We start from the raw sequence: 72,089 nt of genomic DNA on the forward strand, positions 1-72,089 counted from the left end.
TTCACTTGTCGATCATACTCCACTATGTCATCCATTAATTCATCATACTCCACCATCTCCTCCATTTGATAAACAGAACACTCACCACTACCAACTGTCATTTACACCTATTTACAAATATATTCAAACAAGTATAAGCCACAAATTATGGCAATTAGTTTAGAACAATGTTTTAAATCCAAAAATCATAATGTACTGCATCTGAAAGGGACACTCGGATACATGGCAGTATTCACTTAAGTGGATTTGGGACATAATCTCTGAAGAATGTAATGAAGCTGAAGCAAACACTAAGGCACATTTGTGGAGTGGCAGTGGGAGGCTATGCATCATTTAAGTTAAATACAAACCTATAATTTCAAAATGTTTTATGGGAGGTAGCACATAATGACATTTTATTCAACTCTTTTTGTATAAACCATGTGTACTCCATTTAAGTTAAATAATGTCAAGTGTTTTCTTTGAATAAACCTCCATTCTCAATTAGCCTTCTTAAGTCACCAGAAACATGCTCAATAGCCAATGCACAAAGAAAGACAAGTAGATATCCAAGATTCCAAGGTTATATAGTTTTTTTAAGTTGAAACACAAAATTCAATCGTTTAACACTTAGATATGATCATAATTTATAATCTTCACCTTAATTTTAAGAAGTTAGGCCTAACCATACTTTGTATAATTGTGTATATAGTTGCCTTTGAAAGGCAAAAATGGCTTTCTCAATCATCATCAACATACAGATAACAAACATGCATAAATCATATGATTCAACACAGCCACCAGATGATACAAATCATGAATTCATCACATATAGTACATAGCTAAATCTACAGCTAAACCAAATTTTCAAATTTACTCAGTTCAAACACATTAGCAGCCATTAACTATACAGAAATTTAATTGCTTCAGCCAATTAATTCGACATCAAACATAGAAATGCAGTTGAAACACACTTACAATGTGAAGGAAGAAGGCTTCGATTCAGCAATTCCAACACCCGAAATTCGCAAACAACTTCCGAAGTTCACAAACAAAATCACAAATAAACCCTAAATTCGCCCAATTCCTCGTCCAATTACAAAAAAGAAATCCACATTGACAATCTACATTTGCGACCCAATTAAGAATTTCTAGATGAATAGTCATTTGAAGGCATAGCTGAGTATGTAAGAGGACGAAAGAGGAGAGAGGATGAGAGGAGAGATGATGAAGGGAGAAGGAGCTGAGTTGAAATTGGAGCTGAAATTGGAGAAATTGGGCAAGAAATTCAGGTGAGTTGATATTCCCATAATAACGGCCAACAACGGGACACTGTTTGTCAACGGGGCTAAAATTATCCCGCGTATTTTTGTACATGTATACCAATACAGGTAATCCGTATAAAATACCACTCCAATACTACAGGCAGGACCCAAATCACATTATTTAATCCATATAATGTGTGCTTGGCCCAGCACCGTGCTGGGCTAAGAGTTTGCCCCTTAAACAATTGTTAAAATTTTTTCAATTTTTCAAGGGAACAATTCTTTTTTTTTTTTTTTTTTTTTTTTGGTTGTTAAAAAAAATTTCTACTTCTATGTTAAATTGGTTAGTTGGAGCATTAGAAAATAAATTGATAATTTTAGGCGAAAAAACGTTATCAAGGTCAATAAGTTACTCCGTTAAAAGTATAAAGAAATATTTTGCTTTTATACCTTCAATATGTCGTTTTATATTTCTCTATTAATATGAGTATCTATCAATTAACAAGTTGTTTTTAGCTCCTTAGCATTTATAATGTGATCTCACACTGAATTAGTAAATAATTTTCATATACTTATGTTAAAAATTATTGGCCCCTGATAGAAAAAGTTTCAAGATCTGCCACTGTTTCAACACACCTTTAAACATGTCGACAACAAATCATTATGCAAGTAGAAATGTAGAATAGAGCTATTTTGGATCATCACGTGTTTATTGCCGGAGCTCATTTGGTGATCTTATTGACGTGTCTTTACCCTGTTGACGCGGGGATCATCGATGGTCCACCTATTCGGTAAAAGAAGACACGACTAAAAGCAACTAAGATACGTATTATTGTGGCCGCATATACATTATTGGATTAGTGAGATTTTAAAGAATTAAAGCCATCTGAAACACATTTGGTTAAATTGTTTATTATACTTTGTATGATTCTACACTGCGAATAATGGTCACACTCTATCTTACTTTAGAGATGTCATGACTCATGAGATAAGGTATTATTCATTTATGCTCCATTTACTTTGTTGTAAAATGTATTCACGTATGACTCTAAATTGCGAATAAATCCTACTACATATTTTTTAATTTTAAAATTTTTCTTGTGAGAATGTGAGGAATCAAACAAAGAAAAACTAATTTGTATTTGTGACTTACCTTACAAATATGTTTTTTATTTTAGTAAAACTAACTTTTCATTGAAAATGGTATTGATTAGCAAACTAAACGAAGCCTTAATCATTCCAGCCCGTCTTGTGTGTGGCCGGTCACACCGTGTGACCACTTATAAAATAACAAAGTAACCCATATAAAAATGACTAAGTAACCCCTCTAATACTAATTGAGTAACCCCTATAACACTAACTGAGTAACCCTATAGCACTGACGAAGTAACCCCTTTAACACTGATCAAGTAACCCCTATTAAACTAATAAAGTAATTCCTGCCACACGGTGTGGCCAGCCACATATAAGACTTTGTGTAATCCTGTATTCTCCAATCTCCATTCCACCTTTAATTAGCTTTTTGTCTGAATATGCTTTGTATTCAATAATAGTTTCTCATCGTGTCATAAAAAATATCTTATTATATATCTTTGGACATCTTTATATGCTTCTTTTGGGTCATATTTCATTCGTTTCAAATTAATTAGAATAGAGGAAGTATTGAATTTAAGAATATGTAATATTCAATCTATGAAAGCAACAAGGAACATGTGAAATCATATTGATGTTCAATACGACTTTGATAATGGACAAGTCAGATCCTCCATTAAGGCCTGTTCACATTTACTTAATTTCAGTTCAGTTCAGTTCAGCTCCAATCCGTTCAGTTCAGTTCCAATAAGTTCAGTTCGGTTCTATTCAGTTCAGCTCTTAATTTCCCTCTCTCATAAAATATTCATTTTAGCTCAGTTTAGTTCAGCACAGCTCCAATCAATTCATTTCATTTCAACTCCAATCAGTTCAGTTCAGTAAATGTGAACAGGCCCTTAGTGGGAACTTTATTGATGTAGAAAATAAAAGAAAGAAAAAATGCAACATTTGAGTACCGCAAAATAAAAGGCTAAAATGTTTTTCAATACTACTCCTTAATATGCAACATTTTCGTACCGCAAAATACTAGGCTAAAATGTTTTTCAATACTAATATGCAACATGTTCGTAGCAAAATACTAGGCTAAATGTTTATCAAGGCTAAAATGCAACATTATTTTTGTACCGCAAAATACAAGGCTAAAATGTTTATCAAGATTCAAGACTATCTAAAATAATTCATTGATTTTGTCAAAAAAAAAAAAAAAAAAAAAAAAAAAAAAAAAAAAAAAAAAAAAAAATCAATAATTACTTTCAGCTTATAAAAGAAATAAATAAATTAATTAATTAATAAAAGCTTTATCATTTTTGGACATCTAATTATGGTCGATTCAATCGGACAACACGCATGTCATCGGAAGAAGTAGGTTGTTTGGAGTGGCTGAAACTAGACTTCATGACTATGTCTTCATGTTTGTTCAAAAAAAAAAGTCTTCATCTCAAGTAGGTTCAAAGTTGAAAATAGTATAGTGCACCAGACATTAGACATATTTAAAGAACATAGGGAAAAAAAAACATACTAGTGTTTGAAAAAATAAACATGCTAGTGTTTGAAAAATAACATGCATACTGAAAGAACATATTTATGTTGGACAAAGAACATACCTATATATGTTTGATAATATATTCTTCTATACTTTTTTTTTAACATATGTTGATTAAACATGTTTTTTGGGTTTCAATAATACAAGCTGTCATTCAAAAAATAAAAAAAATACGAGTCAAATTCAAAGAACATACGAGCCAAATTAAATGAACATATTTTGTATTATTTATTTTCCCTAATAATACAAAATATGTTCATTTAATTTGGCTCTTATGTCCTTTGAATTTGACTCGTATTTTTTAATTTTTTGAATGACAACTCGTATGTTCTTTAATGTAATGAGTTCTTTAACGTATGTTCTTTAATGTATGTTCTTTAACTTATGTTCGTTTGAATTTTGAAATTTGAAATTTGAAATTTGAAATTTAATTTGAAAATGAGATCTTAAATTATTTTGAGTTGAAAATAAATTTAGAGAGAGAAAATTAAAATGATTATGGAAAGTTGAATTTTTAGAGAGAAAATTATTTTTAGGGAAATGAAATCTTTGGTAAAGAGTTTTTCTGTTAATATGTTAAATTATTTTTCATAAATGTTAATAAAGTTTTTATCATGTTCTTTTTGTAATGTTTTTATGTTATTTAGTAATGCATGTTCTTTGTTAAAAACAAACTAATGCACCCGGATGTACCCAACCATACATTAGTTCAAAGTATCGTCTAGCATATCATCTAGCAACAATATTATATAAAGAAAAAATCTTACCAAATGAGAGATGGAGAGTAATGAATCCAAAAGAAATCATTTAAAAATTTTCTTTTTTTTTTTATTACTTACGAATTACGACATAACTTTTTGTTACATTGGAGGAAATCCTTACCATTTTAAAAGTTTAACTAAACACTTATGATTTTATGAATAGTGTTATGTCAACTACATTTCTAACAATGTATATACCTCCATTTATAAATGCGAATTACATGTGTGTCATTTAAACCCTCTTGTTTTTACCACATGTGTGATGTGTAGCGTAGATTTTTTTTTTCAGAAAATAAACATAGGAATAAAAAATATGAACATTAGCTTTTTCATAAAGTGAACATAGGCATAAAAATGTGTGATTTTCGACTTCTTATGTGGGGACTTTGTGATTAACTTCGATTGATTAGGTTATACTACCTCCGTCAACATTTAGTTGCAATTTTGTGGTATTATTTGAGAGACAAAAAATATTCCAAAGTTGCAACTACATGTTAACGGAGGTAGTATATGATTTTCTTAATTCTAATGAATTGAATTTTATAATCTGCAATTTTTTTATCCATGAGCATAATCATGCAAAATATGAACATATGCATAGGTTCCCTTAAATGTAAACATTAGCTTTTCCGAAAGTGAACATAACATTTTCAAAATATGAACGTAAGCATTGGTTTTTTCAAAGTAAATATAAGCATTTAAAAGGTGAACATATACGTAAAAAAAATATGAACATAAACATTTAAGAAAGACAACATATGCATAAACAGATTTAATTAACATTTCATGAACAACACATATTTACATTATGAATATTTAAAATTATATATGAACATATAGAATATTATTATGAATATAATGCATTTAATTATGAACTTAAAAATTTGAAGAAAAAAATATTAAAATTATGAAACATATGCATTATAAGTATTAAATGTTCTTTTTTTGAACGATTTGTCCAATTGGTGTTAAAAAATAAATAAATTATTAAAATAGTGTTCACTTAAAAATAATTCTCAAAGTAGTGTTTATGTAGGTTCGGAAATTACAAAGCTAGGAATTAAAAATTAATGGCTAATACCATCCAAATATATATATGTATACCATTAAATTCTTTATTTTTAACGCTTACGGTATCTTGACCAGAGTATAGATTATGAATTTCGAAGTAATATGAATGTTTAAAAATGAGTTGGAAGCTCCATTTGATCTGTTAAAAAGTAGACATGCAACATTATTAGTAAGAAAAGTAATTTCATTTGAACAACTATATATACATATTATAAGAAATTTAATAATCTTAAAAAATTAGCTAACCTTGACAAACAATTTTTTTTATTGTGTCCTTTTGTCGACAAACACTACATGTCACCTTTGCTCGATTACCTTCATCCATCTCATTTTGTAATCTTTGGGAAGGAGGTCGTCCGGGACTACGCTTGAGACTAGCATCAACAACAACTTTTGGTCCATTATAATGTGTCCAATAGTCTTTGTCAGGGATAGGATTAAGTACTACTCCGTAAAGATATACTCATATACATTACCATAAAGAATTTAATGGTATACATTATATATTTGGATTATATTAGCCATTATTTGTTGATTCCTAGCTTTGTAATTTCCAAACCTACATGAACACTATTTTGAGAAATATTTTTTAGTGAACACTAGTTTTGTAATTTATTTATTTTTTAACACCAATTGGGCAAATCGTTCTCTTTTTTTACGTGTTCATTTTTTATTATTTAATGTTCATGTTTTTTCATGTTCATACTTTTTAACTAAATGTGCATTTTGTAGAGCGTAGTGTTGATTTTTTTTATTTTTTTATTTTTTTTTACGTCGTTGCACTTATCTAAGGTGCAGACTAATTGATAAGTGTGGGCTAGAAAAAAAAATTGATTGGATTTCCCTTACTAATAACTTTTTAAAAGTATGAGTAAACTCTTATAAATAGTGTTGAGATGATTATGCTCCTAAAAATTTTGATTAATGTTAATTTTTTTTTTTCAACTATTAAGACACTTGTGGACATTATAACCCTAAAAAATTTGTTTACATATTTTCACTCGTTAATGCTACTAACAACTAAAGTTATAACATAACGCCAAATTTGCTCTATCTTCCCCTAACAATCCCACCTTTCGATTATTCCAAAACAATCCCACCTTTCATCATAATTTTCTTCTAACGGTCGCTTTGACTTAAAACAGGTTAAACGATCAAAATCTTTTTTTTTTCCTTCTAAGTCTCTATTTTTCTCCTCTCACCGTGGCCACCAGTCCAACACCATAACACCACCTCAAACCCCACCACCTACCCTTGAGCCACCTCACCTTGAAAACCCCAGCCCCACCTCACACAAATCACCAAAACTCACCTCACGAAACTCATTCCCAGCCACATAAATCACCATTTACTGTCATAATCACCGAGAACCAGCCTCAACAGCAATGCCACCGCCCACAAACCACCGCACAACAATCCGATTTCATTTCAACCTCAAATCGCAATCCACGGCCCCACAACGAAAAAATTTAAGCTAAAGCTCAATTTCTGAGCAATGTAAGGGTGGTTTTGGGGTAGCTTAACTTGTTCCGATGGGGGGGGAGGATTTTTCAGTGTGGGTTGTTCCGGGTATGGTGGAGAGAGATTTTCATATGGGCTCAAGACACCGTCGTTCGTGGGTGGTTGGCTTTGTAAGGGGAAGTGGATGGATGTCGGGGAAAAGAAAGCAGGTGTGGACCGGGGAGGTATTGTCTGCCGATGGGGAAGGGGAAAGCAAGAGTGGGGGAGGGTGGGCTATACAGGCGGGATGGGGAGCGGAAGGGAGTGGTATTTATCCCAAGGTGGTTGATTGGTCGTTTAAGCCTTAGGTGGGGCGAGGCTAGGGGTTTTTTTTTTAAAAAAAATGTATATATATATATATATATATATATATATATATATATATATATATATATATATATATATATATATAGACCTATTAAATGGTGCGTGACACGTGGAAAAACCTAAGAAAACCAGTTACTAGAATCATCGATCTCACAGGTCAGGGACTGTTAGTGGAAGATTAGGGTAATTAAAAGGTGGGATTATTAGGAGAAGATAGAGCAAAGGTGTGATTATTAGATTTTTTTTCCTAATAAAATTAAGGGCATGTTCACTTCAGCTTAATTTCAGTTCAATTCAGTTTAGCTTTAATCAGTTCAGTTCAGTATAGCTCCAATCAGTTCAGTTCAGCTCAATTCAGCTCCAATCATAAAATATCCATTTCAACTCTATTCAGTTCAGTTTAGCTTCAATCAGTTCAATTCAACTCAGTTCAGCAAATGTGAACATGCCCTAAATTAAATATTCCTTCATTTCAACACTTTACCCAAACCAAATGGTGATGCAAGTTTTCCTCATCATCGAGTTTCGATCGGAGACAAATTTAGGTGTGTACTAATACCAATAATTTTTAAAACATAAGTACTAAGTTAAAACGGGTACTATCTATTAATTACAACGCTGCAATTGAAATTTAATTCAATCTTCGATCAATAATATTCAACAGGATTTTCGCAATGGTGTTGGGGTGTGAATCTCCTAGGACTGTTTTGTCTGTTGTTTTTTCTTTTTTCCCATTGTGCTTAGTTGGTAAAATGATATTTAATTTCACAGAATTCTTCTCAATCGATGAGGACCCTTGATTGTAGATGAATAATAGATTTCACAAAAACAATCTCAACTGATTATATTCTCAACTTAAAATATTTCTTATTGATGTGCCTCGGTTAATGTAAGGATCTAAATTTTAAATTAACCAGTTTTATTTCCTAATAATCAAATAAAAAGTTGCACCAAAGAAATAATACGTTGATACCCCAACCTTTCTCTCCATAAATTAAATTAAGTTTTTTTTTTTCTTCTAAATTTGTTTTCAAACTTTTCCGCCCTAAATCTGTATGGCCCACCATTATGGGGTTACTTCATAAGTATTATAAGGGTTACTCGGTCAATGTTATAGGGGTTATTTCGATTCTGTTGCAAGGGCTACTCGGTTAGTATTGTTATAGGGGTAACTTTGTTCTTTTACAAGCAACCATATGATATGGTGAGTCGTACACAAAACGCGTTGATACAAACACTTATTTCATAACATAAATTTTTAGGTATTAAATTGATGTTTATTATCAATTTTTATATTATTAAATACGAAGTGTACTTTTTTGAAGGTATATTATTAAATATATTTGTGTGAAAAGGAGATAGCTAGAGCTGTCAAAAACCGACCCGAACTGGTGACTCCGAACTGTTCCGAACAGTTTCGAAAAGGAACCGAACCGTTAACAACCCGTAATGTTATAACCGTAAACTGACCCGACCCGATTTTATAAAACCTGAAACTGAACCGATCCAAATGTTTGAAAACTGTTAAGAAACCATACCCGTTTTTCAAGCGAACCGATGCAACCCGAAACCGAGAACAACCCGAACCGAGTAATGCCGAACCCGATAGTAAATCGACCTAGTGTAAACCGAAACTGTTAAAACCCGACAAAAACCTGAATTAACCCGAACCGTTTATAACCCATAACCAGTTATGACCGAACCGTTTACAACCTGTAACCGATTGCGACCGAATCGTTTACAACTTGTAACCGGTTATGACCGAACTGTTTACAACCTGTGACCGATTATGACTGATCAATTATAACCCATAAGTCCATAACCTATTATGACCAAATCGTTAACCCTATATAAATTCCTTTTATGAGTAATGGCTTATTGGATAATATATATTGTATTAAAAAAAATCTGAAAATTATAGCTAACTTTAGATTATATTTATTATAATAAAAAATAAAAAAAAAATTTAAAAAAACACTCAAATCATGATACTTTGGTAAACAGACGACAACATGACTATTTCATAATTTGTTAACTTGGTAAGAGTAAAAAATTAATTGAGAGACTAACTAAAGTAAATTGAGAGACTAAGTAAAGTGTAACTAAAGTATCTTGAGGTGAAACAAAACTAGTAACATATTAATAAAATCACCTATGAAAAATTAATTTTGTCAATGTATGGTAAGTTGGTAACTGAATAATCTAATGCCTAATGGCTGATGAAGGCTAAATCACAAATGAATGGCTCTCATTAGCTTCAGTTTAAAGAGTTCTAAGACTTTCATTGTAGATAAATAAAGCAATTCTTTGTCTTACGACCCTTATTAATTAATTGTGACTTTGTGAGTTAGGATTTAACCCAATTTGTTTTGAACCAAAACTCGTTTTAAATCGACTGAGTTCAACTGGAACCGATTATAACCCGACCCGATTATAACCCAACCCGATTAGGACCCGATCTGTTTTGACTCGAAAACCGTTCTAAATTGGAAAACCCCGTTTTCAAACTGACCAAGTTAAACCCGAACCGATTACAACCTGAACCGATTACAACCCGACCCGATTAGGACCCGATCTGTTTTGACCCGAAACCCGCTTAAAACCGAAAAAATCCATTTTCAAACTGTTGAATTCAACCCGAACCAATTATGACCAGAACCGATTACAGACCGATCTGATTAGAACCGAACCCGAATAGAAACCGTAGTTAAAAAAACCCAAACCGAACTGACCCGATTTTATTTAAAACCGAACTGAACCGACCCGTTAATTACTTAAACCCGTTATAAACCGACCCGTTACAAACCGAAATCTGATAAACCGAACCGAAAACCGAACCGAAAAACCGATTGACACCTCTAGAGATAGCTAATATCTTGTACTTCCTCTATTTCTTACTCCCTCCGTTTTTAAAATAATTGCTCCACTTTCCATTTACGATCGTTTTTAAATACTTGCTCCACTTTCTTTTGTGGAAAGTTTTTACAATATTTAATTAATTTCTCACACCTAGTATACCTAACATATATTCTCTCTCCTTCAAATTCTCTCCATTACTTTTGCCTTTTACATTTTTTTATTCTTTCACCAACCCCACTACCTACATATTTTATTATTTTCTCATATTTCTCCTAAAACTCCGCACATGGAGAAATGGAACGAGTATTTAAAAACGTAGGGAGTATTATTTTTGCAATAAAAAATTATTTTATGTTTAATAAATAATAACCCTTTGTTTAAAAATTAAGAAAAGGAGGTAGTAATATATTTATTAGACTAGTTCTTTGTCCAAACATGCTCGAATTTGTATTTACAAGGACAAAAAAATATATTTTAATAAACTTTACTATAAGTTTGTACGTACTAACCGATTTCTTTCACCATGTGATTTTAAGGAAAAAAAGGAAAAATAAAAAAGGTTTTGGCGGAAAAATTTTGTTGTAAATATAACACGTGTATTTTTGGAATAATGTTGGGGATTATTTTAGCATATTGTATTGATTGATGAGAAAAAAAAATTAAAAAACTGAAGAGAAATTTTATGTTGAATGTAAGATAGAGTAGGGTTATGTGGCGCTAATTTTTAAAAATGAGATGTATTAAACTAATATTCGGGCAAACCCGAAAAAAACCCCCTAAGCTACACCCCAAGAGATAACATTAGTAGCCGATGGCATAAGCACACTTGAAATTAGGACATAAAAAATTGGGGTAAAATTAAGGAAGCTGGGCAAAAGGAAAGTTCAGTCGAACTTCTAATTAGAATGTTTCCAGTTTTTTGTAAAACGGTCATTATTTTCTGGTTTCTTATCAGAATTTGGCATATAACCAATCGCTGAAAATCTCATTAAACTAGCTATCACCTCTAACTTGAATAATTTTAAGATCATTTCTAGCTTGAGATATATGTGCATTCTAAGTCAACCCATTGTTTTTTTTTTTTTTTTCAAATTGCAATTTAATTTTTTCACTTAATAATTTGAAAAAATGTCAAACCATATCTTTATAGTTTAGTTTGTATTATTATTATTATTGTTGTTGTTGTTGTATAAACTACACTAAACCAGACCACAAACATATTATATTGTTTAAAATCTAACTAAGGTCCCGTTCTCGCTATTATTATATAAACTACACTAAACCAGATCACAAACATATTATATTGTTTAAAATCTAACTAAGGTCCCGTTCTCTTCACCTTATTTTTGCTGAACTTAAATTATTTTTACTGAACTTAAATTAATTTTAATGAACTGGAATTTTTGCTGAACCGAAAGTATTTTTACTTATTTTCTATTATAATTCTTTTTTAAGAAAACTGAATTCTACACTAACTTTACTTTTTACTGAACTGAAATTATTTTTACTGAACTGAACTTAATTTTACTGAACTGAACTTATTTTTACTAAACTGAAATTATTTTACCTAATATTATTATTTTAAGGTGAAGAGAACAGGGCCTAAACCTAACTCTAGGCCGACATTCCCTACATTCCCCCAACCACAACCCTCCCAAAAATTAAATTAAATTCTCCATGCACGAATATGTTTTTACATGTTCTTTACTTTAATTCTTTAAAAATAACCCTTTAAAAAGCATGATCAATTATAAATTCTAATATGTCTAAACTCTTGCATATAAAAAAATTATATATACCGAACATGTGCTCAATACTATAGCACCTTCTCTTCTAACTCCTCTATTGAAACTCTTTTCTACTAAAACAGATTTTAAGTTTTTGTTTCATTCATGGCGGCAATATCATCTTCAGTTTCTTCAGAGATCAGGTGCTTTTTATACTTTCATTTTTCATTTATACTTTATTTTTCGTCTATGTATGTATGTATGTATGTATGTATGTATGTATGTATTATATATATCAAGTGATTCCATGTGACTCTCTCCACACTCCACACCTCCATTGTTAGCTATTATCCATGTCTTTATATATATTTTAATAAATATATATAGAAGTATGGTTTATACAAGAACCAAACTCTTATCCTCAATTTCAAACTTTGGATTATTTTAAAATAAAATAAAAATTCAAACTCTGGAACTTAATTATTGAGCTATGTCATAAATTCATTATCTATACTTCCTCCTTTTATTTTTTAATTGCACAATTTACCTTTTTTGGAAAGTTGAATAATAATTGCAGTATATCCTAATTAGGTATGCTTTGTTACATTTATTTTTTATTTGTGTTCACACACCAAATACCTTAGCTACCGTTGTTAATATTTGATAAGAATTGTTAGTTGTTACCCTACCTTTGCCCTTTCTTATTACTGAAAATGTGATCACATTTTTCGAGTAAAGCTAATGATGGAGAATTACTTAACAGATGGAGAGATGTATTAAAAATGGGTGTAACAATTTTTGTTATTTTTTTTGGTTGATTATGCCATTGATAGCCATACTACTACTGGTGGTGACAATGGGTACGCAGAAATCAATTGGGACAACATTGGATTCGGCTTAACGCCAACAGATTACATGTACAAGATGAAATGTTTCAAAGATGAGGAGTTTTCAAAAGGTGAACTAGTTCCATATGGAAACATTGAGCTCAGCCCTGCTGCTGGCGTTTTGAACTATGGCCAGGTACTTAATCAATCTCATAATAAGATTTACATAGGGTTAACTTGAATGGGACATACTAGTTAATACTTCCTCCATTTTCTTTTACTTGCAACACAGTCTTGTGGCACGTGTTTTGAGATCTGGTTTATATAATGTAAACGGATAAATTTTTCATTATAATTTTTTCAAATGATACTTAAATCTATTCTAATTTTCGTGTAAAAATTATATTGATAAAATTGCTCGTTTACCCTCACTAATCATCTCCTAAAACTGCGTGCTTAAAAGGTGTGTTGCAAGTAAAAGAAAACGGAGGAAGTATTGGGCATGGGCACTTACGGATCCAAGTGTCGAATTAGGCTGTTTTGTAAAAATTTTGCGTGACTTTCATTCAAATTGAAGTGTCCATACCTAAATATGTTGGAGTATAATATACTTGTATGTACTTGCTGTAACATAAAGAGTTTGAGTACATAGGTCGTGTTAAATGAGACAATATTTAGCTTTGTAACTTTCTATTCTCCTTAATTATTTAGTTGATATTTGTATCTTTGTTCTTGCAAAGGGTTTATTTGAAGGTTTGAAAGCAATGAGGAGAGAAGATGGGAAGCTAGTCTTATTCCGGCCTGATCAAAATGCGTTACGCATGAAAATTGGTGCCGAAAGAATGTGCATGCCTTCTCCGTCCGTTGATCAGTTCATTGATGCAGTAAAACAGACTGCTTTAGCTAATAAACGTTGGGTGTGTGAAGAATTCTACACTCTTTTTGCATCTAATTCAAAATGTAAATTTTTTGATAAATTTTGTTTGTTATAATGAACAGATTCCTCCTCCAGGGAAAGGCTCACTTTACCTTAGACCTTTGCTCCTAGGAACTGGACCAATCCTCGGTCTATCCCCGGCTCCTGAGTACACATTTCTTATCTATGCTTCCCCTGTTCGCAACTATTTTAAGGTGAATGCTACATTTCTTTCGTAATTTTCTTTTTATAATTTATTCGTTTTGGGATGGAGTAAACTAAACACTAAAATGTGATCATTCTTTTCTTCAAAAAGGAAGGGAGCGCGGCCTTGAACTTGTATGTTGAGGATCAATTTGATCGTGCATCTCGTGGTGGTTCTGGTGGAGTGAAATCGATCACCAACTATGCACCGGTAAGCAAATGTTTTCTCTTGGAAATTAAAACTTTAATAGTGAATTAAACTGTTACAACATACAAAGTATAATACATTCGCTGGTAGTGTATATAATCTCTTGATTGTGAAATTTCAGGTTTTAAAACCTATAACTAAGGCAAAACACAGAGGATTTTCGGATGTCCTGTATCTTGATTCTGTGAGCGGAAAATATATTGAGGAAGTTTCTTCCTGCAATATATTTATTGTGAAGGTACTTTCCAAAAACAGTTAACTAACATTAGCTAGAGTTCGTGAACTAAAGTAAATTCTTACAAACATGTCATTATATGTCCAATGAAGGCATTGATGTATTTCGTTTTTCAAAATCTATATAGAGTATAAATCGATACTAATACGTAGAATATGTCATTTGCACGAGTTTTTATAAATCGATAGTATGATGGTTTAATTGAATGTACATTCTTATCATAGGACGAAATAATCTCAACCCCAGCAATAAAAGGCACTATTCTTCCTGGTGTGACAAGGAAGAGCATCATTAAAATTGCCTATGATCTTGGTTTTAAGGTAAATCATCTTATAAAATATGAATTCTAGTGAAAATGTTATTAATGTTTGTAGCAATACTGAACTAGTACAACACATTCAGGTTGAGGAACGGCAAATTGCTGTAGAGGAATTGCTCGAAGCAGATGAAGCCTTTTGTACCGGAACTGCTGTTGTAGTTGTACCTGTGGGCAGCGTTACATACCAAGACCAAAGGTATCCAAGCTTTGAGCTGTTTTACTTTCAATAGGTCATATACAATGAGAAATTAATGAAAGGATTTCATTAATTATTTACTTGATTGACACTTATTTTTTAAGCATGAATTCTTTTGTGTAAAATTGCAGGGTAGAATACATGACTATTAACACCAATTCAGTGAGTAAGAAGTTGTTGTCAACATATGTCGCGATTCAAAATGGTCAGGTCGAAGACAACAATGGTTGGCTAGTTGAAATTAACTAAGGTGTAGTATTGCTTCTCCTAAGTGTATGGATCAAACCTTCAAATAATATTCAACTGAACATGTAGTGTAATTCATCATTCCTTCGATTGTATTTTGCAAATTTTCTCATTTAATAGTGCCAACACTAAATCATTTTGGGACTAAGGGCCTGTTCTCATTGACTGAACTCAGCTGAACTGAACTGAACTGAACTGAACTCAGCTCTGAACTAAACTGAACTGAATTGAATTGAATATTTTATAAGAGAAGGAAATTAGGAGCTGAACTGAACTCAGCTGAGCTGAACTGAACTCAGCTGAACTGAACTGAACTGAATTTCAACGTAAGAGAACAGGCCCTAAGGCTTTGTTGTTGTAATAGTGGTAACATTAGGGCCGGATGGCTAGTATGTAATTTAATTTCATAATCCTTGCACACTTATTCGGATTTTTTTTTTCATGACACGCAAAACGAAATTTTTTCGTTAATTTTTTGACAATTTTGAGTTCGATTTAGATACTTAAAGGATCAAAATGACCCCTAAAACCTTAATCGAACAATTACTATCACAAAAAAGTAACGACATGTAAACCGAGAAATTTTTTGACACACATGAGACATTTGCGTTTTTTTTTTTTTTTTTTTTTTGCTAATTTCGAGGTTTGGATCCTTAAGGACTAACATGACTTCCAAAACTTTAACCGAACAATTTTCGACATGCAAATCGAAACATTAAATGTTTAAAAGGGGAATTATAGTCTTTTCCTTAATTATTTTAACTTAGTGAAATAGTATTTAACGGTGTTAGTCACGGTTGGGAAAAAAAAAAAAAAAATCAAACCACGGGTGTACCATTAGGAAGGCAAAAATTTAAGAGTGTATCAATGGGAAAAGTCAAAACCATAAGTGTACCAATGAGAATTTAAGAGACAATGCTAAGCAAGTGCATAAAAAAATAAAAAATAAATAAAAAATAATGTGTATATACATGCTTTCTACTCAAAAATTTAACTCTCCAGTAAACCAAATATGGAGAACTCTTTCAGGGTGGTAACAGATGACTTATAAAGAACAGAGAGAAATGATTCCCTAAAAAGTACAGAGTAAGCAAGAACTCTAACAGCACACTTTGTTATAATGCATCAATAAATACTGCGCATGTAGTTACTTACTCATGATACAGTAATTCAGTCGGATGACTGCAAGTAGAACTCTGAATTACAAAGGATTATTCAACTATATAGCATATGGTCATCACCCCTATAGTAATAGAGCAAACACAACTTAGGTTATAGTAATCTCACCTTACCATTCATGCCGTCCCCGGTTTGACCTCAATAAAGAGGAAGAGAGTAATACAAATTACAGAAGCAAGAGTAGGCATCAACAGAAGAAAAAAAGTGAATCGTCACCAAATTAGCAACACCAAAGATCAGCTATTGAAATTGTTTGGGCTAAGTCCATTGTCCTAAGCCCATTGACCTGGAATTACGAAAATACCCCTCCATTATCCAGCCCATCATTAGTCAGCACCAAGTACGGATTTACCCTAATCAATCCAACTAAGTACAACTTCTGCCACCAGAAAGTACATCTATAAATAGCTCTCCAATCATTAGCAATGGGAACTTTTTCCTAATTCTCTAATTCTCTCTCTACTTTCTCTCTCTAAAGTACGATCGCTGACTTAAGCATCGGAGGGGCTTTCCCGGGTCACACCCCCGGGGCAGTTAACCTTCTCTCTTTTGCAGGCCTAGCTCTCGGACAGCAAGGCATAGAGGAGGGAAATTCGGACATTACTAGGACTTTGCCTTAAGACATCTTGACATTATTACCGTAACTCCCAGGAATACTCTAAGACTCCCAGGAGCAACTCTGTTTTCCAGAAACAGTTGGCGCCGTCTGTGGGGATAAGTAACAAAAAGTCATGGTGAACACTAGGCGTCCCCGTAGTACATACCAAGATGCTACTAGGCGAGCTCCTATTCTCTCGGCTAGGCATGCTCATGTAGTCGAGGAGATAATACCCCAGGCTCGCAGTGACCCCGTCGGGGAAGTGACTAGCCCCCAGGTGGTCACCCGCCGAGACTTGGATCAACTGGCTCTCCAAATCAACAAAAACTTGGAAGAAAGCCTCAGGGCACTTGTCAACCCGGGCGGGGGGCAAGGCGGGTTAGGGAACGCTCAACAGCTTAACCCCCAACCTCATGTCTCCCAGCTCCATCAAGCCTCCTCCCGTCCCAGGCATCAGGGGTCTCACCGCTCTCAGCCAAGACAATCTCCCAACTCCCGGCGGGGGTCAAAGAAACCCACCCAGCCGAGAGATGCTAGGGAAATAATCAATGACCGAAGGCTGAAGGAAGGAACTTTGGATGCCCGTCAGATAATCAACTCAAGGAGGGATAATTCTAAGGAAGAAGAGGATGCATACCCGAGAGGTCGAACAAGAGTTCACTCTCACCGTGGTTCCACCAGATATCGAGACAACACAGCTAACTCAGCTACTTCAAGGCAAAGAAGAACTTCTCCTAGGCCTACATCTTCACCAAGAAGAAGCCCGGAGCGCTCTCCACCTCCCAGGACAGGAAGACTTGGGATTGTCAAGAATATCACCCCCTTCAGTGAGGAGATCATGAACACACCCATTCCGCCTAAAGTCAAAATCCCCACGTTGGACCCATATGATGGGAAGACAGACTCGAAGGACCATCTGAACGCTTACAAAGCACAGATGGGAGTCCAAACGGGATTTGAGGCCTCATGGTGTAGATTCTTCCCCACTACACTCAAGGGTATAGCCCAGGCCTGATTTAATAACCTTACCCCTGGGAGCATTAAAACATTTGACATGCTGGCTACCCAATTCACAAAACACTTTATTGCTGGGAGTAGACAAACGAAGACCAGCGTACACTTGATGACTGTCAAGCAGGGGGAGAGTGAAAGTCTGAAGGATTATATCAGGAGGTTTAACACCGAGTCCCAGCTTATCCCCGATCTCCAAGATAATGTTGCCTTCACAGCCCTTCTCTTCGGGCTCAAGTCCAACAAGCTGAAGTTTGAACTTGTGCATGATAAAGTCAGAACCTTCTCTGAAGCTATGGAAAGAGCTGAAAGGATCATTGAAGCTAGTGAGGTGTGTAAGGCACCCTTGGCTAACAACAAGGGGAAAAGAAAGCAAGAAGACAACTATCCTGAGAACAGGAATAGAAGGCCAAGAAGGGCTGAGAGTGATGATGAAGGGCTCAAGTACAATGCTGATAGGCGTGAGATCTATTTGCACATAAAGAACAAGGCTATCCTCCCCAAGCCTAATCCAATGAATACACCGATGGAGCAAAGGAACAAGAGGCTTTGGTGTGAATACCATAGGGAGTGTGGTCATGTCACCCGGAATTGCAGAGAACTCAAGAAAGCCTTAGATAAGCTAGCGGAAGAAGGAAAGCTTAATCGTTACTTGAAAGACCCTCCGAAAGACAAGCAAAGGAGTAAGGCTTCAAAGGTCGTGAATGAGACCCACAGCTCAGCCAATACCAACATATCTATCCATGTCATAGCCGGGGGATATGCCTCTGGAGGCTTATCTAATAGAGCACGCAAAGGTCATTTGCGATCGCTGGGGGAAGCTATCTATGATATTAACACCCCTTCATCTACCCCGAAGGACCCTCTCATGGTCTTCGGGGGGGATTCGGCAAAGAAGATTCAAAGGCCCCATGATGACCCTCTGGTGATCAGCATGAAGGTGGCAAATGCCAAGGTCAGGAAAGTTTTGGTAGATAGTGGGAGTTCAGCTGACATAATCACTTGGAATTGCCTCGTGCAAATGCGTTTTGGCAAAGGGGATCTCTCACCCCTTGACAAGCCCTTAGTAGGTTTCGGGGGAAACCATGTCTACCCTTTGGGTACAATCAGGCTCCCAATCCGCCTAGGGGAGAAGAAGAAAGGGAGAAGCTTTGTATTCACATTCTTAGTTGTGGACACCCCTCTGCCATACAACATGATCATAGGCCGACCCCTGCTCAATGAGGTTAAGGCGGCAATCTCAACTTATCACCTACTCCTTCAGTTTGAGACCGATGATGGCTCAGTAGGGAAGATATATGGAGATCAGTTTGAGGGACGAAAATGCTATGTAGATAGCCTGAGGCAGCATGAAGGCTTAGATAATCAAGAAGACAAGGGAGCTAAGCGAAAGGCAATGGATGTGGATGACCCTCAGCTCCCCATAATGAACATATACATGGCTGAAAATCCCAAGCTCTATGGCAGACCTAAACCTATCGAAGAGGATGAAAGCATACCCTTGGGAGATGACCCCGCTCGGGTTGTGAGAGTGGGAAAGAACTTAGACCCCCAGCTCAGGGAAGATATCATTCAAGTACTTAGAGAGTACAAAGACATCTTCGCTTTTACAGCAGATGAAATGCCGGGCATAGACCCCGAGGTGATGACACATGAGTTGAACATAAAGGAGGGCTACAAGCCTATCAAGCAAAAACTCCGGCATGCTGGGCCGGAGAGAAACAAAGCTGCAGCTGCTGAGGTCAAGAAGCTTCTCGAAGCGGGTTTCATTCGAGAATGCCAATACACCGAGTGGTTATCTAATGTTGTGCTTGTTAGGAAGCCAAATGGCTCTTGGCGTATGTGTGTGGATTTTACGGATTTAAACAAGGCCTGTCCTAAGGATGATCATCCTTTACCTAAGATTGATAGGTTGGTGGATTCGACCGCTGGTCACGCCCTCCTAAGCTTCATGGATGCCAATGCTGGGTATCATCAGATACCCATGTCTGAAAAAGATCAAGCTCACACGGCCTTCATCACTAGTCAAGGGGTCTATTGTTACAATGTGATGCCATTCGGTTTGAAGAATGCTGGGGCTACGTATCAGCGTCTGATGAATAAAATCTTTGAAGGACAGCTAGGCCGGAATGTGGAGGCCTATGTTGATGACATGATCGTTAAAAGCAAAGAAAGCTCAGACCATATAGCAGACCTAAGGGAAACATTCACTACCCTTAGAAAATACAAGATGAAGCTTAATCCCAGCAAGTGTGTCTTCGGGGTACAAGGAGGAAAGTGCCTGGGATTTATGGTAGATCAGCGGGGTATTGATGCCAACCCGGAGAAGATTCAGGCAATTCTTGATATGGAATCCCCCCGGAATGTTAAAGAAGTGCAACACCTTACAGGCTGCCTAGCTGCCCTAGGGCGATTCCTATCCCGATCAGCTGATAAGAGTTTATCATTCTTCAAGGCCCTTAAGAGGCCCAAGTTCTTATGGGATGAGGAGGCTGAGAAAGCCTTCCAACAATTGAAGGAACATCTCGCAAACATCCCGAAGCTTGTTAGTCCCCTACCTGGAGAAACATTGTTTGTGTACTTGGCCATATCAGATTATGCCTTGAGTGCGGTTCTTGTTGCTGAGAGAGAAGAAGGCCAAGTACCCGTCTATTTTGTCAGCCATGCTCTGAGGGGGGCTGAGTCAAGGTACACCCTTATTGAAAAAGTGGTGTATGCACTAGTAATGGCAAGCAGAAAGCTAAAGCCTTATTTTCAAGCACACCCCATCAAAGTTCTCACCAGTCAACCCATCAAGAAGGTGCTAGAGAGCAAAAACCACTCATCCCGAATGACTAATTGGTCGGATCAGTTGGCTGATTTTGGAATTGAGTTTGAGCCCCGAAAGGCCATCAAAGCCCAGGCTTTGGCTGACTTCATAGCCGAATACGCCCATAGGCCAACTCCAACAGACACCTCCGCCCCTTGGGCTCTTTATGTGGATGGGTCGTCTAGTAAGGCTGGAAGTGGGGCTGGGCTAGTTATCATCTCCCCGGAGGGAGAGAAATTTGAATATGCGGTTAAGTTTGCCTTCCATGCATCTAATAACGAAGCTGAGTATGAAGCTCTCATCTTGGGACTAAACTTATGCCAATTTATGAAAATCAAATCAGTTCAAGTATGCTCAGATTCACAACTTATCGTGGGGCAATTAACAAAAGAATTTGAAGTAAAGGAGGAAAACATGAAGGCCTACTTTGAGAAGGCTGAGAGCTTGGCAAAAGTGTTTGAAAACTTCGAGATCAGGCACATCCCCCGTTCAGAGAATCAACAAGCAGATGCTCTTGCACGCTTAGCAAGCTCAGCTGAGGGGATAACTCCCAAGAACATCATGTGGGAAGTGTTGGAAAAGCCAAGTACCCAAAGGCCCATCATCATGGAAATTGATAGGGGGGAGACTTGGATGGACCAGATCATTCTGTGCTTAAAAGGGGAATTGCCTGAGGATACCCCCGACTTCAAGATGATCAAGAAACGGGCTGAATGGTTCGTGCTTCATGAAGGAACACTTTATAAGAAGTCTTTCACTCACCCATTGCTCAAATGCATTACCCCGGAGGAGGGAAACTATGTCCTAAGAGAAATTCATGAAGGGGCATGTGGTAGTCATCAAGGTGGGAGGACTATAGCTGGAAAGGCGCTGAGGGCCGGATTCTATTGGCCAACCCTAAGGCATGACGCCATGAAAATTGTTAAGAAGTGTGAGAGATGTCAATTGTTTGCTGATGTGCCTCATATCCCGGCCAACGCACTCACAAGCATTCAATCAGTCTTACCTTTCGACCGGTGGGGCATGGATATCCTAGGACCTTTTCCTGTAGCCTCGGGACAAAGGAAGTTTTTGATAGTGGCTGTTGATTATTTCACTAAGTGGGTTGAGGCCGAGCCCGTAGCAACAATCACCGACAAGCAAGTCCAAAAATTCATCTGGAGGAATATCATCACCCGCTTCGGGGTACCTCGCATTTTAATCTCTGATAATGGCCGGCAATTCAATAGTGGGCCAACCATAGAGTATTGTGGGCGTTTTGGAATCAAAACAAGGTTTTCGGCTGTGTGCCGACCCCATACCAATGGCCAAACTGAGGCAGCCAACAAAACAATCTTGAAGGGGTTAAAAACAATGTTGGAGGGTACGAAAGGCTCTTGGGTGGATGACTTGCCTGGGATTCTATGGTCCATTCGTACCACCACCAAAGAAGCTACGGGGCAAACTCCTTTTGCCTTAGTATATGGAAGTGATGCTGTACTCCCAGTAGAGGTTGGAATCCCATCTCCCAGGGTAACCTTCTATGACTACACCCAGAATGATCAACTGAAGCCTATGGCCTTAGACGTACTCCCAGAGATAAGAGGAGATGCTTTGCTTCGCTCTATAGCATACAAGCAAAGAATAACTCGTTACTACAACAACAAAGTCAAGACAAGACCCCTAGCTGAGGGTGATTGGGTACTCCGAAAGTGTGAGGCTGCTGGCAAACCTCCGGCATTGGGAAAGCTAAGCCCAAATTGGGAGGGGCCTTACAAGATTAAGGTGGTGATTCGCCCGGGGACCTTTCGCTTACAAACTCCTAATGGCAAGGACCTCCCCATGCCATGGAATGCTGATAACCTAAGAAGGTTTTATGTCTGAACTTTCCCTTACAATGATGCCCTAGGGGCAATAAGAGCTGATACGAGGAAATCAACTTTTCTATATAGTGCATCATTGTAATGTCTTTTTGCGTCAATGTTAATATAATGAAAAACCCCTCAGCTGGGATGTTTGCCCTTATTTGTTTTTGTTTCTACTTTTACTTAGCCTATTTTTTCAATTTTCATATCGCTTGTTAGCATAGCACCATATGCCCAGCATAAGGCATTTTGGTTTCGCTAAAATTTGTTCCAATGTTTGGGGCAAGATGCTAGCCTATACTCAAATATTTGAGATAGAGTCCTGGCCGGAAAATCACTTATAACTTGAGGCTCGTTTAGCCCTCAGTTTACATCAAAGAGTTGGAATAGCCCAGCTCTCATACACCTCTTAAACTTGGGGCTCGTTTTTTAAGCCCCTAGCTCATTTACGTTATCTTTACAAATTTTATAACTAAGGGCTCGTTTAGCCCCCGGATGATCATGCAATTCTTGTAAGAATAACATAAGGCTCGTTTTAGCCTTCAACAAGCAATAATAGATATGCTAAGGACTATTCAAGCACTAGGGACTTATTTTGGCCCCTAGGGGAAAATAATCAAGCAAGAAACAAATAAATAGCAGGGAGTAGTAAAAAGAAAAGCCTACAAGTTCTACAGCATCATAAAAACAAAGGCAAAATCGAATGTACATCTACAAGTCATCCAAAACAACAAAGTTAATGTTCGAAACTTAACCAAAGAACCATAAGTGTTATACATCCCAGAAAATCAGTACATCATAAAAGGATAAATCAAGTCTGAACTGAAAGCTAGAGAAAACTACTCCTGAGCCTCACCCTGCTCGGCCAACAACCTCCTGTGCTCCTCCTCCTCGGCCGCGTGAACAAGGTCCCTAAGCTTATCCCGCACCCCCGGATATGAATCCTGAAGACCAAGGAAGGTGAAAGCGGTCTCCATGTGAGTAATGGCATCGGTGATCCCTGCCTCAAAAGCCTCACTCCCAATCATGGCCTGATAGTCAGCACAATCAAGACTCTCCTTCCATTCAGCAATCACCTCCTCCTGGGTCCGCTCCAGCTTCTCCCGGGCCTCGATCAGCTCACTCTTCATCCTCTCCACCTCGGCCTTCTTCTCCTTGAGCTCGGCGGCGATCCTTGCTTTCTCATCCAAGGCCTCCTTCAGCTTGGTCTCTACGGCGGAGAGGCTAGACTTTCCGGCCTCCTGAGCATCAGCAAGCTCCTTCTTGGCCTTCTTCACCTCCTCCTGGGCTAAGTGAAGCCCCTCCTTGAGACCGTGGATCTCAGTTCTTGCCTGCGAAAGCTCCATCTTGAGGCCCCTGACATCCTTCATGGCCCCCTTCCGATAGTCCTCTGCAAGAACGCTCAGGGTCATGCCAGCCTACACCAACACAAAAGACAAGGAAAGGGTTAGTCCAACCTCAATGATGAAAAAGATAATGATATTATAAGATAAGTATACCTTCATGACGCCATCAAAAGCGTTTCTGATGGCCCTGGAGGGCTTTGCCCTCATCACCTCAAAGTCCTTGTCCGTAGGGAAGCAAGACATGGTCTTCTTCATCATCTTCTTCCGACCCCGCTTGGTCAGGCCCAGGATAGACTGAGGGAAGTAAGGAGGAACCTCAGTGTCACCATCCTCCTCCTCATCATCATCTTCACTTGAATCATCAAACCGGGTCTGCTTTCCCCGGTCTACAAAGCCCTCAGCCTCCAGAAGATCAATGTGCTGAGAGACCGCCGGTGAAGCATGCTGGGATCCCTGGTCATCCACTTCCATGGTCGTGGCCTGGGATGACCCTTCCCCTTTCTCGAGGGCCTTCCTCCTGAGCTTGGAGTTCTTTGGGTTCTGAAAAAGCAAATCACAAGTAAAGTTAGCAAAAAAACAAAAACATTTGAAGGAATCAACTTTAGAGTGGAAATTTTACCGGGGGAGGAGGAGGGATGCTCATGTTTCCCCTCTTCAAGGAGAGCTTAAGTTTTCCAGCTCGAAAGTTGATCTCAGACATCTTGTTTTGAAGTTTCTCCGACAATTGGCTGTAAGCAACACCTGAAATCATCATTCAAACAAGATAGATAGTCAATGGTAAAGCCCAGGAGAAATCACAAAAAGTACAAAACATACATGAATAAATAAACAAGTCCTACCACAATCATAGGTGTGGCTCAGGCCCACGACACTCAAGAACCGCTCTTTCTTGAAATGCTTATCCTTCACAATCCACATGGTGGGAAGCTTATCCTTGGACCCTTTTTCCTTATAAGATTGCAACCAAACAGCCGGCACGGCTTCATCCACTCCCATGGCAGGAACATTATAGTTCAAGCCAATCCTAGGTACACCACTATGATCCCGGGGAATCCTCCAACCCCCAGCATGGAAGATGAAAAGAAAGGTGTGGCGAAAACCCTTTTGGCTCGTGGGTTTTGTGTTGATGGTAAGATAAAACTCCCTATCATGAAAAGCATACCACCCGTGGCTATCTACATTACCCGGGACCTCCTGAAGCCTATGAGTGTTCCTAAAGGCGGTGACAGTGCAAGGAGCTCCAAGTAAACTACAAGTGGCTATGTACGCATTTATTGTCAACCAAGAGTTAGGAACAAGTTGGGTTATACTAAGGTTATACTCGATCAACAACTCCTCAATGAAAGGATGAAGAGGGAATCTCAACCCATTATCCAAATCTTGCTTATATACAGCTACACACCCGGGGGGAGGGTTATCTACAGTGCTATCACCCCTAGGAGAAGAAATGAGAAAAGGGTCCCTAACATGGTACTCAGTCTGCAAATGCCTAGTCCCCTCCGACAAAGATCTAAGCCAAGTAGCAGAAGGGTGGCACATAGAGGGGCTAATCCTCCTCCTACTAGGGGGTTTAAAGGTCACCGGCGCCCCAAGAGAAGTAGAAGTATCATCCTCACTTGACATAGTCACCACACCGTCAACAAGCAATCTGTTCAAAGAACCTCTAGAGGTCGGTTCACGTGCAAGAGAAACTTCCCAAGGGGAATGACGTAAAAAATAATCAAAGCCTAAATCATGCTCAGGGGACGGGGATGACACACAAGGAAAAGGCACACCCAAGGGAATAGATGAATCAATGCTACTACCAATTACATTTGTCACAAGTACTCCCCCCGACCAAATTTCCTTAGACAAGTCATAAGATGAAGGGTCGGGGAGAGAGTCTAGGTAATCTTGAGTCGCTTGGTCTTTCATAATACATGCATAGCTCAACTCAAGATTACCCCCAAGAATTTTTAATGTACATACAAAAATACAACAAGCGTACCTCTAAGCCTAAATATCATCACAAGCGCAGCCGAGGAACAAGCAAAGCATACACGGAAAAATAACAAACAATTACTAAGCATGGAGATATGATACTTAGAGCATAAAAAACTAAGTATAGAGTGCTTACCAAGTGGTTAGAGAGGCCGGAGAAGCTACCCCCAAGCAAAATCAAGTGAACCCCGGAGAGAAATACTCCTGCCATAGCAACAAAAATTCAAGAAGTCAGAAAAATATCCATGGACAAATCCTAGCTAAGGAGCAATGGTTAAAAGAGTCAAAATCTCGAAATTTTTTCTAAGTAAAAGCCTTATCCCTCTAAACTAAAAACTCAGCTATACATATCTCACACTTGCCTAGGGATATTAAACCCTTTTACACAAAGAATCCAAAAGCCCAAAAACTCGGTACCTCCCTCGGCCCAAACAACATTTAGCATCGCTGCACTCTCAAACTCCCTCGGCCTCGCATCCCTCCAACTCCCTCGACCTCGCTGCACTCTCCAACTCCCTCGGCCTCGCTGCACTCTCAAACTCCCTCGGCCTTGCATCACTCTCCATCCCCAACTCCCTCGGCTCTTCACAGCTCTCCCACATAACTCTCACTCCCTCGCCTTTATTTTTTCTCTCGTGGGCATATACCCCGCTCACCTCGCACCAAAACTCCCTCGGCAAACCCTCTCCGCTCTCTCAGCACCAGCCCGGCCGAGGGAATCGCTAACCCCCTCGGCACACGCACCCCTCACTCCCAGCACCAGCCCAGCCGAGGGCATCGCCAACCCCCTTGGCACACTCCCCTCACACCCTCGGCAATCACCCCGAGAAAACTCGCAACTGCCGCTAGCCGAGGGAGCTATCTCTCCCCTCACTCCCTCGGCTCCCCCTCACTCCTTCGGCATTTACCCCGGGGTCAAGACAAAATTCAAATTAAAAAAAAAAAAAAAAAAGAAAAAACTCAGAGAAATTCACAGCAGATCCGAAGCAATCAAGACGGTTCAAAACCGAAACTCAGCAAGGCATAACGGAGGGAAAATCGGACACTATTAGGACTCTTGCCTTAAGACATCTTGACATTATTACCGTAACCCCGAGGAATACTCTAAGACTCCCAGGAGCAACTCTGTTTTCCAGAAACAGAAATCAATCATCAAATCAGCTACAAAGTTTTGGCTTCTAAGAGAGCAATCGTTTGCATGACATTATTTACGAAGGAACAAAATTCATGTGGTCAAATGGGCGGGAGAAAGATGACCTTGTGTTGGAGAGACTAGACAAAGGGTATGTTAACGTTTTATGGCTCAATAAATTTCCACGCACATATTATCCATAAACCAATTCAAATACCAGACCATGCTCCAATTTTTTTTTAATACTCAACGAGCCATCATCAGAAAAAAGAAAAGTATTTACAAGTTAGAACAATGGAGCCTCAACTATAAGGAGTGTATAGAGGCTGCTCAGTGTGCGTGGAATACACAGCAAAATGGATCCCCAATGTTCAAACTCGTGAGAAGAGCCCAGAAAGCTAAATCAGAAATCAAAAAATAGACCTTGAATAAAAGAGTTGAGTGGAATGGGAGCTGGGATAGATTTGAGAAAGATATCTTGGAAGCTCAATTAATTCTGGAAAATGAAGGAGATGATGAAGAATTTAAGGTAATTAGCAAAAAATTGGAGGAAGATTCGACCAATTTAGCTAGCTATTTACTAGAGACAGAGAGCAAAGCTAAATTGGAATTGCGATGGAGATACTTGCTCTCGTTTCTTCTTCAATTATGTCAAGGGAAGGAAAGCAAGAAACAAACCGGAAGCAATTCGTGATGCTAGAGGTGACTGGGTGTACACAGAGGAGGAAATTACAAAAGTGGCGGTGGATTTTTTCAAGGGTATATATGGAGGCAACGACAACCCCAACTCCAATTCGAGGAATGAAGAAATTGAAAAAGGAATACAAGGCATCTCTACGAAACTCTCTGAGGATCAGCGAGACCTATTATCTAAGCCTTACTCAAGAAGGGAGATTAAGAACGCTCTCTTCGCTATGCAGCCGTGGAAAGCGCCTGGCCCCGATGGGATTCCGGCGGGTTTCTACTAAAAAAAAATTGGAGCTGGATTCAGAACGATGTTATTGAGGCGGTTCAATCTGCACTCAAGACAGGTAACATTTTGCGAGAATTAAATAGCACCAATATTGCTCTAATCCCAAAATGTGATAATCCGGAAGCCATGGATAAACTTAGGCCAATTGGGCTATGCAATGTCACCTATAAAATTATCTCTAAATGCATCACAAACAGACCGAGGAAGGTGATCAATGATCTAGTTGGATGTTTCCTGGTAGGGTCATCTCAGATAATATCTTAATTGCTCACGAATTGCTTGAAAACATCAGGAAGACTAAAAAGGGATTAAAGGAAAACTTGCTATTAAAACAGACATGAGCAAGGCTTTTGACAGAATTAGGTGGGACTTTCTCGAAATTGTGCTAACTAAATTTGGGTTTCCTGATTTGATGATTAAAACTATCATGAACTGTGTGAGCTCAACCTCGTTCTCTGTTATTGTTAATGGCTCCCCTGGTGAAAGATTTAATCCCAAATGTGGGCTAAGAGAGGGGGATCTCGTCCCCATACTTATTTATTCTCTGTATGGAGTGCCTGTCTGGGTTAATAAAGCTTGAAGAAGATGTAGGACAGGTGATGGGGATCAAGGTGGCTCACAAATCTCCAAAAATCAGTCACCTCTGTCACCTCTTTTTTGCACCTCTTTTTTGCAGATGATTCTGCTTTCTTCATTCAAGCTAAGGAATCTTGTGTTCTCTCTCTCAAAAAGGTGCTGGATACATATTGCAAAGCTTCAGGCCGGGTTATTAATTAGGAGAAGTTTGTTCTTCTCTGCAGCCCTAATATTGATGACAGCACCTCTTTGAACTTCAGTGAGTTGCTGGGAGTCAAAAGAAGCAGCAAATTTGGTATATACCTAGGAATCCCATCTGACTTTGGGGATTTTAAGCAGCAAATCTTTGATACTTTGGTGGATAGAGTTAAAAGTAGACTAAATGCTTGGAACTCTCTTTTTCTCTCCCCTGCTACTGGCAGGCTTACCTTGATCATGTCTGTACTTTCTAGCTTGGGAACATATGTTTTCTCTGTCCTGTTAATATCCTTAAAAGAATCAACAGCATTGTGGCTAAATTTTGGTGGCTTGGAAACAAAACAGGTAAAGGTGTGTATTGGAAAAGCTGGAGCTCTTTAACTAAAGAAAGGGAAAAGGGTGGCCTTGGTATCTTAGATGCTTGGTTTTTCAACCAAGCTCTACTTGCAAAACAAAGGTGGGGAATCATTCAAGATCCAATTTCTTTGATAAGCAAAGTTTTTGGTAACACATATGGGATTAGCCGGGAAACTTTATTTGATGGAACATGGGAAAAGAAAAAGGTTGGCTCTTGGGCAGGAAAGGCATTAAGTGGGGGTTACAGATCATAAAAGATGGGTGTGCTTGGTCCTTAGGTGATGGGTGCTTAGCTAAACTTCACCATCCCTGGTTAAATGGATTAACACCTGTATGGAAAGATCAAATTACCCCCACAATTGAAAAGGTTGAATGGCTAAAAAAAGGGAATGATGAGTGGGACTTGGACAAGTGTAAAGAGCTTTTCTCCAAAGAAACCATCCAAAATATTAAGAATTCTCCTATTTTGGATTCAGACTGGGAAGACTCCATTTTCTGGAAAAGGAACAATACTGGTTGCTACACAGTCAAGAGGGCTGCTCACGATGCCAAAACTAACAGTCACACAACTCATCCCCACTCTGAGACACACAAGTATAGGTGGAAGAGGCTTTGGAAACTTGCTGGAACTCTCAAGCAAAAAACATTCCTTTAGAAGATTCTAAACGGAGCCTTGCCCTGTGGGTAGTGAAAGAAAAAGAAGGAATTTGGGTGATAGACAACACTGCCCTCTATGCTGGGATAGTGGAAATCAAGATAGTTATCACCTTGAGACTCTAGAGCATCTTTTTAGAGATTGCAGCTTTGCAAGTCATGTATGGAGAGGTTGCAATTTAGGTCTAAATGTTGCTTTCCAAAGTAACATTCCAATTGCAGACTGGATTAGCAATTGGCAGAGGGTCTTTGGAAGAAAAGGTAGTAACATGGAAGGAAGCTATAATATATTCCTGGCTGGGTTAGAAAGCATCTGGGAAGCTAGAAATAATGTTATCTTCAATAACTCAAGAATTAATCCTTTAAGTACGATCAAGAAGATGGAGCACAGGGATGCAACTGCTACCGGGAAACTCTCAAACCAAAGTGATGATTGGGTTCAAATCAGTGATGATGACCCAAGTAAGCCACCTGGCTTTGGTGAATACTGCATGGAAGGGAAGCAGTTAGCAGGAACTTTGTTCTTAGTTGGTAGAACCAGTGACTGTATCACGGTAAGATTGAGAGTGGGGAAAAAGAGAGGCTCAGGCAACTGAAAAACTGGTGTTGGCAGCTGGAGAAAACGAGCTTATCCTAAAACATGGAGAGGAAACAAGGCAGCAAGGAAATGGAATTGCTAGTATGCTATGCACTATTTACAAAGGAATGGAAACTGCTCTCAACAACTGTAACTGGCATTTGCAGGTACACTGTCAAGACTCTCGAGCTGCAGGTTGGATTCAAGGAAGGAAGACGGGGATGCAAAGTATTAGGATGTGGCAACAACAAATTGAAAAGCTTCTGCCCGCCTATCTATTAATAGTTCTATTGTTGGGGACTAGTCCCTTTGTTCTAGCTGTCAAAAAAAAAAAAAAAAAGTTTTGGCTTCTCGTCCAAGTTAAAGTTTAAACATTGATTTATAGTCGGTAGCATTGCAAGAACGAAATTAACTTACAATCTACAAAAGAAAAAAAAAATTAAGAACAGTACAACATTACAGATAACAGCATATTGTAAATCAACTCTAACTTAAAGAAACATCATTCCGCATATGCAACACTTATCAAACAACATGTACTACACTAAGCAAACATCTAAAACACATGTAAAGTGAGAAGGAACATAGACTTCATTTTTAGTTATACTCAACCGCCCAAGAGAGTGATGAGTTATCCCCCAACATCATGGAACTAAGATTCAAATGTTTTGAATACTTGTGTCCAACAAACTACGATATCATATACAGCCAGTTATTGGTGCCAATTAGAGGCCATTTCCTAAAGGGTAGAGAACATTTGTTATCTTTACTCAACTCCTTCAGCACTACTGGCTAGTATAACTAGTACTCCATAGATACCAAGAAGACCATGCAAGGGTTGGCATGCAAAGGTATGGTGTAGAGATCATATACAATTATATACCTGGAGGTATAATAACAGTACAAGTCTTTCGGTTTTAATATCTAGTAATTGTTCTGACTGTCTAAGGTCAAATGTAGTATTAAATATTCCCCGCCTACTAAAATTAGAAATACCATTAGCACAGAGATGCAAAGGAATCATCTGTCTGCGATTAATAGAGGCAAACAAGAGTGGCAACTGTTTTTCAGAAAAGTTGATGCACTTCAATCATCTAAATCTCTGAACTGATACAGTCCATAGTTTATATTTTGGATACAGCTTAGAAGAGCCCTAAACAAGAGTGGCTACTGTACATAGATTTATCACATATGATGTATTGCTCTTTCAATTATTTCATCTTCAGTACTAGATTTGGAGAGTTGACGCATACAAAAACACAAACATGAATATATCACTTATTAGCTATATAGTTTAAATTCATAATAGTTAGCTTAACAAGGTTGGATCTTGTCCCACATCACTTAACTAACAAGGGGTGTATAAAAGAGATGACTACAAAATGAAGATGTGTATGGACAAGCAAATTACTTACCTGGACGGGGTCAATGGGCGATCAAGAAGGCTCATGGCCTAGGTTGGTGGCCTCCATTGCACTTTAGGAGGGGTGCCTGTCTAACATCTTCCCAAGAGGAAGAGTGTACGTCATAATTTGTGATAGTGGGGGCCTGCGTTCGCGCGGCCCCTATCCAATTACCAGTTAAATCATCAGAATATATGTCAGTGATTAGCATAAAATGGTAGGAAAACCAAATAAACCAAAGGAAATAATTTAACACAGTAACATATCTTCTGTATCTTTATCAGATGTCTCCGAAGAGACAATTAATAAGATGCAAGAGCATTATAATATAGCCTTTATCTCTATCTTTTTCAAATGTGGGACTATATACACTGCATTTTGCTACCCACAAAATCAAATCCAGAAACCTACTAGTACTAGAATTTGTTACACCCAAAACATCTCACAGTGCCAAAGCCAACCACAACTCATTTTCTATCCAATATTCTAGGTACACTATCACCTGTGCAACTTCCAAAAGCTGTGACTTTTCCTAAACAAACCTCAGTAAATATCACCAAGTATCTAAAGCAATAAACGATAGCAAGGGAATTTAAGCTAAAAGATTTAATATATCTCTTACTTTCCTTAACATCTTCAGATACTAGCACTTCTAAGTATTGAATTAGTTGCCCCCACCTATTGTAGCAAAGCTGATCACACATTTTCAGTCCAAGATGAAGCATAAGTAAAAGACAAAAGATTTTGCTGGAGCTTTGGTTGCTACAAGCAAAATGATGTCTAGTAATGGAAGAGAACACAACGAACAAGCTCAGGGATTGGAAGAGGGCGAGGCAAGGGAGGAAATTTTAGATCAAAATCTAGAACTCTTGCGGAAAGGCCATGTTTCAAATGTGGTGAGTTTGGTCATTTTAAAGCTAATTGCCCAAATAAGAGGGTATTATTCAAGAAGAAGAAGAACAACAACAACTTCAGGGGAAAACAACATGAAAAACAAGAAGCTAGGTTTGTCTCAAATGACGAGGATTATTATTGTTAATCAGTTTCAGAACAATGCAATGAGATTCAAGTAAATGGATACTTGATTAAGGTGCATCTCAACATGTGTGTCCAAACTGAAAGTGGTTTACAACTTATGAGAGTTTGGATGGTGGTACTATTTTGATGGGAAACAATCATGCTTGTAAAACTGTCGGGTTAAGTACTATCCAAGTCAAGATGCATGATGGAACAATAATAATCTTGAAAGGTGTGAGACATATCCCAAATTTGCGAAAGAACCTTATTTCTCTTAGGTTATTAGAGAAAAGTGGTTGTAAAATAGTCTTGGAATTTGGAGTTGTAAAAGTTGTTTGTGGTTCCTTGGTAGTGATGAAGGGAATTCGTCATGGTAATCTTTATCCTCTTTTGGGGACATCTGTTACAGGTACAGAATGTGCGCCTAATGGGACGTTATAATTACAAATTACAAGAACACTATTGATTTGAGAAAAGTTTAGTGCACAATCGTGTTTTTAATAACCTCATGGAAGGTTACGGAGAAATCCACCTAACGTGAGTGTAAGACATACTTGTATGTACTAGGTATCAATTCAAGTTCACAAGACATTGATGCTTGCAAAACTGAGTATCCTTATCCTTTACCTGAAATTTTTTTTTTTATTGTTTTTCTAATTCTTTTGAATCATGTGGGGTAATCTTGGAGTTTGGTATTCCATAGTAGTTATCCTATTTTATCAAAATCCAAGATTTAGAAGCATCCCCTATAGACAAGATAAAAGGCATACTCACTTTATATATATCAAGCCCCCCCCCCCCCCCCCTTTTTTTTTTTACCAATAATTTTTATAATCTTTCTTAATTATATTAACATCTACATTTAACTTTAAGGCAATAATAAATATTTATGACCAAAAAAAAAAAAAAAAAACTAAAGTTCCTAGATCTGGTGATCTAAACAAGAGCCATAATAAAAGGAAGAAAGATTTAGGGGGTTTTAGTTATAGGGGTCGGTAAACTGAAAGCGCACACCGGCCAATATTTGCTTTCGGTGATGTTTGTTTGCCAATTTACAAAATAACTCAAATGTACTACCAAGAAGTTCAAACAATTGCTTTTTCCAACCTGGTTTTTACACCTACTTAGCTACAGAGATCGAGTTGGATAAAGAGTATTGTAAAAGGGGCTTGTGTAAGAAAAGGTTTGCTAATGTAGGAAAAAGTAAACAGTGTACTCAACAAAAAAAAAAAAAAAAAAAAAAGCAACAATAGAAAGTGTAACCAAAAGACAATCACTGTAGTACATACCTCTTTCAAACAAGAGTTAATATTTGTAGGAGGCAACATCCATCAAAAGACAGTTACTGTGTAGAGTCATCTTCCCTTAAAACAGCAAACAAAGACGTGTGAGAATATTACGCTCTTCATACTCTGCAGCCAAAATTTCACATAAAATATAAAGGTAAGACACAAAAGTCCCACATCAGTCAAGAAAGAAGATAAAAGGTACAACTTATTGCATAAATAACAAAGCCATCAATCAAAATCATCACGCAGCCATGCAGTGAGCACAGAGCGAACTATTCTTTCGCCTTTTACTAAAGAATACCGTGTGCTCGCTGCATTCAGTGGCATACGTTTATTTTTGGAGGGAGCTCCTTATAGGAGCTTCCCACAAGACAAGTTCAAGTTTCTTATAGACAACCCTAAAATTGTGGTAATCAAAGATCATCTTTGCAGATGGTTACTTGACCCTTGACCTAACATTTTCTTTCTTTTTCTTCATTTGACCTTCAATGCAATTAGCCTACTTAACTACAGAAAATAAGAGAAATAAGCTTTACTTACATATAGACCTGCAGTAAGCGATAATTTTAATGATACCCGATGCGTCATGTGGCTTAAGGAGTGTATTGAGTATAAATCCCGGTGAAAATCACGTAAAGTATCTAATATATACTATGTCCTAAGCAAAGACTATTTAAGCACTTCATGTCTGAGTTGTGAACAGACATTGGAACAGTTTCTCAAGTTGTGGTTAATCTCTATGCAAGATCCATGCTACTCTTCTATGTCCCTAACTCCCAATGAATCCTACCCTGACTCTAATATTAAGTCCTTACCAGTAAAGTGGTCCTTACCAGGAAACCAATTTCATAAGCTCAAAAAAATTTGGACCATTTCTCGATTTGTGCGTGTCATCCTTGCGCAGGGGCCATGCTAATCTTCTCTGTATCGTTCCAATTTTATCAGATGTCTCCGAAGAGACAATACTAACCAGGTGCTTAAACATTATAAATAAAGAGATATATATACATACTTTCAGTGTGGGACATACTGCTCAAAAATTTAATTTTCCAGTAAACCTAATATAGAGCATATGCCAATATTAGATAAAAATCCTTTCTTGAGTAAGAAAGGTGTCAGATGAAAGATACAGGGATAAAAATTTTAAAGCTATTATGCCACAAGGCACTTGAAACATTAATTTAATCACTACTAATAGAAGTAACAGATGATCTTATAAAGAACAGTGAAAAAATTGTCTTCCAAAGATTTCAACAAGATCAGAGAGCCTGTCCACCATATGAAAACGATCTTTAGGGTAGTAACAGATGACTTATAAAGAACTGTGAGAAATGGTTCCCTAAAGAGTACAGAACAAGCAAGAACTCTACAAGCACACTTTGTTACCCCATAATGCATCAATATATATGTAGTTATTTACTCATGATACAGTCCAATGACTGCAAACAGAACACTGAATTACGAAGTATTATTAAACTATATAGATATGGTCATCACCCCAATAACAATAGAGCAAACACAGCTTAGGTTATAGTAGCCTGACCTTACAATTCATGCCGTCCCCGGTTTGACCTCAATAAAGATGCTGGAGCTGTGGAGCTGGGTGTATATAGTCATCTGATTTCAGAGGCAGAGAGTAATGCAGATTACAGAAGCTAGAGTAGGCATCAAAAGTGTTTTCTGAAGAAAAAAAAAAGGAATTGTCACTAACTCAGCAACAACATTGATCAGCAATTGAAACGAAGCATCGAATCAGCTACAAAGTTTTGGTTTCTCGTCCAAGTTTAGTTAAAACATTGATTTATAGTCGGTAGCATTGCACGAACGAAACTAACTGTCTATGAAAGATAAATATTAAGAGGAACAGTACAACATTACAGAGAACATCATATTGTAAATCAACTCTAACTAAAAGAAACATCATTCAGCATCTGCAACACTTATTAAACACCATGCGTGCTACACTGACAATCAAAAGCAAAAATGCAAAACAAATGCAAAGTGAGATTCAAATGGCCAATAGAGTAAGGAGTCATCCCCCAACATCATGGAACTGAGATTCAAATGTTTTGAAAAGTTGTGTCCAAAAAACTATGATATCAAACAATTGATTTCTTTACTCAATACCTTCGGGACTAATCATAAACACTCCAATGGAGTAGCAAGTTTCAGTAATATATGGGTTAAGTTACTGAGACAATAATATTTATATTAATTACAAGACTATCCTACCTTGTACTTCTATCTCCTTGAGTCCTTTCCGAAAATTAAAAGGGATAAATCCATGACTCCATGTTCTAATTTTCTCCATGAATCCTAATCTTAAAAAAAAAAAAAAATCAAATTAAAAAATAATAATAATAATAATAATAATAATAATAATAATAATAATTTAGAGAGATTTCAATTCATGAGTCTAGGTTCCAGCTGTCTACTTTTTTTTTTTACATGAAAGAACATGTTCATGCAAAATATGCAGTGGATAATGAAAAGAAAAGGTTACTAGCCAAGAGCCTAAACAGGCATAGAACTTTTTAAAAAAAGCACAAATATCAGTCTTAAAAATGAACACAGGAATGTAATGGCTCAAGCTATAACATTGTCCATTATTTACAGTGTTGTGAAGATAGCAGAACTTATTTACATTCAACACTAACAAATTAAATTTAAACATAAGGTTTGGACTCTCATATCACGCAAAATTATGAACTAAGTATTGGTGGGGTGCGCCAGGCCAATGCAGTAGTGCAACGCATAGGCGACGCTTGAAGACCCCAGTAGCAAGCTACTGTGATGGGACTTCCCCCTTAAAAAATAAATTTAATATCGTTGTGAGCCATTGGCCCACGTATCAGATATTAAACTGATAAGAACAGATACTACACTTGATCTTAGCCAAAAGGCCGAGAAAGGTATGATTTGTTTGGTATAATCTCCTGCTTTTTATTTTCAAAAGTCACAGTAGCCTTGTCACATCTTTTCAATGTGGTAGTGTAGTAGAGCAATCCTTATTAGGAGGTTTTGTTCACAAAAAACTTTATGAACCTAGTTTTATAATTATTCTGATGTCTAGACTCTGGAGTTCATAGATAAGTAATGTATTAACAATCGAGCTAGGTATCATGGAATCTAGAGCTTGATGGAAAAATGGAGAAAGGTTTATCACACATAATTACTTCTATCTCCGGGTAAGACTGTGTAAGTCTGGAACATTGTAGTCCTTTATCTTGATATTGTGAACACGTAGAGAAAGTTTAATCAATCATAAGTAACATGTAGCAGTAAAAGAGTTTACATTTCAAACTCCACAGAATTCATCTTGGCAAAGTTTGTACTGAACTGTCAGTTGGCCCTGTGAAAGAGAATGTGAAAAACAAGAGAAAAGGCTATAGAATTTCATATCTGCAAGGACTGTAACCAAATGATTGAACACCATACATCAAGTTAGAGAGAAAGCTAACCGTGAATAGAACATAGCTCCACACATTATCATTAGCTTATGCAGGCCAGCCATTATCCTATACAAAGTAATAAGATTAACTGCATCTAGCGTTATATTGACTGCAGTGGCCTATAACTTGAAAGAGAACTCCCCATTTATCCCACTATAGTCTAAAGCTCCTTTTGGTTCAGCTTCTTTTAACCAATTTTGACGTATTGCAGACATAATAAGTTCATATACGTTAAGATATATTGTCAAAAAAATTGAAAAATAATTCCACACAAAATAACTTCAGTTTAGTTAGGTTTTTTTTTTTTTTTTTTTTTTTGAAGATTTTAAACAAAATATGTTTTTATCTCTTCACTTAATAAAAGTTAAGACAAAAAGATAAAATAAGTTCAGATACAATGAGTTTTTTTAAGTTCAATAAGCTGTATTTAGACAAAATAAGTACATACGCACTATATAGTGTAATAATCTGACGAGTGATGACACTAGTAAAAGAGAGCACCAAAAAATTTTATGAAGTAAACAACACCAGTAGAATTTGGGCCAAAATTCTGTCTCCATACAATACATCACTATTAATTAAATAGCCACAGAAAAAAATGAAAAACTCCCAGAATCAGAATCAGGATGTAACTTCGGCTGTACTGCTTAAGGGATGTGATTGTATACAAGTAAAGATAAATGTTTATAAAACATACGTGCCTGAATGCCTGGATGGGGTCAATGGATTATAATTCATCATGAAGGCTCAAAGCCTAAGTATTTGCTAGCATCTTCATTGTACTTCAGAAGGTGCAACTACCTAACATCTTCTCAAAATGGAAACGCTAACATCATAACTCATGATGTAAGGGGCCTGCATTTACCCAACCAATAGTCCTTACTACAATCTTTACTTCCTACTTGATACACTAGGTTGCTATCTTAATTCTAGTTTTAACTCCTTGACTTCAATAAAGAAACATATAATCATCTAAAGAACCAAGCCTGCAGTTAATATAGCAACCAGGTGAAGAACCAAAACAGCAGCAAATACTTGTATAAAGACATGTGCCACTAGTTCTAGGCCTTCTAGCAGTAACCATACTCCATTCATCAGGTATCACTAGTGAAGGGACCAAAAACAATTCACCTTTTGAACTTTTATAACATAATATACTGACATCGGGTGAAGGCAACAGTATCAAGAATGTCCAAGGTAGCATACCAATAATTTGAACTAAGTATTGGTGGGATGCGCCAGGCCCGTGCAGTAGTGCAACGCATGGGCGACACTTGAAGATCCCAGTAGCAAGCTACTGTGATGGATCTTCCCCCTTAAAAAATAAATTTAATATCGTTGTGGGCCATTGGCCCACGTATCAGATATTAAACTGATAAGAACAGATACTACACTTGATCTTAGCCAAAAGGCCGAGAAAGGTATGATTTGTTTAGTCTCAACTCCTGCCTTTTATTTCCAAATGTTGCAGTAGCTTAGTCTTTAGTTTTTCAATGTGGTACAGCACTCCTTGTTTAGGGAGTTTTGTTCACACTCTTCACTGTAAACGTCACACATAAGCTCAATATTATTATTTTAATGTCATATGTAATATGATAATTCTTCTTCAACAAATGTTAAATATGGCTTTACTATTGTTTATTTTAACATTATTCCACTTACAAAATTTTACTATTATGCTGCTTACGTACTGGCTAGACCAATAGAGGTCTGACACCAAATGAATCCATCATTATTGATCAGTTTTGTCGAAGCATCTGCTAGCTTATCTTTTGTATGATTTTGTTTAATATCCACTCCCTTTAAGAAATTGTGTCCTCAACTCATGTGCAATCGTTGAATATAAAATGAATCAAGTTATGGAGATAATATCATAATAGTCTGTTTAATTGAGTTGTCATTATGCCTTTACTAGAGTGTCCTAATAACCTTTGGGCCGATGACAAATCAGCTCAAAGCCCACTTATATGTATCCTATAAGGTCACACTATACAAGATTTGGATCAATCAAGGAACAAGGTTGGGCCTTGTAGTGGTCGACCAGGCCATGAGGAGAGGAGTGAAATGAGTGGGTTTGATTAAGGTTTAGGATATATAAGACACAATGCATTCAAACCCTAGGATTGCAAAATACACTCTCTTAAACGCTCTCTCTTTTGTTCAGTTGTGCATCTCCACGAAAGGTAGAAGATTTCCTCCTAACCAACTAGCTTTGGTGGAGACCAAACTAAGCTTGGTCTAGTAGTAAGGATTGTACCTTACAATCTTGAAGTTGGGGGTTCAATCTCCACTAAAGACACTTTGAGGGTGGGGATCCCTTACCCTTCCCCCTTACTCTTTAAAGTGTCTGACCCACAAATACCGGACCAAAATCCGTGAGGGTTGAGGCACAGTTCGGTTCCTTCTCCTTACCTTTACACACACACACAAAACAAAAACCAAAAAAAAACAAACCTACCTTTGGTGGAGGATTGCTTGGAGTCTGTGAACCAAGTAGAGGGATAATAATTGAGGCTCTTCTCTCCCAATGAGATAGCAATCACAATGTGGAAATCACGTCTCAAAGGTCATTTCTAAATTGACTTCCCAATTCCCATATGACAAAGCTAAATATAAACCAAGCTGACAAAGTTCAATTCTAGAACGAAATCAAAACATGACATTACAATATGACTTTACAATTCTTAACAACATGACCCTATATCATATAAAGAGAACCTTTAAATTGAAACCTATAAAATTGTCTACCTCTTTTTCAAGTTCTAAGATGTCTTAGGATATGAGAATATTGTCACACATTATTAAAAGTGTGGAAATGAGAATCACAACATAGATACAAAATGAAGGGATGCCATATGGAGAAATATACTTACCTGGACGAGGTCAATGGGCGATCAAGAAGCCCATGGCCTAGGTAGGTGGCCTCCATTGCACTTTGAGAGGGGTGCCTGCCTAACATCTTCCCAAAGAGGAAGAGTGTACGTCATAATTTGTGATAGTGGAGGTCTGCGTTCGCGCAACCCCTGACCATATCTATTTCCAAAACTAAACTGACAAAATACAATATGATTAGCTCTCCATTTATAATTTCAACAAACAATTATCATTCAAAATAGGCAAATGTAACATTATTAGCCTTGCACTACACATTAGATTATGGATTTCATAGAAGCTCAAACTAGGAAAATGTAACATTATGAGCCTCGCACTATACATCAGATTTTGGGTTTCACATAAGCTACTAAGATGTAGTAAGTGCCTAATTTGATATACAATTAAGTACTAGTGATTCTAAAACAAATGACAAAGTGTACTATATGTTGGTTACATTATATCTACTGAAAAATAAGTGAAAATCACAAAATTCTTGCATGTAATGATATAGGAAATCAGTTAATAAATTATACCATCTGTCATCTACTCAACACAACAATTGCACAATCTCTTGCTATCGTGAGGGCCAGAAGGATCTCTATATGTACTTTCAGCCCAAATGTCCTAATCTTAATGGTATGTCAAGTGCCTATTCAGCAGAAAGTTCGAATTTACAGCCAAGAAAACTTCAGATACTACCTTTGTTCCTCAATGATAGTTGCACATACTTGGCTACAGACCAAGGAGTTGAAGAGAGTGTAAAAGTGAAATTTGTATAAGAAAAAGTTTGCCAAAATAGGGAAAAAAAAGTGTAATCAACAAAAAAGAATGAACAAAAGTAGAAAATGTGTAACAAATGAACACATCTAGTACATGCCTCCTTTTTAAAAAAAAGTTAAAACAGCAAGCAAAGACATCTGTTCATTTGTGGGAATATTACACTCAGTCCAGAAAGAAGATCTAAGGTAGGTCTTTGCTACATAAATAGAAATAGCAAAGCCTGCTTTTATTTTCAACACGCAGCCACACAGTAAGCACAGAGCGAACTAATCTTTCGCATACAGGATATAAAGGATAGGCACAAAAGTCCCAGATCAGTCCAGAAAGAAGATCTAAGGTGGTCTTTGCTACATAAATAACAAAGCCTGCTAGCATTAACAACACGCAGCCACGCAGTGAGCACAAAGCGAACTATTCTTTCGCCTTTTACTAAAGAATACCGTGTGCTCGCTGCAATAAGTGGCATACGTTTATTTTTTAAGGGAGTTCTATGATGGAACTTCCCACAAGCCAAGTGAAAGTTTATTATAAACTATCAGCTCTCCACCCCTTTGATTATCAAAGATCAATTTTTGCAAATTGTTATTTAATTTAAATATGCATGCTTCTATGACCTACTTAAAACTTTTAAGTAAGCAAACAATTTATCATGTTGTAACATAATCTTTGTGCAGGAGACTAGGAGTCATGCTATTCTTCAAAATTTCTATGAATCCTACCCTCATCTTGTTCAATATGTTAACTGCTGCCAGTGAAAACTGCACTCATCAAATATTTTGAGTTCCAAACAATAGATGCACATGACACAAATTCATGCAGAAAAGTCTTCTGTACATCACATCTAATGAAAGTAGACTATCTGAAGAACAAGAACCAAAAAAGGGTTACATGTCATTCCTTACCTGGAAACCAGATATATGAATTTACCAGAAAAAGCATGTCTATGAAAGCATCTTTGAGAGCATTACTAGAATAAAGTAGACATGAGGTGGTTTTTAAAAAAAATTTGGACCATTTCTCGATTTGTGCGTGTCATCCTTGCGCAGGGGCCATGCTAATCTTCTCTGTATCGTTCCAATTTTATCAGATGTCTCCGAAGAGACAATGCTAAACTGATGCAAGCACGTTATAAATATAAAAATATCTTCACATACTTTTAATGTGGGACTTCAAGTTTTAACATGTTATCAAAAGTCAATTATCAGCAAACCTTATACAGACTAGTTTGTTCATGGGACAAAACTTCAAGGTACTAAGGCTAACTACATCTCATAGGATACTCCTCCCATTTCATTGAAATTTTATCCAATATTCCAAGTACAACACCATCTGCCTGACTTCCAATGGTGGAACTGCATCTTGGAAATATTCAAGCAAATCTTGTACAGTTATGACTACAATGGAATCTAAATTTATTGCTCTAAGAAGAATGATCAAAATATGTGCTCGCATACATTCTGATGTGGAGGCGCTCCACTGATATCATTTCTTCATAATTCTCGAGCTGTGATAATCACCATTGCAACAATTATGCCAACAATGAGAAGAAAGCAACACATTCATTTGAGTCATATGCCTACTAAAGGTTTGTTGTCAAGTGAGGTGATATCACTAAGCAAAGTAACATTGCATATTCGATGACTAAAGTTGTAATAATCTCATCAGTCAAGCAACAATTAACACAAAACAGTAAACAAATAACAAAGTTTGGGAGGATAAGATTGAATATTTAATAAATCAAATGCTCCAAGATTTACACAAAACAGTGAGTTTAGCTCACTACTCTCCTATTAGTAGTGACTTGAGGACTTGAGGTCACAACTCTCATAATAGTGATGTTAGTTGATAAATCTCAACATTCATCCCAAATTCTATCCACCTTTTCCTTTCCCCCTTTCTCAATTTAGAATAAAGCTATTAATTCTTATCCTAAAAATATTAGACTATCCATAGTTCCCCCTCCTTAGGTTTGTTTATTACATTACTAGTCGCCCAAACTTCCACCTTGTCCTCGAAGTGTTTATAATCGGTGCTCAATTCTTAGACTTGGTAACATTGATCTCTAATCCAACTCTTGAATAGGCCAAAACTGAGAGCAAGCTGCCGTGAGAGTAGTTGCTCATTTGTAAGAATTGGTATTCCCTTCGGTGGCTTAATCATGGTCGAAAAACTCAGCAGTTTGTCATGGGAGGTACTTTACTTTTGCGTGAAGTAAATGGTGTCTACATTGGTATTACAAGTGTGCAAAATGAAAGGAATGAGGATATTTGGTACTTTGGTATGAAGGTTTGTATGAGGTTGACATATGTTTGAATGGTCGAGTTGTGAATTGAGGACTTGAAGGGTGGAAAAATGTGGGTTAAAAGATTAGAGAGAAAGATAGAGCATAATTATAGAGTAGACCAATTTGAGCTCAATCTTTTGCAGTTCAAATGAAGTACAAAGTCTTATATGTGGCTAGTTCACATAATCACATATAAGACAATTTATTAAGTAATATGGGGTTACGGTTATGAGCAAATGGGGTTACCTTAACGTATGTAGGTTACTTAAATGAGAAAAAGGGGTTACTCTCTTAAATAAGTGGAATTATTTTTTCATTTTTTAAAACAAAATAATAGGGGTTCCTCAAATGAACAAATGGGGTTACTTATTTCTAAATTAGTTGATTTCACTCGTATGATAAATTTGGGTTACGTTTATGGACAACATGGGGTTACTCTTATGAAAAATGAGGTTACTCATACATATAAATGAAGGTTCCTCTTATAAATCAATTTGGCCACACTGTATGGCAAGCCACATACAAGACTTACCCCAAATGAAGATATATTATTATCCTTATCCTTATCTCTATTTTTCATACCAAACAGCCCGTAAATTGAAATGAAAAAAGAGAGAAATAAAACAATTAAGGATATTTTAGTAAGTTTTATTCAATATCCCAAACTTTAATTCTTTTTTTACAACCAATCAAGCAACATCTCAATTTATTCATTACAAACAAATGAAGACACATTTTATATTCCATGTCTTACTTTATTCATTACAAACAAATGAAGACACATTTTATATTCCATGTCTTATCAATTAAATTCTCTTCTCTTATCCATATCCCTCATACCAAATGCAACGTGACCTAACCAAAAAGTTATTGATCAAATTGATGTCTAAGCACATCCAAAACTATGTTAAACAATAAACACAAAAAATAGTAACAATCAACAAGTCCTCATAACCTCATAGAGCTCATACGATTTCGAAATCCCACAACAACAATTGAGAGGGGACCGAAACCTAACCACCTACCCAAAATTAAACCCCCAATCCAAATTAGCCCAAAGAATGAACCAGATGGAAACTCCCAAATATAATAGTGCTCATACGGAGTATTACGACTGTAAAACAACGATTCTTGGGTCGGTAAAACCCGAAATTTTCCAAAATAATGTCCGGGGTCGGATATTATACAATATTTGATTCAGAAAATAATGTTTTCAGGTTGGGTCAGTGAATCAATGATCAACGGTCAATATCTTCTCACATAAAGAAACTACTTCATTTTATGTTACCCAAGAACAAAAACTTTTATTAAACCAACAGAAAAACTAATAAATTAAGAAAAACAATAGAATAATGGATACAATTGCATCATAACCATCATAGAATAATTTACAATTATTGCACCCCACAAACCAATTAATGGGGTTAAAATAGCAAATAAATAATTGAACAAAAATAGGGGAACGAAGGCAGTAGATTACCTTAGCACCAAATGTTCCATAATTAATACAGTAATTTGAAAGTGATTAGTTGTGGAAGGCCCTCAAACATTGAGCATTTGAGGGGTATCAAGCCTCATCAAATTGAATCAACAAGCAAAACTTTTCTTCAACAAGCAAAACTAATGATCGTGGTTTTACTGTTTTAGCAAGATGACACAGCAACGACTGTCTAAGTGTCTAGTCTAATCAACGCAATGCTCACTCTTTGGAAAACAAAAAGGCGGGGGCTTTGGAAACTTCACTCTTTTTCAGTTTTTCTTCTTTTTTTTTTTTTACTATAGAAATTCACTTTTGATTAATGGTTAATTAGTGGGTAGTCCCTGCGTTGTCCGGATTGCTACTTTTATAATTGTATAATGAAATTTTTTAATTTTAGGAAAATTTGCCAAGAATAATACCACATTTCATTGCTCTTCCAATAATAGAAACACCTTTGGATTATTACAAAATAACACGATCTTTGACACACATTTTCTATAAATAATATGTGACATGTTGGTAACTTGTTTAATAGGTTACGTGTGACATGTGTCACAATAGGATTAATCTATTTTTTATCAATTTTCTTTTATAAAAAAAAGCCCCCCTAACCAGAAACCACCAGCATTCGGCCCCTTCCTTTCCCCTGTCTCGTCCGCGTTTCGGGCCCCCCTCCCCTCTTCATCCTTGATTCCGGTCTCCCTACCCAGTCCCTCTTTCCTACCCCATCCCCGATTCTGAACCCCCTCCCTTCCCTACCCAGATTTTGGCACCCCCCTCCCCTTCACGCAAGCTTTCTCTTTCTTTTCCGGTTGGTAGGGGATAGGGTTTCGATCTCTCTCTCTTTTCCGGCAGGTGGGGGAAAGGGTTTTGATCTCTCTCTATTTTCCAACAAGTGAGGGAATTGGTTTTGGAGGCAATTTCGAGGGCATGGCGGTGGTTTTGAGGCAGTTTCAAGGGGAGGTCGGTGATTTTGAGGTGATTTTAAGGGCGGGACGGTGGCTTTGAGGCGGTTTCGAGGGTGTGGGTGGGGATACGTGGTTGTTCGAGTGTGGGGGTGGGAGGGAGGGCAGCTTCGAGGTTGGGGCTGTGGAGGGGGGGTTGTTCTCGGTGAGTGGGTAGGCTGACAGGGGAGGATCTGAACAGGGAGGGGGAGGTGGAGGTGGAGGAGGGCTGCTGAACAAGAAGATGTTTTTTTGAATTTAAATTTAAGGTTTTTTATTAAAAAAAAATTAACAAATTACAACGCGACACGTGTCCAATGTTGTAACACCCTAGAAATTCCTTTCCTTTAAATACCTATCTTACTCTTTAAAATATGATTTAGGAATATCTAAGACATTACCGCCACCGTAAAAACGGCTAAGGCAATTATCAAAGATACACAGCGGAAGACTTAAAATCAAAAACCATTCAAACAAATCAACTTAAAAGTCAACCAAACGAAAGTAAAGTTTCAAACCAAAACAAATGAAGTCAAATAAAATCAAACTACAACTTGGAACCATTAAAGGTCCTTATTCAAAACCATTTCAAAACCAAACCTTTGCGTTAGTCCATATAAAATATATTGTAAATAAATAAAGCATAAATCACATCGTAAACTAATGGAAACTAGCATGATTCACTCTTCACTCATGCCCCGTCAAGAATATGCTTCAATACTTGAAAAGTTTATCTCTACTTGTCCCCACTACTCTCCATTAAAAATGGGTCATCATAGGGCCAAGATAAAGACATGGCCAAAACACACAAATACACACAACCAGCAAAGCTGAGTACATAAGCGTAATTAAACACACTAACATGTTTTCAACTATCAACACGCACTTACCTCAATGCACCTGTTTACAAGCACGCACAACATTCAAAAAGACTTTTTAACTAGACACTAAATAATTCATTTAGCGTTGATTACGCATCAAACGGGTTTCCAACTCTACCTCCCCCAAATAAATTGAGGTTAACTGACACGGGAGCTAACCGTGCCAGCGACAAAACCACACATAGGTGGCGGAATTCCTGCACATAATAATAAATAAAAGGGTTTTTCTATATTATAACCCTCTAACTTTTCGTTTTCTACGATGTGCCCCACTTTTTGAGAAATCTACACTGTAACCTCAAAAAACATTTAGCTTCTATACGGTAACCTTGCTGTTAACAAATTCCGTTAGTGGAGCACACTCGCCACTTAATAATATTTTTTTATCGATTTGCGTGTTGGAAATAGTTCTGTGAAAAGTTTTGGGGGCTATTTTGGCTCTAAAGGGTCCAAATTGAGCTTAGATTTGACAAAAAAATGACACAGATGTCTTGTTTTGTGTATTAAATACGTAAACACGCAAATCGAGACATTTCTTAATATGAAAAACGAGTCATTTGTGTTATTTTTTTGTTAAATCTAAGCTCAATTTGGCGGCTTTAGGAACAAAATAGCCCCCAAAACCATTAACGGAACCATTTCCAACACGCAAATCGATTAAAAAATATTATTAAGTGGTGAGTGGGCCCCAGTAACGGAATTAGTTAACGGCAAGGTTACCATATAGAAGCTAAATGTATTTTGAGGTTACAGTGTAAATTTCTCAAAAAAGGGGGCACATCGTAGAAAACGGAAAGTTAGAGGGTTATAGTGTAGAAAAACCCTAAATAAAAAGGAATGTACAGCGTCCTGTACTCCATTAGAAGTTATGGTTAAATATAAAACCCCATAACTTCCCCCATTGTTCATACTCAAGGTATATATGTTCCAAGAGTTTTGGTGCGTAATCTCTTCCACTTTACGTTATTTACATGTTATTGGACTTTGTGATGACTCTCAAAGCATAATAAATTAATCAATAATAATTATTCAATCAACCAAACATACCAATTTAATTCTTGAATAATTAGTGACCATATAATATTTAATGTTGAACCCTTTTAGATTCTACCTCAGTGTCAAAGACACCTTAATTAAACGCATAAAGCACCACAAATCCTATCCCTCGATGTTAAAAACACCTTAAGTGCACAAAGGCACCAACATACAATTTATTCCTCGTGTACATAGACACTTATATAGCTCCATTCCCATGCTTAAAGCATCAATAAAAATTATATGAACCATAATAAAATTCCTTCTCAATATTCCTAACCAAATTAACTATATAGATTAATTAAACATGCATTCTAACATGCCATAAATAAAAGTGTATTCCATATAATCATGCCAAAAATATAATTTTCCAATCCATAAACCATCACAAATAATTCATGCTTCACAATTCAATCACCAACGCCAATAAATCACAATTTCATACATAAACCTTAGCATGATACTACTTGTAATTGATTGAAAGAAAGCCTAGCATGATACTACATCACCAAAATATGCTAAGTACGCGAACGTACCTTGAGTACGATCTTAAAATCGCCACGACTATAGAAATTGCTTACTTCGAAGTCTCCTACTCATTAAAATCATAGTAGAGTATTACAATTCACTCTAAACAAATTTCCAGCAATATATACTATTATAAAACCCCTCATAATTTAATTAAAATAAGCTGAAATTATATTTAAAACTTCATACTTAAAACCCAATTTATGGGTAAATGAAATTCCTTCAAGAAACTTAATATTAAGTGCTCTACATAAAATTCCAGCACTTTATTGTAATTAAAACTTGTTGTGATTAGGCCTTAAAACACTTGAATCAAGGATCTAAACCAATATACATCATAATCCTTCAATATTTCATAAATCAAGAACCTAGGGTTTCAAAAATTGGGGCTTTTTGATTAAAAACCAAATCTGAAAATTAATCAACACAATTATTATAATCAAACATCAAAATTCAATCCCAAAACTCATAATTTACAATTAGATTAAAGCATGATTAGTTTATAACAAGAAAGATTAAATATTTTTAAGTTTTTTTTTCGGGAACCATAAACGGCAGCAGCAGCCACCACGACACGGCTGGGCTGATGCCGCCCCTGCCTGTGCCGCAGCGGCTGCTGGCCGTGCGCCGGTGGTGCGCGGTGGTGGCCGGTGGTGTGTCGGTGGTCCGGCTGTACAAGAAGGGGAAGGGAAAGAGGAAGAAAAAGAAAAGAAAAATAAGGAGAAAAGGGAGAGAAGTTTACCTTGGGTTTTCTCCACTCTGGGCAAAGTTGATTTGCCTCATAAGAGGGATATTTATACCCCTTCTCTACCAACCCCTTTTCCCTAAACTTTCCTCTTTTAATTTTTCCTAATCCCTTCCCTAATAAAACTTGTTAAAATCATACTTTCTTAAAATACAACCCCAACTTTTATAAAATAAAGTGATTAAATAAACTTTCCTTTTATAAAAATATTTCCAACTTACATGGAATAAGTGGTTAAAATACCATAATTAAAATATTAAAATTATCTAAATACTTTATAAAATACATATTTTAAATAAAATACGTATAAAAATACGGGATTACAAATGTAACCTATAAAATAGGTAACCGGTTTTTTGTTCTATTTATAAAAGATGTGTGTCAAAGGTCGTGTTATTTTGAGACAATGCAAAGGTGGTTCTATTATTGGATGACCGGTGAAAGGTGGTATTATTCATGGCAAATTTTCCCTTATTCTATGTATTTTGTATTTTGAAATTGTCTTTGTTAAGAAAAACTTTTATTTTAGTAATTCCCCTATTTGTTTTTCAATACTTGCAATATTAATTTTTTTATTGTTGTGTTAACAAAGAGTGATTAATTTTGAAATCATTGTAAACATGAATGAAAGAGCTATGTTGCTACTTTTGTAATCGTTTAATTGGTGTTTTGACATCGATATTGTCAAACCAAACCTCTTTTTTTTTCCCCATGAAGTCCGATCAACTTAAATCCCAAATCCAAAGCCATCAATAAAACACCAATCTTCTTGATCATGGTTACTCTACTCATGTAATTAGTTGGTTCTGCCATGGTTGAATCAAGTTTATAAAGTATAAGATAGCTCTGGCACTTCAAATTTACAATAATAAAAAAAAGAGTAAAAAAATAATAGGAAATAAAGAGTCAAGCTGTCAAGGTAATTCAATACCCGCCTTAAATCATTAATACAGACAACACCGACCTGTCGTTTTTTTTTCTTTGAAGGAATGTGTGAGTGTGTTTTTTTTTTAAATAATTAAACTATGAGTTAATTCTTTTAAAAAAAAATAAAATAAAAATAAAATAAAATAAAAAATAAAAATAAAATAAAAAAACAATGTGGTTTATATTTATGTATATTTCTTTTTTATATTTGTAACATGTTTTGATAATTGGCTTAGATGGTTGAGTAGTCAATTTTCTTATAAGTGTTTTGAGGTTCAAATCTCCTTATCTTCAAATTTTTTATATGAAGTGATGATATGGCATGATGAGATTTTAGGTAGGTGATATGGCATCATGAATGTGTTTGTGAAGTGACATGGCATCATCAAGTGTTTGTGAAGTGACATGGCATAAATTGGAGAAGTTACGTGGCGTATTGACGTTTTTATAAACACCTTTTAATAGATTAGTATAGATTTCCAGCTAGTTATTGCTTCGAGAGATGCCCCGGATTTGGATCAATTAAATGTGCAATGTGACACACTGCCACCTAAAAATATTAGCTTCATCGTAAGAGATAAGAATAATTGAAACTTACGATTTTCAACTTTTCATAGTATAAATGAAAAATGTACATTATAAGCACTAACTCATAAGAACAATAATCAAAATTGTATTACTTGTATATTATGAATGAGAATTGAACTTTGTATATTATAGGCACATATATTTTATTTTTATTTTTTTAGAAAAAATTAAAAATCTAAGCCATATACAAAAGGGTAAGTCTTGTATTAGGCTAGCCACACGGTGTGGCCAGTATGGCCACATTGGTTTATAAGAGTAATTTTCAATTATATGTATGGGTAACTTCATTTTTTTCATAAAAGTAACCCCTTGTTGTCCATAAAAGTAACTCAAATACATTATACAAGTGAAATCAAGTGATTTAGAAATAAGTAACCTAATTTAATTTGTTCATTCGAGTAACCCCTACTCTTTTGTTTTAAAAAAAATAAAAGAATAATTCCATTATTTAAGAGAGTAACCTCCTTTCTCATTTAAGTAACCTACATACGTTAAGGTGACCCTATTTGCTTATCACCGTGACCTCCTATTACTTAATTATTTGTCTTATATCTGATTTGTGAAGTGCCTAGCCACATATAAGACTTTGTGTATACAAAAGATAGAGAAAAAAAAAGGTATTAAAATAAAAACTTTAGTCATACAATTTCTTTTAATGGACGTATGAGTTAGAGAAACAAAAGAATAACATTAATAACAAGTAAATTTTATTCATTTATGTTACAAATCAAATTATATATGATGAAATATTACTTTGTAAAATTGCTTGATGCTTATTCAATCTAGTATATAGTATCCAATGAATCACCATTAGGGCCAATTCTCTTCAGCTTAATTTTAGTTCAATTTTTATCTTAATTTTCTTCTCTTATAAAATATTCAAATCAATTCAATTTAGTTTAGCTCCAATAAGTTCAGTTCAGTTCATTTCAATTCAGTTCATTTCAATGCAGTTCAGTTCAGCTTAGTTCAGTCAATCAGAACAAACCCTTAATGCAATTAATTACTTGCTAATTGGATTTTGTTATTGTGCAGTTACTAAGGAGATAAGAAAAAAAAAATTAAATAGGGAGGTTAATATGAAGACTTTTCCATTAAATTAAACATTATTATTATAGAGAGGTTACGCATATGAAAAGTTTTTCAGGTAGCTTAAGTATTGCTAACCTCCAGGTCACGCCTTAGATTTTTATAAGATAATTTAATGTGCGTCATGTCATGCTGACATAAGAATGCCACTTGTCATAATATCATGTAATCCATGAGTTTTAATAATATTATTATAGATTAGGGAATGTATTAGAATTGTTAGGCCATGTTAAATATTCACTTCGGCCCCGTTCACTTCACCTTAATTTTGCTCGATTGGAATTATTTTTATTGACCTAAAATATTATTTTTTCCAACTTAAATTATTTTTACTGATTTGAAATTTTACTAAATTTCAATTTTATTTCTTCTTTTAAGTTTACTGATTTTTAACAATCTAAAATTAATTTTACAGAAATGAATCTGAATTAGTGAAGAAACAATTAAAAAGTGATGAAGAAGTATATGATATGTACAATGAATTTGCCTTTAAGTTGGAGAATTCCCGATGTATATGATCTCAATTTTATGGTTGTATGATAAAGGTTCATTTCTAATATACTAAATGTTCATTTCTTTTTTTTTTTTGGACATGTTCACTTTTTATTACTGAATGTTCATATTTTTACGTGTTCATTTTTATTATTGAATATTCTTTTTTTTTTATGTGTTCATTTTTCTAACTAAATGTTCATTTTTAAGGTCGTGGTCTAGCAAATTTATGATTATATGATAATCAGATTCATTTTAAATAAATGATCATTTCCTTATAACATGTTCACTTTTTAGTATTAAATGTTCATTTTTTTTACGTGTTTATTTTTTGTTATTAAATGTTCATTTTTTTCATGTTCATATTTTTTAACTAAATGTTCATTTTTTTATTTGGATCGCGCGTTTTGGGCCTCACTTGTTGTAGCTAGTGCAGCCAAGACCAATTGCGTGGTATAATAACTTGTAAAATCTTGGACCTTCTCTCGTATCGAGCCCTTAATCATTGGATTCTATTTTTCTAACTCGGCCTTGGGCTTAGAATATACGGTCATAAAATACGCTCCGTCTCTAATATCCTTTTAGTGGCCCAATAAGCTCTGGAATCATCATAATCCTGCAAATTCCTACAAAATAACACCAACTCTACAAAAACACTAGAAAGTGTATATTAGTAATAAAAATAGTTCCGTAGAGCTCAAATATGCATAAATATGACCGTGGGACGGGGGATAAAAATATATATAAAATAGACTCATCAAGCAAAGTAATGGAGTATTGGAGAACTAGTCTAAACTTGAGTTTTTGTGTTCATGTCCATGTTCACCGTAGCTTGATATAGTAGTTACAAACATTGTTTCAATATTTGATATAGAAGCATTATTTGACTTTGTTTTGGGACTGCTCACTGCTCATATTTATGTAATGTTCACACTTTTCATTTTCTGCTCTTTTTTGGTTTTCAAGTCATACTATATGATCTGTGGCCTGGAACATAAGTTGAGGAAGGCAATTATATTATATGCCTTGTTCTGTGTCTGTGCAACTACTGCAGTTGTTGCCTCGCAAAGCTGCTGATACTACTGCTGCATGCTTCTATGCTCCTTGTAGGGAATATTTCAAGCATTATGATAACCCCAAACTTGAACCCCACTGTGATCATACACTAAAGTACGGTGGCGTTCCAAAGGGAAAGACAAAGAGCTAAAACGAGTCGCCAACAAGTTTTAAGGAACTTGTACCCAAAAGACAATCCAAAGGACCGTCAAATACTCCATAAGGTCTTGAACCAAACAGGGTCCGGGGATGAGGGTACGAATCCAATCTACAAAAGAAAGGACCCGCCCTATAAAATAGGCCTCTACTTTGTTCTGCTCGTATTCATGCGCGCTTTTCGAATAACATACAAACATTATATTAAACCTACCCTGTTTATCTATGTTGGTTGAAATATTAATGCACAAATAAATCTATTATTGGCGATCACTTGAGTTAAAATCACATTAGCCTAAATCAAATTATTAATTATCTTATTAAGCGTGATTTCAAGTACAAATTCCCTTTAACCTGCATAAAAGGCGTGATCAAGCAATAACAATAAAAATAAATCAAGCAACATAATAATAAATAATAACAATAATGATAATAGCATGATAAGGCATAATAAAGCTTGATAATAATAGCAAGATCCTAGGCATGATACTAACAATATTAATAACGAATCCTAGCATGTCACTAAACAATAAAGATCAAAGCTTTAAACCTAACATGGTACTAACATGATATTAGAAAGAGTAAAGACACCCTAAACATGATACTAGAAAGCATAAAATAACATCCTAACATGATACTAAGAATTAAACATTAATAATCATGCTTTCTACATTATGAAAGAAATAGGGAGTAAGCTAATCTACTTACTTTGAAGCTTCGTACCTCTTTCTAATAACAAAATACACAAGTTAGTAAACTTCAATGAAAATCAATAAACAATAATTAAAGAATTAAATTGAAATCAAATTAAATAAAGTTTAGACTAGTTTTGGACCAAACCCTCAGAAAATATTAACCTTGCACGTCTAGGGCGAAGGCAACTTCGAACTTGGTTAGATGACTCTAAGTCTAATGAATGCGGAATATTGTAAAACTAGAAAAGAGAGAATGAAAGCATAAAGTTGATGATAATTAATACTTAATGATAATTGATGATTCTGAAAACAGGAATACGGACGCTATTTATAATGAAAATAATCCGGAAAAACACGGAATTTGATAAGGAATAAAACTCCACGCTGTCGCCAGGACTGGACTCTGTCGCGACGCGACAGTGTCTGTCGCGAGGCGACAGGGTTTGTCGCGCGGCGACAGAGTCTGTCGCGTGGCGACAGACTTGTCGTCTGGCGACAGCCTGTATAAGCGCGTTTTTATCTTTTTACAGAATCCGATCTTTAATCAACTTGATCTACGGAATCCGTACAAAAGATGAAATACGTTTTTAGGATGATAAAATAATATTTTTATTCCAAATAAAAATCCTTAGGATAATTAACCATTAATCCTATCAATATTAGAACTAAGAAGAACTTTCTAGAAACTTCTAGAAAACTATAATTAATCCTAATAGCTTTAGGAATGATAATTAACATTGGGCCCTCCTCTAGATCATTGGGCCGTATTAAAACAAAACTCCGGGCCCAGTTTAGTATTTTGGCCATAACTTCCTCAATATTCATCGGAATTGGGCTTATAATATATCATTGGAAAGGTCTTTTCAAGCCCCATCCATCTACACTATTATTGGACCCTTATCATGGACCAAAATAAACTGAAATGGGCGTTTTCAAATAAACAGAGCCATTTTCGAAAACAGAGAGAAGAGAAATTAATTAAAACTAAACCGCGACATTTGACTTTCGAATCACTTTCACCTCATTCGATTATATTTCGACGCACAAGGCATTCATCACTGGGTTTGGTTTTGGGGAGACACAAATGGGTGTCTACAGAAGCCCCCACTTTGACTGAGTTTGAAGAAACTTATGTTTCGAAAAACGAGAGTCAAAGTATCGATAGGGACGGAGAATGATTCAAAATGCTCTGCAATTCCAAATCACTCTTATAACGCCGATACCTGCAAAACTAATCATCAGTTAAAACAGATAAAAGAGTTAAGAAACGCGTATCTTGCACCGTCGCGCACACGTCTCTGAACGTAACCGTTTTGCTGCATTATATGTTGCTTCATATATTGTTTGTGACAACCTCCACTATGCCTCGTGAACGCCATCCTTGAAGATAACCATATGTCGCCGTCTTCAATATTCTTGATCCTCCACAGTATTTCGGGAACATCATCGAAAATAACTGTATGTCGTCATCTCCTGGGTGTGGCTATACTTTGCCACAGCAGTATGTCGCCGCTATTAGACCATCTCTTCTTTACCTTGAAGGATCGCCGAAGGTGACCTTATTTCGCCATCTCCAATTTTATGACATTACCTCGTCTTGACCGTGCTTCGTCACTAAACAATCTCCCTCTATGTTGAGACATTGCCAAAGAATCACTTTACCTATTGACCCTTAATATCATTATACCAATGCCGGTACCTCGGTGCCTTTGCTTTTATAACCCGTTACTTTGGTGTGCTTATTGAACCAATACTTCGGTGCCCTGAACCATTACCTTGGTGCCTTATTTGTTGAACCATCATCTTGGTACCTTATTTACTGAACCATTATCTTGGTGCTTTATTTATTGAACCATTATCTTGGTGCTTTATTATGAGCCAATATCTAGGCGCTTCAAGTTAAGTGAGACGATTTTTCATCAAATCGATCACTTAGTGTTTTGATCGAACTGACCAAATCATGTCAATTTTGCTTAAAGGGGCTAACTGGCGTACCAAGGAACCCAAATCACTAAACTGGACCCAAAAAAATCATAAGGAGGAGCCCAGAACCCTGTCGCTGCACTAGCGCCAAGCAAAAACGCCTGTCGCCGGCGTTTGGTTCTGTCGCCGCGCGACAGAGTCTGTCGCCTCGCGACAAATCTGTCGTTTGGCGACAGAATCGGGGCTTTAAAAACCGATTCTTCTTCTTCTTCATTTCGCTGCTCTGCTTTCATTTTTCGCAAAAAACTTCGAACGATCGGTTCTTGCTCGTTTCTCAACCAAATTCGCTCAAACTTGTTGCAAATCGAAGCTCTTCTCATCTATTTTCCCGATCTATGTAAGTTTTGCTCAAACTCTACTCGGTTTTTGATGAATTGGCTGTTCTTGTTTGCGTTTTTTCCGAAATTTCGAAACTTATATTGCTCAATTTGCTTTGTTCGTTAAATTTTATGCCTTGAATTTGTTTAATTATGTTTGTATATTGCCTTGGGAGTATTTTGAGACTTGTTTGACTCAATTTGGTGAAGAAATGAACAAATCACCATTGTTGGACCTCTTAAGGTCGTGAAGAACAATGTGAGTCGTTCTTGGTATTTCAACTGCTTTTTATGGTGCAATTTGTCACAAATATTCATTATGTGTTTGCAAGAAATTGTTTGTTTGCTCAAAAGATGATTCCATGCTTGTTTGAAATCTTACTCTGTTTTAGTACTACGTATTTTTTGCTCGAACATAGTATCATGCGGCTTAGGTGAACTGTAGAAACCATAGAAACTTAAGTTTAATTATTTTTACAAACTTTAGCATGGCTAGACGACGTGGTTCGAGTTCCCGGTCGAGGGACACGCGTCGAGAGGACGAGCCCACCAGCGAGGGCGAGGACGTTCCTTCTACTTCGGGGTTGGGCGACATGCCTGACTGGGACGAGCGCACATTATTCCACGCGCCAGTTCACCACTTGTCGGAGAGAGTCCGACGAGGCTTAGCGAGTGGGAGGACCCGTAGCCACGGCTCGGGTAACTCCACCATAGGCTCCTTGTACGACAGCTTCATCAGTCGTGACGAGGAGCTTCGTCATCTTTGGGAGTCATGTGGGTTGACTCCTTTGCTACAGGCCACCCGGGCCATGTTTTCATACGACGGGGGCAACCTCGTCGTCCGAGCTTTGGTGGAGTTCTTTTGGGACACCACCAACACCTTCCACTTTCCCTGGGGTGAGATGACAGTCACTCCAGCTGACTTTAGCCTCATCACGGGGCTGGATTTTCAGTCCACTCCTCTTCCTTTCGATGCTGGCGTTACTGTTTACTCGCTAGAGGTGCTGGAGTTGTTGGGGCCGATCGTCATTCGGGCCCGGGCTGAGGTTCAGTCGGGACAGCTGAGTTCCCGATGTATTCGTCGCTGCACACTGGCTGCAGCTTTTGAGGATGATGCGACTACCCGAGAGCAGCGGGTACGCATCTTTGTGCTGATTCTGCTGTCAGGGACATTTTCCCCTGATCGAGGTAGTAGGGTGCTGCTATACTACCTGCCTGCCGTCCGCGACCTAGGATTGGTGGGGACATATGATTGGGCCAGCATGGCCTATGCTGATTTTTTGTTGGGCTTACGGCGTTCCTGTCGCCACAAAGCCCTGTCTGGAGAGGTCGCCCTGTCCAGCTTCTGGAGGGTCGTAGAGGTATGCCTCCGTTTTCATTACTTAGGTTTTGTCTCAGATGTTTAGGAACGTGTTTTCACTATTTTTGTTTTTGTGTAGATCTGGTTCTACGAGTACTTCCCCTCTCTTGCGCCAGCGAGGCCTTCTCCTCGCGGGCTCCCCATTGCTGCCAGTTGGGGAGGCCGCAGGGGTCCGCCAGAGGCGTTACGTCTTCGAGAGATGATTCTTTCGGTGAGATTTTGGCTTTAACTTTTACTTAAACTTTATTATTTTTGGCATTAGTGTCTTACTTAGTGATTTTTCAGGAGCCTAGCCCGGTATATCGACCTTGCGCTGGTTTCCCTATCTCTCCACTAGCGGCGCAGTACTCAGCTGAGCGTCGCTATTTTCTGGGGACATATGATGCGGTGGTCTACCTAGGGGAGCGGGTAGCCATCCAGCACTCCTCAGACTTCTTCGTAGTCCCAGCTCCTCCGCCCCGGCATATGTTCCATGATGCCTTGCAGCGGGATCGTGCTGGTGGTCCCTCGCGAGGTACTCATTGGAGGACCTTCATTCTCCTCGAGCAGAGCTATGAGGAGGATCTGTTGCCGCTGCTGGCGCCGGCTCCTGTTCCTACAGAGGAGGCAGCGGTATGTCATTATTTGTTCAGCTTTATTTGTCTTAGGTAGCCCCCAAGTATCTTTTTGACCTTCTGTTTTTTAGCAGGCTGGTCCTAGGGAGTTCATTCCTCCTAGGATGTCCATACGTTACCAAGGTACGTATGGACCGATTGAGGAGCTCATTCCTCCTGCTCCAGAGGGGGAGCGGTTTGTGGAGCGGTCCATCCCTCGTCACCAGACTCGAGTAAGTACTTAGACCATTTTATGTGGTTATTGTCCTGGCTTTGTGTTTGTTATTTTGACTTGGTCGGTTTTTTGGCAGTTTTCTCGCGAGGTGGTGACAGCTATGGCTAGGTGAATTGACGCCTTTCGCAGCCAGCTTGTGAGGTTGCGGAACCGTGCTACCTGTCGTAGCAACGACGTTGAGGAGGTATTATTTTGCTTTCAGTGTGTTTTGGTTTTTATTTTTGTTATATTGGCTAACTTTGGATTTATTTTTGCAGGGGCAGCCTATTCCTTCTCCACGCACTCGGTCGAGACCCGAGCCTAGGAGGGAGACTACTAGGTCCAACTCGAGGCGTCGCAAGACTACCTCTAGTGGACGAGGTGGTCGTTCCGAGGCCGCGGCTGTAGAGGATTCGGCGTCGTCGCCGGAGGATGTTCCGACCGAGCCTACCGTTCGAGGTGGGATGGGTGGTGGGACATACGAGTTTGGGTCGTCGTCGCAGCAGCCTCAGCCTCTTTCTGTCGGATTTCAGGGTGAGGTTGGGTGGCCTGGCCCTGAGCTGCAGTTCGCGTCATCCGGTGTTCCAGGGGATGATGATGGGCATACTCCGCGGAGTAGGGCATTTTTCGATACATTCGGTATCCCTCGCGATCTGCGACCTCCGGCACCGTAGTTGTACCTGTATTTATTTTGTTTGACTTTTATGGGACTTTGTCTTATGTATTATGTGACTCATGTACCAGACACTTGTATATATATGCATTTATTTTATTTATTACTCATTTTGCTCAGTTTGTTTATGCATGCATTGTGTATATTTGCGCGAAATTTTTCCGTCATTTTTAATATTAATGGAGGGTATACCGACTCTCTCCCCCAAAAGAAAAAAGGAAAAATGAGAGCAAGGTTAAAGAAATGGGTTTTATTATTATAATATTGGCAATGATGGTCATAACAACAATAATAATAATAATAATAAAGATAATAATAATAATATTAGTAATAATAGTAATATTAATAATAATAATAATAATAATAATAAGGGATAATAATAATAATAAGGATAAGAATATGGGATAAAACAGTAAGCCAAGTCAAAGTCGAAGTCATATACGTAAAAACACAGTTTCCTACGCGTACTAGGTAATGCGGTTGAAGGAAAACACTGGCGCCACATCGTTTAAGCTGTCGCCACGCGACAGACTCTGTCGCCACGCGACAATCTTGTCGCCTGGCGACAGACTTATTTTCCTGTTTCCATACGGAATGGAAGTCCGTCGTATAGAAAAAGTTATAAATAGCCCCCGAATAATCCGTTTACTGCATAATTCAATCAGCTTACCAATTTATTAAATTAATTAGTGATCATGTCTTTAGCTAAGAAAACATTTTGTGGTTACATGGATGATTGGTGTCGTCGTTTGTCTGCTAAAGACAAAAAAGCATTAGAACTTTCTCATATGGGGGGTATATTTGGGGTTAGGGGAGTGACTCTTGATACTGATTTTATATATTCTGCTGTAGAGTACTGGGATATCGATACTCATTGTTTTAGATTTTTCCATGATGAAATTTGTCCTCTACCGGAAGAATTTGGAGCTATCATAGGTTATTATTCAACTGATCTTGCGGTAATGCCTAGAGTTAACGAGTATTATTATAAAGATTTTGAACTCTTTTTTGATTTGAGAGGGACGGCTTTAAAGAACATAGTGCATGGTAATTTAGTTAATTTGACAGATTTTGCGCATTATTATCATGATAATCCTAATCCCGATTTTCGCACATATAAAAGAAGAGCCTTTCTCTTTTGCTTATTTAACCAACTGTTCTTAGTTAGCGGGAAAGAAAACGAAGGACAATCAATAATTGTTTCTGTCATAGAACAAGTCGAAGCGGGGAGAAATCCCATGCCATTAATTGTTGGAGAAACTATGTTATGGTTGGATTCATTGAGGAGGAACCCAAAAGCACCGTTTAGAGGTTCTCCAATTTTATTACAGGTATGAAATAATACTACTATTATTTAATCATTAAAGCATATTATTATTTATACTTGTAATATTAATGTATACAAATATTTTTGCAGATATGGCTCATGGAGAGGTTGAAGCTTATCAATCCTCCTGATGATATTCAAACTTATGCTTCTAACTACATTACCCGTCGGAAGAAGCGATTTTTAAAGATCGGCCGCCGCGAATGGAGCAAGGTGTTTGCCGCCGGTGACTTTACCATAAAGTGGGTTGTTCCTTGGTGGAGGATTGACGCAATGATCGGTTGTAGTAACCAAGCATATTGTCGTCTCCCTAGCTTGTCAAGACTAACATTTTATTTCCCTTGTAGAGTCTTGAGGCAATATGGTCTTGCACAAACCATCCCTACCGGAGATCTTCGCCGTCCTTATGAATTTCCGGTGTCACAAGAAATTGAGCGCTTTGATATGTACTGGAGTGGTAGGCCCTTATGGGAGGTGATTGCCTATAAGGAACCGCCTTTTCTATCAAACAGAGTAAAACAGTGGCTCGACGGAAAGTTTCAGAATTCTCAAGAGACCAATGTGAAGGACCGACTGGGTGACAAGAAAATTCCTGCCAAAGAGCGTCTAGGGGCAAGAATTGAATTCAAAACTCCTATTATGCCTAAGAAAAAGAGCTCTAAGAAGAATAAAGGAAAAAGAAAGGTGGACTCTACTGAAAAGGGGGTTTGGATGGAAAAGAAACATGGGGTCCTAGCAGAGGGAGAGACTGTTGATACTAAAATAGAATGTAGATCTTCTAATGGTTGTTTCCTAGCAAAAGTAATGGACCAAGAAGAAAAAGAAGACACAAACTGGAAAAGAATGAAGAAAGAGAAAGAAGATTAGAACTATGCTTGTTTTTGAATTTATTTAGACAAATTATGCTTTGATTAATTTATTTTCAGCTTTTATTTTATCAATAATGTACTTTCTTTTATTAATTAATAAAATTCCAGCTTTTATTTTAATTAATCTTTTAATTAAAGCAATGGAAACAATTATAATACATATTTTCGGAAGATAAATTCGAGTACGAGAGTCGAAAAAATTTCCAGAATGTACGGAACTTGTCCAGATGTTTGCAGCAGAGTAGCGCCGCTGTCCGGAGTACTGTCGCCGGCGACTGGACTCTGTCGCCTGGCGACAGCCATTGTCGTCTGGCGACAGAAGCTGTTTTCTGGCGCCGGTCTCGAAACTTGGCAGTCGTTGCTCTTTTGCTTCGGGGATACAGAATGTGAATAAATTAAAGGGGCCGCACCCGATTTGGGTTGCCTACGTATCCTTTATTTAAGGAATCAGGCCAAACGTAGCTCTTTTGAGTGTTTACTCAAATATTTATGGGTAGTATTTCTTAAGTTGGTCAAGATTTGTCATATTTGAGAATTCATTGCCATCCATGTCAGTTAACTTAGCCGCGCCTCCTGACAAGATTGTTTTGACAATGTATGGTCCTGACCAATTAGGGCGGAATTTGCCTCTTGGGTCTAGAACATTTTTCCTTAAGGCTTTTAATACCAAGTCCCCTACCTTGATATTTCTTGTCTTGACTTTTTTATTGAAATGCCTAGCCATGCGGGTTTGATAGCACTGCGTATGATGTAGAGCTTCTAGTCGTTTTTCATCGAGTAGGATTAGCTCCTCGTATCGTGCTCTAGTCCACTCAACCTCATCGAGTTTACTTTCTAATGCAATGCGTAGAGAAGGTATCTCTAATTCTACAGGTTGTACAGCATCCATCCCGTATACCAAATTGAATGGTGTATTTCCTGTTGATGTTCGGATCGACGTGCGATATCCCCACAGTGCAAAGTGGAGTTTGTCAGGCCAATCTTTATAATTTTCAGTCATTTTCTCGATGATTGTTTTTAAATTCTTATTAGCTGCGTCCACTGCCCCATTTGCTTGTGGTCTATACGGAGATGAATGGTGGTGTTGAACGCCATATTTTTGTAATAATTCTTCACATTCTCCTTGAAAGTGAGTACCATTGTCACTTATCATCTCATGTGGGACTCCATATCGGCAAATTATGTTTCTTTCGATAAAGAGTGCTACATGTTTGGCGGTGAGTTTAGCATATGATTGTGCTTCCACCCACTTCGTGAAGTAATCTATAGCAACAAGGATGTATTCATGACCTCCTGTTCCTGGGGGTGTAATCTTTCCAATTATGTCTATTCCCCATGTAGAGAAAGGCCATGGAGAAGTGTAGGTGTAGAGAAGAGATGGTGGAATGTGTTGTAGGTTTGCATAAATTTGACACTTGGGGCATCTTTTTACATATTGATGGCAGTCTTTGTTCATGGTAGTCCAGTAATATCCTTCTCGCATTATCTTTTGGACTAGCATTTTACCGTTAATATGCGTTCCACATATGCCTTCATGGATAACCCTCATAGCCCTTTGGGCATCCTTTTTGCCTACACATAATAGAGCTCGTCCATTAGGTACCCTTTTGTGTAGCTCATTTCCTATGAGTACGAATTGGGAAGCTAAAAGTCTTAGTGCTCTTTTTGCTCTTTTATCGGCATGAGGAGGGTATTCTCCCTTAGTGACATAATTCAATATATCTGTGAACCAAGGTTCCTCCTCTGGTTCTTCTTCTTGAATTATTTCATCATCCTCTATAGCTTGAATGTAGGCGGGTTTATGCCTTTTTTCTATGGTTAGAGGCATTTGTTCAATTTCTTTGGGTATTCTAACCATTGAGGCTAACCTTGCCAGGGCGTCGGCGAATTGGTTTTCCTCTCTAGGTAGATAAGTGTATTCTACCTTTTCCAGCTGATCGGTGAGGGTTTCCAAATATGACTGGTAAGGAGCTAAACTCTCACTCCTAACTTTCCATCTCTTGGAAATTTGGTTGATGATTAACGATGAATCTCTGAATATTCGGAGCTTTTTCACACCTAGGGCTAAAGCGGTTTCGAGGCCCACGACACATGCTTCATATTCAGCTGCGTTATTAGTGACGTCGAAATCTAACTTGATGGATATAGGAACATGTTCTTCCTTAGGCGATACCAACAAGACTCCTACACCGCACCCCTTTTGGTTCGAGGCTCCGTCAAAGTATAGAGTCCACGTGTCATCTTCTGTCATCATTAGATCTTCGTCTGGAAATTCGTTGTCCTCTAAAGGTGTTGAGTCTTCTATTGGGAAATCTGCTAGAAAATCTGACACCACTGACCCTTTGATCGCTTTTTGAGGCATAAATCTTATGTCGAATTGAGCTAAGTTCACTATCCACCTTGAAATTCGTCCATTAAGTGTAGATCTTTCGAATAGATATTTTAAGGGGTCCATTCGTGAGACTACATAGACCGTGTGCACGAGCATGTAATGTCTTAATTTAGTTGTGGCCCACACCAATGCGAGGCACAACTTTTCCAACGGTGTGTATCGCGTTTCATACTCGAGCATTTTCTTACTTAGATAGTAAATGGCATTTTCTTTGCTTTCCACCTCTTGTGCGAGCATAGCCCCCATTGTTTCCTTTGTAACCGTTAAGTATAGCCTTAAGGGTATTCCGAGGAGCGCTGGAGCTAATACGGGAGGATTTGTAAGGTAAGCCTTGATCTTTTCAAAGGCTTTTTGGCACTCATCGTCCCATATGACTGGTACATTCTTCTTGAGTTTCTTAAATATTGGTTCACATATCGTAGTCAACTTAGATATGAACCTACTTATGTATTGCAACCGGCCAATAAATCCTCGGATTTGCTTTTCGGTTTTGGGCGGTGGCATGGACATAATTGCTTTTATCTTTGTGGGATCTATTTCTATCCCTCGAGAGCTTATGACATAGCCTAGGAGTTTTCCTGATGTAACACCAAAAGCACACTTAGAAGGGTTTAGCCTCATGTTGTATTTTCTTAGTCTTTCGAAGAATTTCCGTAAGGCTATTGGGTGTCCTTGACGATCTTTTGATTTCACAATCATATCATCTACATAGACTTCCACCTCTTTATGCATCATGTCGTGGAGTAGGGCAGTCGCTGCTCGTTGGTAAGTGGCACCCGCGTTTATAAGTCCGAATGGCATTACCGTATAGCAATAAGTACCCCACGGTGTTATGAACGTCGTCTTCTCCATGTCTTCTTCGGCCATGAGGATTTGATTATACCCTGCGTACCCATCCATAAACGAGAGAAGTGCATGATTTGCTGTATTATCTACCAAAATATCGATGTGTGGCAAAGGGAAGTCATCCTTTGGACTTGCCTTGTTTAAATCTCGATAGTCGACACACATTCGAACTCTACCATCTTTTTTCGGAACTGGGACTACATTAGCGACCCATTCGGGGTATTTGGATACCCGGATAAAACCTGCAGTTATTTGCTTCTGTACTTCTTCTTTTATTTTAAGGGCCACGTCGGGTTTCATTCGACATAACTTTTGTTTTACAGGTTTCATTCCTGGAATTAATGGTATAGTGTGTTGAGCTATTTCTCTATTAATGCCTGGCATATCTTCATATGACCAAGCAAATACATCGATAAAATCTTTTAGTAGATTAATTAAATCGGTTCTTTCTTCTTTATTTAATGTTAGTCCGATTTTAACTTCTCTTTTAATGGTTGGATCTTTCGAGATATCAACCGTTTCTGTATCCTCAATTATTGGTGTTTTGTTTTCAAGTGTTTCCATTGCTTTAATAATTTCTTTGTCATTTTCATCATTTGCCAAGCAATGTTCATCATCTTTAGATAAAGAAAAGCAAGAGAGATAAGAGGAAGAAGACATATTATTGAACTCGGAAATCATTACATCAAACAAAGAAATATCCGTTGGAACTTGACTACTAACTATCTTAGGAGTAGGAGAAGAAGAGGAAGATGCTATAACTAAGGAATTTGAAGACTCTATAGGGGGTGACTCTAATTCAGACTCTGACTCAGACGACTCTTCGAAAATCGGTCCTTGTCCTGTGGTCACTGAAATTTCTTTTCCGTTTGTAGTGATGATTCTCACCGTCTTGCGCCATCCACGCTCTTGATCTTCTACCGGAGTAATAAGTTTGGAAGGATCGAAATTCTCGCTTTGGAGTACTGCTTGAATGGGCAATGAATTATCTTCCATATACTTTGACTCGTTCTTTTCTCTTCCAAAGAGGAGTCCCATGACATTAAAGTCGAAACAAGGAGGTGCTTTTTCTTTATATACTGGAACCGGGATCTCGTCTAAGAAGCAACAATCCAGGAAGATTTCGAATCCAGGCTGCCTTATACCATTTACGACAAAGGGTTCAGGAAATTCGAAACAAGGGTAATCCTCTCCTTCTCTTATGAATTGCCCATTTAGAGTGAGAGGATATTGGTCCATGGGTATTTCTCTTCTTTGTATACGGGCATCTCTTCGCGCCTTTAACTTTTTCTGAGCCCATTTGAAGTCTTCACGAGTTGGTTCGAAACCAAGTCCGAATGTATCCAATTTAGGAAGGCCAGGAAAAGACATATGCTCGGCTATTCCCTTTTTCTTTCCTAGAGTCATTCCAGGAAAGTGTCCTTGTTTTCTTAAGATAGCATTCGTCACCATGTTTGAGTGGAGGTCATAATGAAGAAGGGTCCTTTCGTCTTCTTCTATTAAGGAGACCTCTTCACTAAAGCCCCATAGATCTTCGTCGTTTTCATCATGTTCCACATTAATTAGTGGATTCTCTATTGTTTTAATCCTCATAGATGAAGCATCAATGGTGATTGGAATACCTCCCACTATAGCCTTTACTTGTTGATGAAGAGATGAAGGGACGGCCTTTAGATCATGAAGCCAAGGGCGTCCTAGCAGCAAGTTGAAGGAAGCTTTGATATCGACTACTTGAAACGTAGTGGCATGTTCAATTGCACCTGCAGTTATATTCATGGTGATTGTCCCTAATGCCTGTCGTCGCGAATTGTCATAAGCTCTTATCCCTTGAGTTGATGGGGATAAATCCTCATCTCTTATACCCAGCATCCTGGCAGTTCTAAGAGGGCATACGTTAATTGCTGAACCGTTATCAACAAGGGTCATAGGGACGTTCATTCTTTTGCATATAACCGTGAGATTTAGAGCCTTGTTGTGTTTGTCACCTTCCGGGGGTAGATCTTTATCTGAAAAGGTGACTAAATTAATTAGACTTGGGAGATCACTCGTGAGGAAATTCGCGAGTCCCTCAGGAGTAGTGTCCGAATCTATGCCTACTTTAGCCAAAGCATCCATAACTGCTATTCTATGCTCTCGAGATGTGGCTAAGAGTTTCCATACATTCATTTCTACTTTAGTCTTTTTTAACTGTTTGACAACGTCGTTGTCTTCTATAATAGGTATGGGAATTTGCTGGATGGAAGGTATGGGTTGTGTTGAAATGGGTGGTTGGATCCTCCCGGATCTAGTGAGGACATCTATGGGTGAATCTTCGTCGTCCCAAATGTCACCTACTGGATAAATTGTCGATAGAGGAGTTTCTTCAATGTCTTTGAGATAAACATCCTCATCATCACTGTCCCACACTCCATTTATTGTGGCATCCCGTGGCAATTGAACTAGCTTTCCCTCATCAATGAAGCGTTGAACCAAATCTTTAAATCTAAAGCATTGTTCAATCGTATGTCCCCCGGATTGGTGATATGCGCAGTAATACTTGTCTGTCCTTTTTAATGATTCAAAGGGCTTTGGCTCGAGGGGTTTGACTTTTCCACTTTCAAAGAGCATCTTGAACATGTTGGTGTATGACATCCCAATTGGAGTATATTTCCTAGTGCTCTTTTTAGGGGTGTCAATTACTTGGAAAGAGAAGGGTTTCTTTTTCTTGAGCAATTCGTTTTGCTCTTTTATGGCTTCAAAATTTTGTGATATAAACTCCTTCAATTTCTCGAGTATTAGTGTTAGTGCCACTACTTCCTGTTTAGATGCATATTCTTGAATGGGAAGGTCGAGAGCATCTTCGAAGATTTCTTCTTCAATAGTCTCGATAGGTTCTATAAGATTAGAGGGATCCTCTTGGTTTTCTTCGTCAGAAATAGCTAAGGAATCCGACAGTGGTGCAGTGTTGATGCTTGGCTTTTTACTTGCAGGGGGTAATGGGAGCTTGTTGCTATCAATCAAATCTTGAATGGCTTCCTTTAACCTCCAACAATTTTCTGTGGGATGACCTCTACCTTGGTGATATTTGCAATGTGCATTTGGGTTCCAGTTAGCGGTTCTCCTTTCGACGGGTGGATCTCCAAATGGTCCAATGGGAGTTATGAGACCTTTTGCATGTAGGCGATCAAACGCGGTGTCATAACTCATACCGATAGGAGTATAGTTCTTCCTAAACGGTTTCTTTTGCCCTTGATTGTTATTCATCGCTAGTACTTCATTAAGGGGAAAAGTATTAACATTATTTGAGTGGGTAGATTTGGATGAAGAAGGATTGTCGTTCTTCTTGTTTTTCCAGCCACTACTTGTGCTATTATTAGCAAGCTTTTGTTTGGTGAGGTCGTCCTCAATGTTAATCCCAATGTCATACACTGTTTTGAACGTGTTTAGGTTGTTTTGGTATTTTAAGTGTTTGGAATACTTTTCTTGGAGGTTCTTGATGAACATCCTAACGGATTCCTTCTCACTAGGTACTTCAACCATTTTTGCAGTGGTTTCCCTCCATTTATTGAAGAAGGAGGTGAAACCCTCATTTTCTTTCTGTTTCAGCATTTCTAATTCTCTGTGATCGGTCTCAACTTGTATGTTGCATTTATATCTTTCAATGAAAGCGGTCACAATAGATTCCCAACTAGAGGTCTTTTCTTTATCAAGCGAAAAGTACCACTGTTGGCATACAGCTTCTAAAGACAATGAGAATACAGAATGGAAAGCTTTCCTATCTATTCCCTTAATACCCATTACAGTTTCAAAAGCCCTTAAATGAAAGTAAGGATTGTCCATAGCCTTGAACTTAGGGATGTCGTTAGGATTGAATTTTTGTGGAAGGAGATCCTTATCCACCGAGACCCCTTGAGAGCTAATCTCTTGAAATCTGAAATCATTAGATAGCTTGCCCAAACTTTCCTGGATTAGGTCCATTTGTTTCTGTTTCTCAGGGTTGTTGATTTGCAGTGATAGGTTTTGCAGCATCTCAGCCAAGTTGGCTACCTGTCCCCTAACTTCATTAAGTTCTTCTTGACTAGCCATTGCCTTCTTAGCCTTTCTTTTCCTACCGATTGGTTTGTCGAAAAGTAAGACTTGAACGAAAGTGTTGTCTTTGATTAGACGCCCTTCCTTTCTTGACCACGCGCTGTAATTTAAACCATGTTTGTTTTAATATTTGACTCTAATTGACTTGACTTTATGTTTAAAAAAAAAAATGATGGGGTACATATTATGTATATATTAAGGGAAATTGTATTGGAGGATTAATATCCGACTTACCCCCCCCCCCCCAAAAAAAATGACGGAAAACACGCATTCAAGACTCTCTAATCATGGTTATAATGTGACAAACATGTTATGTGTGTGCTTTATGTGAATGTGAGTGACATGCATTGACTACCAGTGTGCGACCATGAGACTTTCATATGTCTAAATTCAATTAAAAGCTTGAACATGGTTTAAATAACCAACAAATTAATTAATTCGATTAACAGATTTATTAATTCGACTCAAAGTGATGACTCGGGTAAGAAAACTGGACTGTCGCCAAAGCAACAGAACTGTCGCCGCTGACTAAAGCCTGTCGCCAGACGACAAAATTGTCGCCAGGCGACAGACACTAGACTGCAGCGCCACAGTCCAAATTCCTGCGCCATTGCTGGAACATTAATCTGGACTGTTTCCAGTAATTTTACTCTAAGTGGACATGCCTAAAGTCGTACTAAGTCGAATTGATTAAATTATTAGTCTTTAATTAGTCCAAGGTTAATTAATTAATTAGTTAAACAAAGTCCTTTTAGTCATTAGTTCATTTATTAGTCTTGAAAACAAGTCAAACAAACGGTTAGCACACATATAATATATTCAAGCAAGAGGTACACATAGTTCACATAGTCACAAGATGAGTTTGCAACCTAACCATGGCTCTAGTTCTCTAAAGTTCGAGGATATGGGTTAAGTCATAAGAAGGTCCATGGTTAAGAATCCATATGCATTGCACACAAGCCTGCCAAGAGGGTTGGAGCGAATGGACAAGATTCCGCGAGTGCGGTAGGAGACCGGACTCGACGCCATGGTTGGATAGGTTCCAAGACATACACGTCCCCAAATCTGAGCTTTGCACAAAATAGTGGGATACTCCATTGGGCAGGCGAAGCAAGGAACCCCCAGAGGGTTATATCCATATGTAGAACACATATGGGTTTCAGAAAAGTGAGAAAACGATTCAATCAATAAGCAAAATCGAGCCAATAACACTAGAAAAGGTCAAAGCAAGAAGACAGAACCCTGGCTCAGTATTGGAAGAACTTGGCGCCAGACAACAGGGACTGTCGCCGCAAAAAAGTCTCTGTCGCCAGGCGACAGAACTGTCGCCAGGCGACAGAAACTTTTTACGGGCGACAAGCCCTGCTTTCTAGACGCTAGTTCCTACATGCCTCGGCAAGTTCCTATGTTCTTCGAATTTTCCAGTTTTCGTATTACCTTTTCGATTCTAGTCATGAAAGATATTTCCCAAATTTCCTACGTGTAAAATTCCTATGGATTGACTCATGGGGTGCTCCCATGAGGACCTTTTAATGCATATGACAATAATGTTAATCAAATCACGCACATGAAATACTTAGAATTTTTCGAGTCTCATCCGCTCATTCTAAATAATTGCCAAAATTTAATAAATTTCAGGAATATAAATAGAAATCCTCCCCAGCGGAGTCGCCAAAAACTGTAGGGAATATTTCAAGCATTATGATAACCCCAAACTTGAACCCCACTGTGATCATACACTAAAGTACGGTGGCGTTCCAAAGGGAAAGACAAAGAGCTAAAACGAGTCGCCAACAAGTTTTAAGGAACTTGTACCCAAAAGACAATCCAAAGGACCGTCAAATACTCCATAAGGTCTTGAACCAAACAGGGTCCGGGGATGAGGGTACGAATCCAATCTACAAAAGAAAGGACCCGCCCTATAAAATAGGCCTCTACTTTGTTCTGCTCGTATTCATGCGCGCTTTTCGAATAACATACAAACATTATATTAAACCTACCCTGTTTATCTATGTTGGTTGAAATATTAATGCACAAATAAATCTATTATTGGCGATCACTTGAGTTAAAATCACATTAGCCTAAATCAAATTATTAATTATCTTATTAAGCGTGATTTCAAGTACAAATTCCCTTTAACCTGCATAAAAGGCGTGATCAAGCAATAACAATAAAAATAAATCAAGCAACATAATAATAAATAATAACAATAATGATAATAGCATGATAAGGCATAATAAAGCTTGATAATAATAGCAAGATCCTAGGCATGATACTAACAATATTAATAACGAATCCTAGCATGTCACTAAACAATAAAGATCAAAGCTTTAAACCTAACATGGTACTAACATGATATTAGAAAGAGTAAAGACACCCTAAACATGATACTAGAAAGCATAAAATAACATCCTAACATGATACTAAGAATTAAACATTAATAATCATGCTTTCTACATTATGAAAGAAATAGGGAGTAAGCTAATCTACTTACTTTGAAGCTTCGTACCTCTTTCTAATAACAAAATACACAAGTTAGTAAACTTCAATGAAAATCAATAAACAATAATTAAAGAATTAAATTGAAATCAAATTAAATAAAGTTTAGACTAGTTTTGGACCAAACCCTCAGAAAATATTAACCTTGCACGTCTAGGGCGAAGGCAACTTCGAACTTGGTTAGATGACTCTAAGTCTAATGAATGCGGAATATTGTAAAACTAGAAAAGAGAGAATGAAAGCATAAAGTTGATGATAATTAATACTTAATGATAATTGATGATTCTGAAAACAGGAATACGGACGCTATTTATAATGAAAATAATCCGGAAAAACACGGAATTTGATAAGGAATAAAACTCCACGCTGTCGCCAGGACTGGACTCTGTCGCGACGCGACAGTGTCTGTCGCGAGGCGACAGGGTTTGTCGCGCGGCGACAGAGTCTGTCGCGTGGCGACAGACTTGTCGTCTGGCGACAGCCTGTATAAGCGCGTTTTTATCTTTTTACAGAATCCGATCTTTAATCAACTTGATCTACGGAATCCGTACAAAAGATGAAATACGTTTTTAGGATGATAAAATAATATTTTTATTCCAAATAAAAATCCTTAGGATAATTAACCATTAATCCTATCAATATTAGAACTAAGAAGAACTTTCTAGAAACTTCTAGAAAACTATAATTAATCCTAATAGCTTTAGGAATGATAATTAACATTGGG

At 37.4% G+C, this 72,089-nt stretch overlaps 3 protein-coding genes and 8 non-coding genes across 11 annotated transcripts; 6 read left to right on the forward strand and 5 right to left on the reverse strand.

Moving 5' to 3' along the window:
- Window positions 1-12,289: 12,289 nt before the first annotated feature.
- On the forward strand, window positions 12,290-15,278 carry LOC145601724 (branched-chain-amino-acid aminotransferase 2, chloroplastic-like). The gene is made up of 9 exons (XM_081657787.1): window positions 12,290-12,327; window positions 12,958-13,147; window positions 13,692-13,868; window positions 13,951-14,082; window positions 14,184-14,282; window positions 14,401-14,517; window positions 14,739-14,834; window positions 14,917-15,029; window positions 15,161-15,278. Exons 1-9 carry the CDS (start codon window positions 12,290-12,292, stop codon window positions 15,276-15,278), a joined length of 1,080 nt encoding a protein of 359 aa, XP_081513913.1.
- An 8,222-nt stretch (window positions 15,279-23,500) lies between these two features.
- On the reverse strand, window positions 23,501-24,798 carry LOC145600110 (uncharacterized). Its single transcript, XM_081655995.1, has 3 exons — window positions 24,682-24,798; window positions 24,216-24,602; window positions 23,501-24,134 (listed from the first exon to the last, which is right to left on the reverse strand). Exons 1-3 carry the CDS (start codon window positions 24,760-24,762, stop codon window positions 23,556-23,558), a joined length of 1,047 nt encoding a protein of 348 aa, XP_081512121.1. The 5' UTR covers window positions 24,763-24,798; the 3' UTR covers window positions 23,501-23,555.
- A 3,686-nt stretch (window positions 24,799-28,484) lies between these two features.
- On the forward strand, window positions 28,485-29,302 carry LOC145600636 (uncharacterized). Its single transcript, XM_081656520.1, has 3 exons — window positions 28,485-28,712; window positions 28,824-28,879; window positions 28,984-29,302. The coding sequence occupies exons 1-3, from the start codon at window positions 28,485-28,487 to the stop codon at window positions 29,300-29,302; spliced, it is 603 nt and encodes a 200-aa protein (XP_081512646.1).
- Window positions 29,303-31,916: 2,614 nt separating this feature from the next.
- On the forward strand, window positions 31,917-32,078 carry LOC145603216 (U1 spliceosomal RNA). Its single transcript, XR_014104747.1, has one exon. It is a non-coding gene; the product is annotated as a U1 spliceosomal RNA (small nuclear RNA).
- Window positions 32,079-34,465: 2,387 nt separating this feature from the next.
- Window positions 34,466-34,581, forward strand: LOC145603352 (U5 spliceosomal RNA). Its single transcript, XR_014104856.1, has one exon. It is a non-coding gene; the product is annotated as a U5 spliceosomal RNA (small nuclear RNA).
- Window positions 34,582-35,076: 495 nt separating this feature from the next.
- LOC145603170 (U6 spliceosomal RNA) lies at window positions 35,077-35,179 on the reverse strand. The gene has a single exon (XR_014104703.1). It is a non-coding gene; the product is annotated as a U6 spliceosomal RNA (small nuclear RNA).
- A 1,758-nt stretch (window positions 35,180-36,937) lies between these two features.
- On the reverse strand, window positions 36,938-37,134 carry LOC145603329 (U2 spliceosomal RNA). Its single transcript, XR_014104839.1, has one exon. It is a non-coding gene; the product is annotated as a U2 spliceosomal RNA (small nuclear RNA).
- Window positions 37,135-38,898: 1,764 nt separating this feature from the next.
- On the reverse strand, window positions 38,899-39,095 carry LOC145603327 (U2 spliceosomal RNA). The gene has a single exon (XR_014104837.1). It is a non-coding gene; the product is annotated as a U2 spliceosomal RNA (small nuclear RNA).
- Window positions 39,096-40,535: 1,440 nt separating this feature from the next.
- Window positions 40,536-40,696, forward strand: LOC145603297 (U1 spliceosomal RNA). The gene has a single exon (XR_014104815.1). It is a non-coding gene; the product is annotated as a U1 spliceosomal RNA (small nuclear RNA).
- Window positions 40,697-41,710: 1,014 nt separating this feature from the next.
- Window positions 41,711-41,826, forward strand: LOC145603355 (U5 spliceosomal RNA). Its single transcript, XR_014104859.1, has one exon. It is a non-coding gene; the product is annotated as a U5 spliceosomal RNA (small nuclear RNA).
- A 498-nt stretch (window positions 41,827-42,324) lies between these two features.
- LOC145603171 (U6 spliceosomal RNA) lies at window positions 42,325-42,427 on the reverse strand. Its single transcript, XR_014104704.1, has one exon. It is a non-coding gene; the product is annotated as a U6 spliceosomal RNA (small nuclear RNA).
- Window positions 42,428-72,089: the final 29,662 nt, after the last annotated feature.

This window comes from Chenopodium album, chromosome 21 (genome assembly GCF_948465745.1).
Source record: "Chenopodium album chromosome 21, dcCheAlbu1.1, whole genome shotgun sequence".
NCBI lineage: Eukaryota > Viridiplantae > Streptophyta > Magnoliopsida > Caryophyllales > Amaranthaceae > Chenopodium > Chenopodium album.

What these genes read in the sequence shown, in the direction of transcription:
- LOC145601724 (XM_081657787.1), top strand. Translation starts at nt 12,290, where the DNA reads ATGGCGGCAATATCATCTTCAGTTTCTTCAGAGATCAG. An exon ending in TCAGTTTCTTCAGAGATCAG is followed by an intron (nt 12,328 to 12,957) that starts GTGCTTTTTATA and finishes TGCCATTGATAG; the next exon opens with CCATACTACTACTGGTGGTG. An exon ending in CTGTTCGCAACTATTTTAAG is followed by an intron (nt 14,083 to 14,183) that starts GTGAATGCTACA and finishes TTCTTCAAAAAG; the next exon opens with GAAGGGAGCGCGGCCTTGAA.
- LOC145600110 (XM_081655995.1), bottom strand. Translation starts at nt 24,762, where the DNA reads ATGTCTGAGATCAACTTTCGAGCTGGAAAACTTAAGCTCTCCTTGAAG. An exon ending in GCATCCCTCCTCCTCCCCCG is followed by an intron (nt 24,603 to 24,681) that starts GTAAAATTTCCA and finishes TTGCTTTTTCAG; the next exon opens with AACCCAAAGAACTCCAAGCT. An exon ending in CTTTTGATGGCGTCATGAAG is followed by an intron (nt 24,135 to 24,215) that starts GTATACTTATCT and finishes GTGTTGGTGTAG; the next exon opens with GCTGGCATGACCCTGAGCGT.
- LOC145600636 (XM_081656520.1), top strand. Translation starts at nt 28,485, where the DNA reads ATGAGCAAGGCTTTTGACAGAATTAGGTGGGACTTTCTCGAAATTGTG. An exon ending in TGTATGGAGTGCCTGTCTGG is followed by an intron (nt 28,713 to 28,823) that starts GTTAATAAAGCT and finishes TCTTTTTTGCAG; the next exon opens with ATGATTCTGCTTTCTTCATT. An exon ending in GTGTTCTCTCTCTCAAAAAG is followed by an intron (nt 28,880 to 28,983) that starts GTGCTGGATACA and finishes TTTGAACTTCAG; the next exon opens with TGAGTTGCTGGGAGTCAAAA.